This window comes from Phoenix dactylifera, chromosome 1, assembly GCF_051530095.1.
Source record: "Phoenix dactylifera cultivar Ajwa chromosome 1, Ajwa_hap1_PhDact_Kaust_v1.1, whole genome shotgun sequence".
In the NCBI taxonomy this organism is placed as follows: domain Eukaryota; kingdom Viridiplantae; phylum Streptophyta; class Magnoliopsida; order Arecales; family Arecaceae; genus Phoenix; species Phoenix dactylifera.
In genome coordinates this window covers 68,797,491-68,858,438 of record NC_143190.1, presented here as the reverse complement: position 1 = coordinate 68,858,438, position 60,948 = coordinate 68,797,491, and the positions used below count along the sequence as shown (strand labels likewise).

General features: G+C 40.6%; 3 protein-coding genes across 9 annotated transcripts in view; 2 read left to right on the top strand and 1 right to left on the bottom strand.

Moving 5' to 3' along the window:
- Positions 1-2,355: 2,355 nt before the first annotated feature.
- On the top strand, positions 2,356-5,898 carry LOC103696004 (plant cysteine oxidase 2-like). Its single transcript, XM_008777483.6, has 5 exons — positions 2,356-2,941; positions 4,134-4,252; positions 4,353-4,512; positions 4,618-4,824; positions 5,511-5,898. Exons 1-5 carry the CDS (start codon positions 2,719-2,721, stop codon positions 5,633-5,635), a joined length of 834 nt encoding a protein of 277 aa, XP_008775705.3. The 5' UTR covers positions 2,356-2,718; the 3' UTR covers positions 5,636-5,898.
- A 1,687-nt stretch (positions 5,899-7,585) lies between these two features.
- On the bottom strand, positions 7,586-31,905 carry ALDH12A1 (aldehyde dehydrogenase 12A1). Of its 4 annotated transcripts, none has more exons than XM_088710838.2 (17): positions 31,603-31,828; positions 29,210-29,292; positions 27,881-27,984; positions 27,756-27,813; positions 27,584-27,651; positions 26,528-26,585; positions 26,242-26,355; positions 25,432-25,515; positions 24,902-25,006; positions 22,607-22,720; positions 17,230-17,361; positions 17,040-17,129; positions 16,405-16,494; positions 9,923-10,132; positions 9,053-9,163; positions 8,066-8,145; positions 7,586-7,983 (listed from the first exon to the last, which is right to left on the bottom strand). In XM_088710838.2, exons 4-17 carry the CDS (start codon positions 27,783-27,785, stop codon positions 7,845-7,847), a joined length of 1,425 nt encoding a protein of 474 aa, XP_088566964.2. In that variant the 5' UTR covers positions 27,786-27,813; positions 27,881-27,984; positions 29,210-29,292; positions 31,603-31,828; the 3' UTR covers positions 7,586-7,844. The 4 variants fall into 4 exon arrangements, with proteins under 4 accessions (XP_088566964.2, XP_088566971.2, XP_038977489.3 ...); XM_088710845.2 differs by having other exon boundaries at positions 29,210-29,289; positions 31,603-31,825; XM_039121561.3 differs by lacking the exon at positions 27,756-27,813 and having other exon boundaries at positions 31,603-31,905.
- Positions 31,906-58,332: 26,427 nt separating this feature from the next.
- The window catches only part of LOC103724141 (WRKY transcription factor 72A-like), a 5,006-nt gene continuing 2,390 nt past the window's right edge, over positions 58,333-60,948 (top strand). The window contains exons 1-4 of one of the 4 annotated variants that reach the window (XM_008815308.6): positions 58,338-58,784; positions 59,323-59,406; positions 60,215-60,307; positions 60,651-60,948. The exon at positions 60,651-60,948 is cut by the window's right edge and continues 233 nt beyond it. In XM_008815308.6, the coding sequence (XP_008813530.5) occupies positions 58,575-58,784; positions 59,323-59,406; positions 60,215-60,307; positions 60,651-60,948 (685 nt within the window). In that variant the 5' untranslated portion in view covers positions 58,338-58,574. Of the gene's footprint in view, positions 58,785-58,827; positions 59,069-59,322; positions 59,407-60,214; positions 60,308-60,650 lie in introns of those variants that run through there. The other 3 variants (XM_089926911.1, XM_088710831.2, XM_088710824.2) reach the window with 3 other exon arrangements.

The following is a 60,948-nucleotide window of genomic DNA, read 5'->3' as shown; positions in this document are numbered from 1 at the left end:
CACTTAGAATTATATGCAATCAACTCAATACACAATGTCTAATTTACAAACACAAAACACAAAGAATGGCATCTAAGAGCAAATAGCCAGGCTCCCACAATTACGAGTCACAATAATAAAGTTTTTCATAGAAACTTCTGATACTTTGGCAGGGATAAACTTTGATGGCAAACGCTATGCCACATCTCCTAAATTACAATATAGTTAGCAAATCAAGAAATAGATAGGATATCGACCAACCATAAGTAAGGTAAATAGTTGGGTGAGCCAAAACTCATCAAAATGAGAGACTCCAATCTGCCAGGAACTTAGTCCAGTCCTATTAAAGATGGTGGCAAATCAAACAACTCTTATAGATGGATGGCATAAGAAAGAAGAACCGTTGATAGCATTTGCAGCTGCTTTTTTTTTTTATCTAGATGCCCACTCATGGAGCATATCCCATTCCACCATGGATAAAGATTGTATCTTTCACGCAAAGAAGGATTTATCTTTCTTCACGTGAATCCACTGTTGGATCACACAATAGTGACCGCTTCAAGATCTGCGTAAACAGAAGAATGAAAGGAGTTTGGAGTGCTTTGAGACCGCTTTAGGAAGCAATCCAATAATAATTGTCATGAAAGAAGCTCAAGCTCAATCATTCTTTCGTGCGAAAGATATTAACCGAACCCTTCTGCCATAACCACTGTAGGAAATAAAAGGACACTTTGATCGCCATAGGCACTGCCAGAGTTTAGGTTGAATTGAAAACAATGGATGATCATGTCTTTTCCTTCTTTACCATCCACTCTTTATGTGGCTCTCAAAATCCTTCTATCTAGCCTAGCAAACACAATACTCAAGAAGCCAAGCCTCCCCCCATCACCATCTTATGGCTTGGCGTGTCCCTCTTCGACCTCAAGCGAGTCCTCCATTCTCTCCCTGCCAAATATGGCTCCATCCTATCCTTGAACATCACATCTCAATCAGCTATCTTCATCACCAGCAGAAAAGAAGTGCTTTTGTTTTAGTAATTAAGCATTAGATTAAATACTATTAAAAACAATATTAAATTTTTAATAATGATTATAAATTCTAAGTCAACCCAAGCATTAGCAAGCCATAGTCGTTTTATAGAAAAAATAACATGCATGGCAATGCTATTAAATGCCATAAGCATAGCATTTATAAAATTTCATTGATCTAGGATATTTTAGGATATGGGCAAAATTTTATTATTTATTTTTAAAAGTAATGTAGATAGAGATTATATATATGCCTCCACCTTTTACTACACAAAAAGATATGAATAGAAAATGCAGATCAAATAAAAGTGAATTTTTCTTCACTTATATAATAAAACATATCAAACATATCACTACTAATTAAATGAATCAGAAATATTGGATAATGTTTTTTTCCTTTTTTTTGTTGATAAGTTGTATGCAGCGAATATACCAAGATTTGCATCTAGCTACCAAATCTTTTTATTCGTCAGACTAACATTAATATATGTCCTTCTGCTTTTAGGAGACAGCATCTTTCTAGGTGGATGGGCATAAATCAAGTGTCTTGCATGAAAGGAAAGAAACGGGAGAAAGAAACCCTTTCACTACGAAATAGAATAAAAGGATTTAATAGGAGCCGTGGTGCCACGAGAGAACGCCATCTGCCAAGCATCTAGAACATGTCTTTCAAAAGAATCTCAAAAAAAAAAAAAAAAATCCTCACCAGCACGTTCATTATTTTTTTTTTAATTTGAAACATTCAAAAAGTAATGTGGCGGGATTCCAGTCGCATCACTTTTTTTTTTTTTTTTTGCATGAACATCCTCATGAATATCAAATTTTGCATGAATATTTTTTTATTTATATATATATATATATCCACATCATTTAATGCTGTTAAAATTAACAGTTTCAAAGTGAAATAATTAAAATATTTTTAATAGATAGATGCTTAAAAAAATAATTTTAAAGCAATCACGATGAGAGACAAAATTTTTTTAAAAAATTTTATTTTATTTTTAATTAAAATTAGTATAGTTTTATGAGTGTATAGAAATAAATATAAATTTAGGGTGAGTATTCACTTAAATTTAAATTTTTGGAAAGGTGTTCATTAAAAGAAATAAAAAATAAAAAAAAACATTTCATAACGGTGCCACGTCAAGGAAGAGAATCCATGCAGTACACGGCGGATTTCTGCGTAACGACCAATCGTCTCCTGACACGTAGCCCTAGGCATTCCCTTGTACCATACCTGGTTTGAATCCAATGCGATTTTTATATGGAAATGACTTCATTAATTTTTACTTTTTATTTACCTTTATAAGTATGGCATGTAGTTATTTGGCTGGGTCCATTTGGAGATAGAGATAGAGCGAGAGAGAGAGAGAGAGAGAGAGAGAGAGAGAGGGAGAAAAAAATCCACGGCTGTTTGGGAGTAGCCCACAGGAAAGTGGAGAATCTCCCTCGGCGTGGCCCCTGGTTTTTTTCACCCAGGCTCGTTGTCTCAGCCAAACTACCCAAATCCCTCCCCTTTTTATACTCCCATATCTCCATCACCCCTCCACAGGAATTCCCCTGCTTCCAATTCCTGTGAGTAGAATTCTACCCGTATAAAGCCATCAAATCCCATCGGCTCTCCTCTTGCACAAAATCCCATCTTTTTTCCCAACAATTCTGGTCTTTTCCGATACTTGAGGGGTTGGCGGGGCGAGTCGGGCCGATCTTGATGGGGGTTGACAGGAGGTTGGCCGACAGGAAGGGGAAGGAGGAGGCGGCGGCGATGGAGAAGAGCAAGTCGGCGAAGAAGAGCAAGCGGCGGCAGAAGAAGTCGCCGCCGATGCCGACTGTCGTCCAGAGGCTGTTCGATACCTGCAAGGAGATCTTCGCCAATTGTGGAGCCGACGTCGTCCCGGCTCCGGAGGACATCGAGCGCCTTCGAGCCATTCTTGGTACGAGCTCTCTTCTTTTTCGTGAAAAAGTTTGCATTTTTATGTCCCAGAAACTTCTTGTTCTAGTACGTTTCGGAGGAGTCGGGTAGCATGCGAAGCTTATATTGTGGATAGCTCGAGGAATGCGATAGGATGTGGATTGATTTCACGCCTGTTTTCTTAAATCCTAATGTGCATTGCAGAGAACTTTTGAATCCTGCCTTTTGATTTGGATTAATGGTAAAAACATATTCTTTTTATGAGATTGGCCATGGCTTGCTATACATTCGGCAGAGTTGATTTCATGGGAAAAAATTATTAATTTTATGTTTATTATGGATTCTTGTCCTATTTGGATCATTGGATTTCTCAGAATTGCAACTATTGCTGCATTTCATGATACCGGTTTCGAATTGTTGGATGGTTGCTGCTATTACAAGTGATTGCTTTGTCTTGTTTCTATTAGCAGTATTCAGTTGGCCATGATTAGATAGTTGATATTGGCTTATACCAAAGGGACTCAAGGTAGTGGAAGTAGTATTCGATATAGCTATCACTCAAAGATACTTTGTTGGCTCTCGAGGCATGCTTGTAACTTGTAAGTATTGTTTGATGGTGAAGATATCTGGACTCACAAATCTTCACCAATGATGATCTCATTATGGCATCAGCGATTGCTAGTTCTCATTGCATGAATAATAATAGAAGGATGCTGCCATCTAAAGCTCATGGTAATGGCTTTTCTTATTGTCATGGATTACAGTGTTTTGACTTACAAAGACAAACACGAATATGATGCGAACCAAATGTCATGCATCGACTACTGTAGACAAAAATGTATGCAAAATTAGGATTAGGCGAACATCATGCTTTACTGTGTATATGATCTGTTAATGCCCTCAGCTATCAATTTCGGTTTCGTTTCGGTATTTTCTCAGTTTCCATTTATCGGTGATAGGATAACATGGGGACAACCATGGAATAGTTGAAACAGTTAGTTTAGGGTGAGTATATATGTACTTGATTGTATAAACGGATGAGCGAGTCCGTACATGAAGCATGTGATGATTCATGACTAGATACTGTAGACAGAGATTTGAGTGTTGGAAATAATCTATCATGTGATTAGGGTGAGTATATAAATAGGTGGTGGGGCATTTTATGCACAGGTGCGACTTTGTTTGATAATTGCGCTCGTTTCTTTCTCCTGCAGATGTTATGAAACCAGAAGATGTTGGTCTGAATCCAAACCTGCAGTATTTTCGCAATGTTGTGTCTGAAGGGCCTCCTGTGATAACATACTTACCCCTTTATGAGTGTCCCAAGTTCTCGGTACTGTAATTTCCTGTTATACTACCAGTTCTGTTGCATCTGTTTGTGAATGCTGCTTGGTAATCCGTATTTCTCTCGAATTGCTAAATGTATCCTGCAGATATGTATCTTCTGCATGCCTAAGTCTGCTGTCATCCCACTGCATAATCACCCAGGAATGACTGTCTTTAGCAAGATTCTTTTTGGGTCAATGCACATCAAGTCGTATGATTGGGTTAATAATCCTCAGAACTCGAACGAGACAGTTAGAAATGCTGATGGTAAGCTCTTTTGGATTTGTTTGGATTTGCAATATGCTGGGTTGAAAGATGTGATATTTAATCTTCTTTTTCTTCTTTTTTTTTTTCCTTTTTTTTCGGGTCCAGGTGCGCGGCTAGCCAAGGTTATTACCGATGATGTTTTCAAGGTGCCATGCAAGACATCCATACTATATCCAGCTGCTGGAGGCAACATGCATCGTTTTACTGCAGTGACCTCTTGTGCAGTGCTGGATGTGCTTGGCCCACCTTACACTAAATCTGAAGGAAGAGATTGTGCATATTATAATGACCTCCCATATTTGAGTTCCTCTGGTATGGTTTTATTTTGAACTCATTTGCATAATTTCATTTAGCTATACTTATATTATGACATCGACGATAGCATTTATCTGCTGGCATCATGGAAAGATCATGAAAATTCGTTCTATGCATTTCTTTTGATGCAAATTGCTTAAATAATTAGATGCTGGCATCATTATTGTTGTGTTATGCATTATTATATTTGTTCACTATCATGGTTATCATGATGTAATGTTAATTCCCAGCCTAAAACCTTTTAACAGTGCATGTTGCTGAATGCTGTGATGGACCAAGGAAATTAGGATTACTGTTACTCAAATGTGAATGATCCTCTGTATGAGGTCTTCAGCTTCCCCACCCAGCACTCCTGTAAAATTGCAAGCACAAGTTTTGTATTCAATTCCACCTCTTCTTCCCATTAAACGTCCCAAAGTTCCATAAACAAGTTCCCACTTGTTCCTATCTGTATTTCCCAGTGATTGTGCGTGAAAGATTAAACCACATGAGAGCGAAACCCTTACTTTCCTATTGTAGGATTCCTGTTTCCTCTACCCTTCATAGGGCATCTTAACCCATGGCTTGAAAACTTCTTGCAAGCATGGCCAGGCAAAATCATCTATAAATTTAACTCATAGAACAAATGTATAGAACTCACTGGATGGTAGAAGTGGACTTGCTTACTTAGGCTTCTATTTCAGGCGATGCGGTTTTGGCGGCCGGTGAGCATGAGAGGCATGCTTGGCTGAAAGAGAGGGTGGGAAAACCTGATGACTGCTTTGTTCTGGCTGCTGAGTACAAGGGCCCAAAAATTGTGGACCACTGAATTACCATCTGAAAGCACAGCACTTCTGCTGGTTGGGTGTAGATACACAAAAAAGAGAATGGAAAGGGATAAGGGAAAGGTTCTGGGTGGCTTGCGCACACCTCACAGCAATTTTCTGTTTTATTAGATTAGCTTTGCTTAGTTAGGGTTTTAAGCTTTTACTTATGACTGTGGTGTTGACAATTTGATACATGGAAAAATATAAGTCTGAATGATGTAAGACTCAGATTTTTATCTGAATTCATTTTTTTTTTTCCTCCTCCCTTTGCTGTACTTCTTGGCCTGAGCTTGCATCATTGTATTCATTCAGAGCGATTGGATCTTGAGGATGATAAGATCAGTCTCGTGCCTGATGAGAATCTTGAGGATCGTTGTTGGATCATTTGGTAATACAAGAGAGGGGAGAATGATGTAAACGCCGTTAGGTTTTAGTTGTCATTTGTTCCAAGATGTGGACGGTCAACAATTCCTGGATGTAGGGTGACGGGAGCCTTTCTATTTTCCTTGGAATTGAAGGACCTGTGTGTCGCGGCCGCCGCGAATTATCGTGATGCCTTGTATTACACGAGGGGCGATGGGGACTTGTAGTACGGTGTATCTTGATCCACAGCGAGTTAATGCACGTGAATATGCCCTTTTTTTTTTTTTTTGATACAACGAACGTGAACATGCTTGAATTGCAGGGCATTAAGCGAGTACAATATCTGCAGTTTTTTTTTTCCGTGGGCAGAGAACATCCATAGATTTGAAGACATTAATTCCAGTTAGCACAAAAAAAAGACATTAAAGCCTGTTAGGAGAAAAAAAACATTTAATCCGCGTACTATATCTTATAGATCTGATGATCACACGTTTCACAACCCATAAACCTTGCCCGTAGGTTTTCTACTCCGGCAGTGCTAAGTGGAATAAACCCTAACCCGAAGAGAAAGGCCCCTCGAGGCTTCAACATTTAGGGTAGAGCTCAGGGCAGTATAGAAGAAACTTTCTTTCGTGAGGCATGTACTAGTGACTGGTTGCATCATCCTGGAAGGAGACTCAACTGCGTTGATTAAGCTATTACGAGAGGAGGGGTGGGAGGAGATAGAACATTCGCTTCTCAGTGACACGATGAATGATGCGGGAGAGCCATGTTATCCAGGTCGGGCTTATTTTTCGGATGATGAACCGAGCTACTGATTGGATCATCTCATTTGTTGCTCATCATTCTGGAGATTTTCTATAAACCCAGCAGACTTTTTCTTCTGCTTTGCGTAGTCTTTTTGCTAGTGATGTAGCTAGCTATGCTCATGCCAAAGCGGTGTGAGTGGCCGATTCACTTAAAAAGAGAGAGAGAGAGAGAGAGAGAGAGAGAGAGAGAGAGAGAGGCCTATGGAAGTAAAGAGGCAGGGGGAAAAAAGATAAGGCCGGGAATGTACATGATTGTAGAAGTTTCATGATCTAGTACCATTCATCTGCAATCTACTTTACTATGTTATTCCAATAATAAATCTGAAATTTTATTTGATTGGAAATCTCGGATAAACTAGGACATTGTAAATGTTGGTTTGACAGGCGGTTCCCCATGAACGTGAATAAGTTTAGCCCTCCCATTTGCATAGTTTTAATGAGTTGGACCTGCTATGCATCCTTTATTATAAAAACAGTCTGCCAAGCGCATTCATGAACATAATGAGGCCTTGATATTATTAGCTTCAGAGAATAAAACGATCCAGAAAGACGTGCAAAATAAAAAAAGAGGTACACAACCGACAAGAGTTCGACCAAGTAGTTCCTACATTGCTTCTCTGTGGAGGTCGTTGGTTCAACCAACCATATATAATCTGTTCTGTGGAATTCAAACTCCAAAATACCTGGGCGAAGCTCTGTCAGGTATGTTGTTCGTATACACCACATGCATCATATGAGGTGTATTATGGTACAGGTTAAGTGACCAATGACTCCATCAAGGAATACTAATTAATATGCACTATTGCTCTAATGAACATTGTACACAGAAATAGGTAAATATTTGCACTTCAGACCATCACTACATTTTCTTCAATTCCATAGACAGAAATTGCTTTGCATGTTAATTTATACTCGGTGAAACCTTGTAAAAAGGCCTTTTTATTCTTTTACCACAAAGATCAAAGATTCTCACCCCCCCCCCCCCCCCCCCCCCCCCTTCTCTCTCTCACACACACACGGTGACCTTGATCTCATTAATTTATGTAGCTGATGGAATTTCCCAATGCTGCGGCAAGGGCCCAATATCATATATAATTTCCCTATGGCAAGACCAAACAAGTTTAATAGCTTCCGGAGTTCCAATTCCTGCACACCTAGGATCACCAGCTGGTCCAAACCTGTGAATCATTTGCAGTTCACTCTTCATGCTTCATGAAAGGTAGGTAAATCAAACATAAGTTCATAAGGTGTTTTACTAACCAGTGGTTCTGTGGAGCCCCTGTTGTCCTCGCCCTAATTCCAGCATATGTAGTTCCATTAACAGACTTCCCAAGAACTTCCTGCAAAGAGAAGTTTAGCAATTTTTTAACAAAAATAATGGTCAACCATCAAAATTCATTAAGTGATTTAATAGTTATGGAGGAAAAAGGCGTGGACTTCTTTTCTCATGCAACTGGTCTATTATCATGGATAAATCTTTAACAAGAGCTGAAACGTTGCAGCTCAATTTATGTCATGATTTGAGACCCATGTACTGAGCCCAGCTATTTTGTTCTGAAACAATTCTCAACTAACACCGTAACACATTCCTTTTACAACAAATATTTACCTCATGTTGTACATGTTTTCAATTTTCTCAAGAAATAACTTAACAATAGAAAAGAGTAGGGAAGAACAGACTTCAGCAAAACGAGATCATGTGCTGATGGGCATTGAAAAGACCAGAACTAAGTCAAATGCAAGTTTTAGAGGACGAACTCCTAGAAGAACTTATACAAAGTGCTGGTAAAGAGTATCCAAACATTACCACATTGGTGGGATGAGGCTTCTTAGTTATGATCAGATTTTGAATAGAATGAATACTATTAGTCAGTCAAAAAATTTTGCAACGGATATTGCAAATCTAATGTGCAGCTACAATTGAAAGCTTTATTGTCTCCTTTTTTTTTTGAGGGGAACATTTCCCAATTAACGTTTTAGATTTCTTCAAAAAAAAATCAAGAAACTGATAAATATTTCTTGTTCTTCTTCAGTAATAAGGGATCAAAATACAAACTAAAAGCCCAACAGTTAGAAGGTAATTAGATAATTTCTTTAGATTCTATGAATTTCAGATTAGTTCACATACATAAAATTCCAGAATATCAGAAGAGGGTGACCAGAGACCTCTGAGAACTTTCACACAGTTAAAGGCATCAATGTGTCTAGTTCCCTGAAAGCTAATATTTAGGTTGTCGTAAATCTTGCCTGCAAGAATAATGGATCATTTGAAACCACCGCAGCTGTCAAATGTGAATGCATCCTCTCACAAGCATCCAACACCATCATGAGCTGATCCTGTTTGTAATCTGTAACAATCTGTGCCCACATACGAGCAAACAAATTCCATTGGAAGGCAGCAAAGAGCAGGGAAGAAAAAAGAAAACTATGACACCATGCATTATTTTCAAATTATACTGGTAACCAAATCATGCATATCTTTTCACATACGAAGTTCCAGAATATTCATACAGTGCATCTTATTATCAATAAAACCAGATTGAAAGAGTACCACAGGAAACAATTTTTTCCCAATTCCAATAATCACCAATCGTTTACAGCAGCAGCGAAACAACTTCCTGGTCCTTTTCTTCCTCTAGATATATCTTTCACTCACGAATAGAATATCTTGGAACTTAAAAAATTAGCTGTCTTACATCATGTAGATTCTGTCAGAAGCCTACTAGGTACCGATTCCAAAATATTGATTACTACAACAAACATCTTGGATGAGAATTTCAAAATTCTTCCACATATATACTGCTTATGCGTATTCAATGCGCAAAAATTACTGATGTCAAAGCTACTTGCTAGGATCTTGCCTCTGAACAGTTAGATAGCATGATGAATGTGGATGATTGATGTGGATATCTAGATATTGTAATATACAAATAAGAAAATAACTTTACTTAAAAAACAAGCGTAGACTTCCATAGCTTTATATTAGCACCTGGAATGGACCGAAAATTACTTTTGAATGTGGATGATTGATGTGGATATCTAAATATTGTAATTTACAAATAAGAAAATAACTTTACTTAACAACAAGCGTAGACTTCCATAGCTTTATATTAGTACCTGGAATGGGCCGAAAATTTCTTTTGTGACAAGATCAAAATTGTTGCTCTTAAGCATTTCTGTTAAGGGAATAAATAGGGCTGTCGGTTTTAAAGCACCATATATTTTTGGAATAGAATGATTCTCCAAGGCTTCACCACCAAAAAGTAGTTTTGATCCTGGAATACCAAGCAACTTGTCAATGTGTTCCAGCATGCTCTCTGTTGTAACCTGTGGCAAAAAAAAAAAGAAGGGTACTTTGAAATTCATCACTTGGACGAACTGTACAGCTTTGGGAAGATCATGTTCAATTCAACAGTCATGGAATATGCATTATCAGTTTGGGGCACCATGCACACACGAAAAACTATTCCCAAAATTAAACAAAACGATCATGAACTCTAACATAAAATTCGATAGAGTTTTCAGTTGCAGCAAATTTTCTTTCTTGACATATAATGCTGACTGTCACTGTCAAGGAGAAGTATAAGGGCTATAGTGTTAAAGATACATTTTCATGAGTAAAGATTAGAAAATGGGCACATGTGAAAACTGTGATGTTGTGCGTAAGAGTGGTCAAGCTTAGATCCATGGGTATAGTAGGACTAGTTGATACTGATAAACTAGAGTGATGTGTATGCCCCATTGTTTAGCATAGCGTTTAAAAGAAAAACACATAAAACGGGTGGCGATTTTACTTGTTCCATCTATTTCAAGGTTGAAATGGTGGAGCCTGGAGGGTAGCGGAACAGGGACACAGCCTCCATTTTTTGTGCTATGTCCAAGTTAAGGTGTAGCAATAAAATAAAATAAAAACTATTACACCTATATAATAAGGTTGCTCTTGCAGGTGTTCTATTTCCTAGATCATAAGAGAAATATATCAGCAGACTGAGATGTAATTGACAAATGAATACAGTATGACAAAGATAGAACAGAATATGTTATTTATAACATGAAATTTCTTACCATGCCTGCCAATGTTTTTTAAATTACTATACAGAAGGGCTAAACTTAGGCTATTACCAATGCTAATGGTAATGTTGGATAGAAACACAGTGAAAGATGCAGTAAAACAGTTATTCCTCAAAAGTTGTATTGAAAGTGGCATGACCACCAACCACGGACTAAAACCATGTAACATAAAAAGCCACCTATCAAAGAAGCTATAGGTTTAACTTAATATGACAAAAATTACAATGACTTAAACTAACCAAACTATAAACTTTGCATAGTTCCAAATTATTTCTAGTGTAAATATCATCTATCTTCACTAATATTTTAGCTTTATATGAGCATGAATTATGGGTGTCTACTGGGAGGTATATGACCAGTGCCAAACAAATGTACCATCATCAACAGATAGAGTCAATCAAGGTGTCCAACAGTATCCTATCTAAATAATTTATTAGCACTTCTTCACATAGACAATCACATTTAGCTAAACCATTTTATTAACTGATAAGATCATTTAATTGCTTGAAGAGTAGGGGTATCAAGCCATCAACAAGAACTAGAAAAGCATATCTATTAGCAGAAAGTCCAGAACTACATTCCAATATACTGGAATAACAGAATTATGAAATTCTATCATCAGAATGTCAAAATGTATTTATCAGCTAGAGGTCGTTATGCTTTAATTATGTATTCATAAATATGAAATGTGTCTCTTAGTGTTTCTAGGCTAATCATTTATACTTTATGCATGTCTCTCCTAGAATTTATTAAAGTGATTGAAGATCCTAGTATGATTTTGATGTTTTCAAAGCCATTGAGGTCAAATGAGAATACTAATGCTTTCAATTCAATTGATCTAGTACATAAGTGAATAAGGAAGAAAGATTTGATACATCCTTGATACGCTTTGCTTGATACATTTAAAAGAACTTTCAAGAACACATCTAAAAACAAATTATATTGGAAGAACTTGAGAAAAGAACTAATTTAGAGTTTAATATACCTTAGAGTCAAGTTCTTTTGATTGAAGCTTAATTCTGTCATTTACATGCTTAATGAGCTTAAACTTTAATGTGCCAAGCATCCTAAGGAGAAACAAATGATTTGCAATGTTGTTACTTCTTTTATATGTTTAATGTGCAAATCTAACATTAAGATGCAGAAAATCAGAGTTAGAGATGACCCCAGAAGAATTAGAGTCAACCCTGGCACAATCTGATACATTTGGCACACTTTGGCATGCTTGGCACAGGGCTTGGGTCGACCCCAGAAAAATAGGCACAATACTCAGGCCGACCCCACTCGAGCCGACCTCAAGAAACTTGGAGCCGACCCCAGCTTCACACATCAGAAAAACAGCCTTCTGGAATTCACTGAGAGGGCCGACCCCAAGAAACTTGGAGACGACCCCAGGTTGAGCCGACCCTAGAAAAAGTTGAGTCGACCCCAGCTTGAAACGTCAAGAAAATAAGTCTCTGAATTTTCTGAGAGGGCCGACCCCAGAAAAGCTTGAGTCGACCCCACTGCAGCTGGAGCCGACCCCATAAAAGCTTGAGCCGACCCCAGCCTGTGAACAGTAACTCGGGTCGACCCTAGATTTGCTCGGATCGACCGCAGCACGACTGACAGTATAACGGCTAGTTTTGCGGAAGTACTTTTTTAGCTCCCAACGGATATAAACTGATAGTTTCTCCATTCCAACGGCTAGGAAGTCATCTTTGGTGGTTGGAGAAGTATTTAAGAGCCACTATTCATCAAAGGAAGACATCTTGGTGAGGATCTAAGTGTGCATTCAAGAGAAAATGAAAAACCAAGAGAGTTAAATTTATTGCTTCAAGTTCAAACCCAAAAGAAGTGTTTTGAGCAGAATTTAAGTGCCTTCAAGAGCTCAACCAATCCATTGAAGAGTGAAGCAATATCAGCGAAGAAAAGAAAAGCGCCCTCAAAGAGATAACATTTTTATTTTCTTCTCCTTAGTGCATGTTTGTTTTATTTGCTCATTAAGGAGCTTTATTCTTTGATTCATTTATTCTTCTTTATAAGAGTGAAGCAATATCAGCGAAGAAAAGAAAAGCGCCCTCAAAGAGATAACATTTTTCTTTTCTTCTCCTTAGTGCATATTTGTTTTATTTGCTCATTAAGGAGCTTTATACTTTAATTCATTTATTTTTCTTTGTAAGGTTGTTGGTGAGCCCGTAAAACCAACGGTATAGGTTTGTTGGTGAGACCATAAAACCATCGTAAGGTTAATTGGTGATCCCGCAAAATCAATTGTAAGGGTTTTTGGATTGTGAACCCGGCAAAACAATCCAACTGTAATCCGAGGGGTTATAGTGAATTCCCAAGGAGACGCTTGGGGAGTGGACGTAGGTGCTTTGGGGTGCATCGAACCACTATGCATGCTTGTGTTTGTATTGTGTTCATTTTGTGCCTCTTGCTTACTCTCTTTATTATATTGTGTAGTTGCTCTAGCTTAATTTCTAAAAGTGATTTAATTGTGCTTAACTAGAGCTTAACTAATTTTGTCTCCACTGCACTTATACACTTCACATAAGCCAAATTGCATATCCGTTTATAAATAAAATTTAAGATCATAAAATTTAGAAAACCCAATTCACCCCCCCCTATTGGGTTGCCACCTTGGGCAGCAGTAATTTTTGTTTGTCTTTTAGAATGTTGCGATGTATTTATTAAGGGATATGAAGAATCACGTGTTATCTATATAAAGTCATGAGGTAGAGAATGAATGATAGTGAAGAATTGGATTTGAGTATTATTCTATTTGCCTTGAATATACTTATTATCTCCCTCTCCTCTATCTCGATCTCTTCCTCATTTTTGGCTTAACCTTCTATCATTTTCGATGTCAGTATCAAAGCATCAGTTTGATCACTTACGAACAAATAATGTTTAACAACAAAGAACGCTACAAACTTCTTCAAAATCACAAGGAGCTAATTCATCAACATGAAGAGTGTTTTTCTAGGGTAGAAAGAAGGGTAGATGAAGGTTTCAAAGAAGTAACCAATCAAATAAAGAACAAGCAAACAAATTTGATCATCACTTCAGATAAAGTGATGCTATTTGAACTCATAACTACTAAAACTTCTACAAACAGGCAACCATCATCCTCCAATGTTGTTTATTCCCCACAGCCAGGAGATTAGCTTAGGGCAAGGGGCCACTCAAGCATACTGATGAAGTTAGGAATTCTCCTTGGCAACCTCATAATGTGGTAACATCCCATCCTCCCAATCCTCTTCCTCGAGCTTTTGCACCCCCCTTTTAGGAATTCTCCTTGGCAACCTCATAATGTGGTAACATCCCATTCTCCCAACCCTCCTTATAAACTTTTACATCTCCTTATAAACTTTTGCATCTCCTCCAACCTTGCCTTGAACATTTTTGGCATCAACTGATGGGCATAATATTCAACTTTCTTTAGCCAAACGGCTCAGTTCAAAAAGTCAAAACGGGCTAAATAAATGATCTGAAAGAGGAGACATTTCTACATGGCAGGATAAGAAGCAACCACTTCAAGCCTTATTCTTTATTATATGTTATCCTTAATCTCTTCATATAAAGCTCTGTCTTGTTCAACAGGAAAATGAATCAGTTGACTCCTACACTGAGAAATTTGATTGCTCCAACTGGAACAATGGAACCATGAGAAATCTTTTGTGCTTGATATCAAGCCGGCCTCTGTTGTCAAACCGAGCGTGACATGATGACATGTTATATTTGAATAGTTCATGAAGCATATCATTTCATTCATGAAGCATATCATAAGGAAAATTGTTAAAGAAATGTATGCTTGATGTCCATTATCATCTTCTTCAGCATATCACACTTATGAGACTGATTTTGATGATAGCAAAGGGACATCTGCTAATACATGTTTCAAATACAAGGAGTTCAGCTACATAGCATCATCATGTCCCAAAAAGACTTGTAAATTTAAGCAAAGACTCCATTGAAGATCTGCCGGAAGATTCAAACACCCCTCAAGATAATGATGTATGAATTATATATGGAGATGAAGAAGAGACCACTTTATCTATCACCATCCCATAGTTTTCATGACTGAAGGTGCAAAAGCATTTTGTCTCTTATGCTAAGTGTGGTGGGCAGCTTTAAGATCTTGTCATCAATAATGAGAGCATTTTTAATATTGTCCAACGAGTTGGTTCAAGCACTCATTGAAGCCCCAGCCTAGATCTTGGCCATTTCATCTAGCTAGTCTCAATATTGAAGAGAAGGTCATGATCACCAAGAAACGCTTTGTCAACTTTTCCATTAGAAGAACTTTTCGTGATTGAGTTTACATGACATAGAACATATGACAACCACACATATCCTGATTGGACATCCATGGCTTTATGATAAACCAAGAAAACATGATGTGCGAGCAAATACTTTACTTTATGCATCACGGGAAGAGGATTCGACTTAAGATAATGAGATTGATCGCATCAAGCAGTCAAAGCAAATTTGTGTGGATTCCTAACTACACAATTTGGGACCACGCCTAAAAGATAAAATAACTCAAGGGTGAGTTCCACGCAGGGGAAGTGTTAGTTATAGGAGCAATGAATAGCTAGTAGTTATTATATTTTAATCATGTGTTCATAAATATGGAATGCGTTTCTTAGTGTTTACAAGCTTATTAATGATGGTTCATGCATGTGTCCGAGAATTTATGAAAGTAATTATTGTTTGTCTTTTAGTATGTTGTGATGTATTAATTAAGAGATATGAAGAATCACATTATTGATATAAAGTCATGCAATAGAGAATGAATGATAGTAAATAATTGGATTTTTTGTGCTGTTCTTTTTGAATGTAGTGATGGATTCCACTTGTTATCTCCCTTATCCTACTAGCTTCTCCTCTATCTCTATCTCAGCCCCCTCTTTTGCTTAATCCTCCATCATTTCTGGCATCATAAAATCTTTGTTTTCTATAGAATTTGACATTTTCTATGAGAGCAATGCTAGGGTAAACATAAATCTCACACAAAAGATTTACACAGATGGCATGTAAAACACCCATTGCGCCGTTCACTAAAAGGCAGTACTTTATGGAGGACAAGTTGTTGGTGCAGGACTCTGTGACTTTATTGTAAGATTCCTGTGTTATTTTAAAATTACTTTTTTCCAAAAAATCCTACAGCTTCTCACATGGACATAACATACAGGACAAGATCCCATTAATTTTCTGGCTTCGAAAGAATATTTCCAAAATGACTTCAGATATTATCCCCTTCCTAGTCTATATTAATCAGGGTCTTATCAAATAATATCTTTATAAAATTTTAATGCTTTGTCCTTTTCTTCAAGGAAAAGTTATATACATAGGAATTTAAAGTTTTTTTTTGGCGCACATGAGATTAATGGCTGAACTCCAAGTTGATGTTAAAAATAAGTAACTGATCTCCAACCTGGGTGCAACTTTTTGTACTTTACATACTAGAGAATTGTTACTATTACATAATTTAAGTGCAGAAACACTAGTTTGTAAGCTGGCACTGAAAGTAATACACTTACAGTAAGAACAGGGCCAATCGTTAAATCTTCCAGCTTCCTTCTCTCAGCAAGAGATTGCATTTTAGGAATTAGTTCACTTGAAACCCAGTTCTGCACAACAGCAGCAAAAGTTTATCACTGATGTACCAGAATATTAGTTCATACAGTGAATTAATTTTATCCCATTCCAACTGGATATCAGGTTATGGAAAAATTTAACATGAGATACAATTATAGCAACATGGTCCTACCTCTTATTGTTTAAGAAAAGCAAATCAACATACATAAAGTATACATATGCAGATTTTTACATGCATGCATAAATATATATATGTCAAACCCACACATTTGATGCTAGAAAAATCCTTTGTTTTAAACCCCTCTTCTTCTAGAGAACTAAAAAAATAAACATGGTATAGCTAAGAAGTTTCCAGTTCACTGCAAACACCCTATACTTTGGATAGAGATTCCCCATCATTTGTTGGAAAAAGAGAATAAAATATCAATCTGAACTGAGAGTTTCACCTCTCAACACATTACCCTATAAATTCTGATAGCTTAGATTAAATATTGACAGCTTTCATGCTATGTATATCAGATTATCTCTTTATTGTACTTCTGAAGCATATATAGAATTTTAAAATGACAGAGGATACCTCATGCATGAATAAGATTGACTGAGCAGAGCATTTTTGACCGCTACAAGCATAGGCATCCTGATCGCATACCCATGCAACATAATCAACCTGTCAAAGAAGTTGAGATATATAACCTGGTCAGTGTAAAGTGAACAAATGGAAACTTAGAGATTACACGAGGGTGGACTAGATGATCATTTGAACGAACCTTTTGTACATCTGGACCAAGGATCTTCCAATCAAAACCAGCATCTTCCAATCTAATACGCCCTTTTAAGTCAGCAGCTAATTTTTCTGCCACTCGGGAGCTCCCAGTAAAAAGAGTCATTTTTGGCTTCACCTGTTTAACCAAATCAGAGAAACATGTCGGGTTTCCACTAAAGCAAGATGAATATAAGCAAATTATTCAATCAATAAATCGAAATTTTAAAAATTTTGATAATCATGTAACAAAGAAACATGTGGAGTCCCTCAGAGTTGAACTATAAAATGAGAATAATACAGTCTAATATTGCTAAGTTGATAATCACATAGACAATAATGCATGGTCCGTTGAACCATCCTGTTCAGGCTGCACCGAGTCGAACCGATACAGAACCGGGTCGGTTCGGCTATGAAAATCAGAGCCCACCCCCGAACTGCTCCGAACCAAAAGGTTTGAAACGAAACCGGTGCGAACCGCCTGTTGGCCCTAGTTCAAACCGGTCCTCCCCCCTTGTTAAGTGATGGAAAGGTACTTTCCAAGCCTTCCTTCACCGTTTTCTCAAATCCCCCCAACCAAAAATGCGCTGATTTCAACGATTCAAGAAGGATTCAACCCAAAACAAGGTACATTTTCCTCTCTTACTTTAATTTCTCCTTTTTTAATCCTGAAAAATATCGCAAAAATTTTAAAATAAGAGGTCATGTAAAAATTTTCAATTTTGGCATGATTTCATGATATATTGTAGATCTATGGATGATCTACACAATCCCACTAAAATCCTTAATTTTTGTTATATATATTTAAATTCAAAATATATTTTTGGATTACAAATAAAAAAATAAAATCCAAAAAATAATTATAAAATTAGAAGCCTATTTAAGGGCATGCAAGCTAGTTTCGATCTAAATTGGTGTCCATTTATTTAGGTTTTGACCCGATCATGCTTATAGTAGCCTAAGCCTAAATCTAAAAAAAAAAATTGAAAAATAGATAGCCTTTGATGCATGCCTACAGGCTTAAAAAATATATGTAGCATCCATGGTAGAATTCTACATGAATCTGAGCTCAAATTAATTTTTTTAAATATTTATATTTAAGAATTATTTTTTATTTAAAAATAATTAAAAATATATAATTAATATAAAGAATATAAAAAATTAGTACTATGCATTACAAAATTCAGAAGTATTTTCTGAAGTAAAAAATATATTTTTTCTAAATTTATGATATTTAAACATATTTTTAAATTTAAAATTATTAAAAATATATAATTAACCCAAAAAATATGAGAAAATAGTGCTATATATTAAATAAGTCAGAAGTATTTTCTAAAGTAGAAAACATATTTTTTCATCGTAACGAAATTTTATTATTTTTAAATAATTAATAAACTGATGTGCTTGATAAACCTAAAGGAATGGACCATCGAGGAAAAAGGACCCAGAGCATGATATTGGTTAGAATCATAATAAGCAAATGCTTTCGGGTCCGCACTACTAGAGGTACAACTGGTGCAACACAAAATTCAAGGGATAAGGGGTAACCAAGTTGAAACAACACTTGACTGATGGTTATCCCAACGTGTTTATGTGATGAAAATGCCCACAAGTGGTCCGACAACTGATGAAGAAGCACTTCATTGATTTTATAGCAGCAAAGAAGATGGTTGCCAAGAAGAAGACGGAGATGGACTGCTAAGCGGCAGAGCCACCTTCATATCTCTAGAAAGTTAGAGGAGACGTCTACTCCAGATAATGAGGCACGGATCCAGGACGTCATTCAAGCAAGTCTGGATGATCTGTGGTAGCAGGATGAGGTGGCCAAGCATAGAGTTCGATTTGAGCCCTCACACTACAAGTCGGGCTTTGGTCTGCGACCAGTAGAGTAAATCTAGAGTTTAGAAGGACCTCCTTAGGCCAGAAAGAAGTCCTCCAGAGAGATTCCACCAAGACCCACCATCCATAATTTAGATCCACATGCTTTTTCCAGCAAGGATTCGAAACAGCAGAGAATTGACACCATGCTAAAAAAGATAAGAAGAATTATGTGGCCGAGCTATTGGATCCTAGTTCTACTTTAACCCCATCCTCGCGAATACGGCAGACAACACACTATAGGTCTGTCATTTTCTTTACACAAGCTGTCGGTCCCGGTGTAGATCCTGCAGAATCGAAGGATATCTGTGGTCCCAATTCGACCAGGTCGCCGTGAGTGGGACTCCGACCATAACATAATTGACAGATCCAAGATGCACTCTTGCAAGTAAAGGGGGTTCGAATATATATTGGTTGTGCCTAAGCTTACTAACAACAATAAGGATGAGCTAGAGAAGTGAATTGCCTCATACCATAGAAACTGGCTCACATATGGACGGATGGTGATGTGTGATGGTTGGACCAATCCTACTAGACAACATCAACTTCTTGATATATTGTGATACCAAAACTTTTTTTCAAAAGTCAGTTGATGCTTCCGATCAGGTGCACAAGGCCATGTACAGGGAAGATCTTGATGTGGCGGCGGCCACATATTTTCACATTTTATGTGTTGCACATTGTATCGACCACATGTTGATAGATATTGTAAAAATTTGTAGGATGCGGCAGACAATGAAGACAGTCCAAACCATCACCACATATATTTATAACCATATGAATCTTATCACTGATGAGGAGATATGCAGTAAGAGAGATCTTTGGACCAGGTGTGATAGTTTGTTACTAACTATATTGCACTTGATAGCCTCCTTGAGAGAAAAGCAGGTCTGCATCAGATGTTTGTCAATGTCGAGTGGTAGGAAAGCAAATTTGCGAGGGCTGGCACTGAGAAAAGCATTATGGAGGACTTGGTAACGAGGCAGACATTCTGGTAGCGGGCCGAGAAAATAACGAAGGCTATTAAGCCATTGTACGAAATGCTTCAAACCGTGGATGAGAGGTAACCCCAAATGGGCTTGTATCATATGATGGAGAGAAAAAAGAATCAGATCAAAGAGGCAACTTCGACGCATGCCCAGAAGTACATCGAAATTATTGAGTGGCAGTAGGATTACTAGACTGTTAGAAACTTGCATCTAGCAAATAACCAAGAATATTGAAAATTAGATTGCTCGTGTACTGGTCTACCTTCGCCCTCCTCCATGGCAAGTAGGAGAATCGTCTGACACAGAAGCACCTCAACGACCTTGTATATGTTCACTATAATCTGATATTGAAGTTAAAGTACATTCAGAAAGAAGTGGAGCTGAAGTATACAGATCCGATCCACAATGCTTTCCTATGATCGGATGGCTTATGGGCCAGTAGCAGGAGCCAAAGCTTGATGAGATAGGATCGCTTCCACGACTGGCCAATTTCGTAGCCAATGAGACTAGGATAGATATAGGGCAATGGGTAGATCCCAACATTCCACACCCTTCCAGTTGATCAACCATAGCCACAAGGGTAGGGATGGCAATCAAGTCCGGTCGGGTCAGATACGGATTGAGTTGGATGCAAGTTGGATCAAAAATTCATCAACCCAAACCCGACCTGTTTATGAAACAGGTCAAAATTTTAAATCTGAATCCGACCCAACCCATATAACTTATTTATTAAATATGTCAAGTCAGGTTAAATGGGTTAGAGAGGTTTTTAACGGGTTAAATGGATTTAAACAAACTAAACATGTTAAGCGAGTCAGATTAATAAGGTCAAAAATAGGTTAAACAGGTTTCAAATAAGTTAAACAGATTAAACGGCTTAAGTCATAATCCGACCCCCAATTATTAAACGGATCAAAATAGATTAAATGGGTCAAAAGTTTAGACCTAAACCCAACCAATTTAATAAACAGGTTTAGATAAATTGACCCATTTATGACCTAAATCTATTTATGTCAAACCCAAACCTGGTTAAAAGAGCATTCGCGGATCGGATTGACGAATCGGGTCATAAATTGCCACCCTACATGGGATCACTAGGGAGCTGGTCATCACATGACTCCTTGTAAGACATCCTCCTAGAGATATGGTCAAGAATTGCTTAGACAAGGCCACCTTGCTACCGGATCGACTCAGTTAGGAGGGCGATATCCATCCTCCCAGCATAGCCAGATAGAAAGGGGCACGAAGAAAAAACAGGCAGCTGCTCAGCGCAATAAAAAAAAAGAAAAGGCAATTGCAGCCCCGATGGAAAGTGTGGAGGAAGAGTTAGTTCACTCAGATTTAAAGATTAGGAAGAGCAACAATGACAGTTTTGGTGATCATGGATCTGAAGGCCAGAAAGCTGTCAGCATATTCGGATGGCCCCTCCACGGCCATATTATCAACCAGAAGATATTTCTCAAAGCCAGAGCTTCAGTGAGAGATCCAAGATTAGTTATAACCTAAAGTGCATTCCTTATGGGATGAGCGTACAGGACTATAATGTTGCTTGGTTAGAGAGATGGGATGATGTGCCTCTTGATTATGCTAATGATCCGGATACGTACGAGAAATATCGCCATTCGACAAGATTTTAGATAGTTGTATGTATATTGTACTTTAAATATATATAATTGATTGTATTATTTTATATTTTGTATCTCACCAATTGATTTTAGCATATTTTATGTTTCTTCTTCTAGCACGCAGAACATTGTAGAAATAGAAATTACACTTATTTTGTATTACTCTAAAACATCGAGAGGCATCATTTAGGACCAAAAAACATCAAATTATACTTAAAATCTTTAAAAAATTAAAAAAATTGATTATTATTAATTCAAACTTAAAAAATATTTAAAAAATGGTGTGCGGGTTAGGAACCGGTACCATTGCATACTGTATGTCGGTACGATACTGAACCGACCACTGACCTGTATGGCCCCGGTACCGGTTCAACGAACCTTGCAATCATGTCTATCATTGAGGCACAAGTTTGTAAGCCAAACGGACCTTGCAATCATGTCTATCATTCAGAATGCTAATAAATTAAAATAAAATGGAAAAACCTAAGGAACTGTAAATTTGTGGTAATTATATAATAAAGCATGAAAATGGTTTCAAATGCTGCTGCGAGTGGGTGGTGCCAGCACAACTGCAACGCTGGCCCAAAACTGAAAAATTATAATGGTACCATTTTATTAGAATAGACACTCTATCGACCTAAGCCAGGTGTTGCTACTGGCCCAAAACTGAAAAATTATAATGGTACCATTTTATTATAATAGACACTCTGTCGACCTAAGCCAGGTGTTGCTACTGGCCCAGCATTTGACACCTTGATATCAAATATCTATAAGAAATTTTGCAAAGGATGCAGTGAAATCTTGAGAAACTGTAAGTGTAACTTCAAATGTATAACTATCTTTTGCAACATCTGTAAAATCAATATGTACTGTGCTTTTGAGCAAACCAAACCTCTAATATGAACTTGTTCATTGTAACACCATCAGAGTTGATGAAGTCAACATCCTCCTTAGGCAGCTCACAATAATGAAGCAATCGAAGCATCTGTTCCATCACGATACTTACCTATTGCAGCCATAACTGATTACTAATTGTTTATGTAAAATAAGAAAAAGAAAGCAAGTGGACAACAAGATGAGTTTTAACGGACAGAAACAAAAAAACAGATAAACACAAATAGATTTTGTAACATAAAAATGCTAAAGCAAAAGCACAATAGTAGGAAAGCTTCCTAAACATCTAGTGACAAAAAATCTATCACGAATTTATCTTTTATTATGTCTACAAACTCTAGAACTAAATAGAGAAAGAACCCATAATGTGATCCAATGCATATATATTGGCAAATTTGGATAGCATGAGAGGTTCTATGAAGGATAAGGTTTCCAACTAAAAGAGACCACTAACAGCATTATCGTACATAGTATCAAATAAAATACCACTGAGCTGACTTGCTCTTTTAAGGATACAGCATTCATAGAAATATAATGGCAGGTGCATGAAAGCTTCAGGTGACCCTCACTTCGAAAACAAAAATTAGGGAAAACTGCATGAATGTCGACCATCTCCCTTGGCTCAATGTGCATCGAACAGATTCATTTAGTCAATGCACACTGGTCGCAAGACATGATGAAAATAGAAGGTTACACTGTCAAAGAAGACTTGAAAGTAATGATGATTGCTTATATAAGGACTTGATCTAGAAAAATTAATTTACATTATTTAGATTAGGATTGGTGATGAGCCATATAACTTACAAAATTTGTTTGCTATTTACAGTAACAACACCTTTACGTGTCAGCAACAACTTCTAACTCAATAGAATTAATTATAATAGACAATGATGTAAAGGAATTTGAAAGGGAAAAATTGTTTTATTAGAACAAATGTGAAGTCAGAAATACTATAGGATATTGATAAATTGTGATAGAACTTATGTATCTAATGAACTCAAAAAGTTCTGCCTAGAGATTCTATGCTGAAATAAAGGTTGTGCATAAGTATGGAAGAAGCTTTCTAATTTCTTCAAATGGTACAAAAAAGCATGCAACATGTTTCCAAGTTTCTTGATTTGCTTACCTGATGATCAGATGGGAAGCCATAGGCCAAAGTTTTGGTACTTGTTCTCTATTCCTTTGAATTACCAACTTTTAAATTAATTAGATCAGCGCTAGATCTAAAGGAAAGCACTTGCTATACACCGCAGATTACTTTTCGTTGTGTAGAAGACCCATTCAATTCTTTACATAGCACAAATACTACAACTACAGCTAAGTATGAAACTTAATTTTTCTCCTGTTCCTCTCTCCTAAAGTTTCTCTTTCTATAGAGAACCACTGAGATTTTCTGTCACCTGTATCCATTTATCTTTGGACAGGAAAAACATCTGTAGTCCCACCCCAGGCCATCCATCACCTGAACTGCTTCGATGCTCCAGACTTTTGCTTGAGGTGGTGCAGAGGCATGTTCCAGTTGATTCATTGGCTGTCATGTGGCCAGGAAAGTGTTCAAAGTCAAGCTTTGGAGGCCAAAGTTCTGATCTCTCTCTAGTGCTAGTGATGCAATATCAGAAAAGATGGGGATGCCCCCACCTTCTAATCTCTTTTTATATGGAAAGTATTCAGCTTTGTGCTTTTGTGACTGGATTCTATGCATAACCTTGATAGGCTGGGTGTGCGGTCTATGGGCCTCCCTCTGCCAGGAGCTTGGCCAATGGAGCTGAGGTGGTGACTGTGCCTGCTTCATGTATCTTGTGGCCCAATCGTCTGCTTCTTCTACTAAAAATAAAATATGCAGTACCAAAAAAATATAGTATAGAATACAGCATGGTGGTGTCTCTCACCTACATGCGTGCGTACAAAGACCAAGAATTCATCAATCAATCAAGCATTTGGTGGTATTACCTACTTCAAAAAAAAGGAGAAAACATGTCTTTGAACAGCCAATACAAATATCAGAGGATATAAATGACAGGCAAAAATGCCAAATGGTTTGAACACATGCAAAGGCCTCCTTTCCATGATACACTTCAAGAAGATCTATCAGAAAACATAAGAGGCATGAGCCCAAAATCCTAGACATATGAGACACTATCTTTGTCTGCAATCACTATCAACATCCTTTAGTTTGCATATAAAGTTTAGCTTTCTGCTGCCAAGAGCTTGATTGCCATTTCCTAGTAAACAATTTGCAAAATTTCTAAGATGAAATCGATAAGCTCCAATACAATAAATTCCACTTGCATACCTTGCTATCAACTTTCAGAGTTGGTTTATTGCCCATATATAGTGCACCCATCAGTTGCAATAGGGGAATCTCCAAAGGATAATTGAATGGAGCGATTATTGCAACCTGTTCAGATTGGCAACCATGAATTCTAGAATGTTTTGGTTTTTAACAGTATAAATGCAATTAAGTAAACAGAAACTTATTTATCATGTATAAACAAACAGAATCAGTAACAGGTGCATCAGCAAGTGCACATAAGCAGGTATTTTGCTACGTCAATATGAACTTCTTATAGTACATATAGGGGCCCAGAAGAGAGTCCATGAAAATATGGGTGATAACACAAGCATCACAGAGCACAAAACAATATAAATTTTCCAAAAGCACAAATCGGTAATTAATAGCTTAACACAACCTATCCAAAAAAAAAGATATGAATTTGCTACCATACTGCACACAGCTCTGAACTTTTAAAGGTCCATATTGGTATGGAAGGCATTCATAAAATCCGAAAATAGTTAATAGCATGTGTTGAATAGAAGCCTTACAGGACCATATGGCCAGCGATAACCGTAACTTTGTTGCCCAAGATGGTTGCCAGGTACTGCAAATGACCGAGCTAGAAAGCGGACCTGCCAGATCAAAGGTGGAAAATGAATCAAATGATTGGTGAAAATAAGTACCAACTGAACTTTACTTGATAAAACAGAAGTTATTATTGACAAAGAACATATACAAGATGCAAAACCACAAAACACAAGACAGAGTTCACTACCAGAAAAGGAAAAAAAAAAGAAAAAGAAAAGATAGTAAAGTAATGAAAAGAATTATCAGGATCAACCTCAATGCTACGCACATAGTGAACGACACATGAGAAAGGATGATACATTGAAGGTATCATGCTTAACCAAGAAAAAATAACAGAATAGAGAAAGCTTATATTTCCCATTATTTTCTGACCATTTTCCTCTGCCTTACATATAAAGACTAAAACTAACATTGTTCTCTTTTCCACAGAACTGATGAAATTGCAGAGTTATGACATAGCCTGGTCCTGTGCATCTTGGAAAGAACTTTGCTACTTTTTTATCCTTTTCTTTTTCATCCATGAATTTTCTTATCACTGTTGACAATTGGACAAGAGGATTCCCCTCTTTCTAACTTTCTTTCTCTAGCATTTGTAGAAACCAAAAAGAGTTGAAGTGTATAGGAAATAGATCCTGAAGTTGACCATCAGAAAATATAGCATGAATAAATGATTCCATCAAGAACATGCATTTGTTCTGCTAAAGTAATAGAGTTAAGAGATCTTTTCAGGCATAAGGAAAGCAACCGAACATTTCTATGTCAGTTTATACCTGATCTCCAGAGAAATTCTCCAAAAACTTTTGGGTAATATGGACTTCACCAAGAGCTTGTTTGTAACTCTTAGGGGAAACTCTTTGAATAAGCCTTGCAAAGAAGTCCGCAACCTAATATCATGCCCAAGAATCAAAAGCTATAGTTTATGTAAATAAACAAACTGTGCTTGACTCTAAAGCATGTTATCTGTTCAAACATGCAGATGAAGATCCAGAAGTTTTACTGCCTTTTGAATCTAATATAATGGAAAGGAGGCATTTTTCTATTTGGAAAAGACATTACCTCTGGCTGAGCCAGCATATGAGCAGCTTTTGTAGACACATCACCCAACAGAAGATATCTGCAAAATATGGTTTCATTCAGATTGAAAACTGTATCTAGTAAGCCTAAGAAAATAAGGCCATAGTATTCAAGTAAAACAAACAGACAATCTTTTCCCCATCTCTCTATTCCAGAACAGTTTATGCACCGTACATTGAGAGAGAGAGAGAGAGAAGGGGGGGGGGGGGGGGGGGGGGGGGGGGGGAGTATCTATGAGCATGTCTCACTGCCAGAGAAGACAGAAAGTAAGATAGGTGGTATATCAGCAGAGATGACAAACATGCTAAGGTGTTAGGAACGAGCAGAGATTGATGAGGATATGTGAGCGCCTACCACAGACAATGAAAACTGCAAAACACCAATTAACAGATGCTAAAGATTTTTGTACTTGGAGGTGACTATAACAAAGCCTTTGAAGACCTTATGCTACAAAAACAAAATGTTCAGAAAAGGAATGACAAAGTCGTAGAAACTATATAAAAAGAACAATCAAAACAGGAAATCAGATTTCTCAAATGACAATAAAAACTGGATCACTGTTAACATAAATTTTTAAAATTAATATTAAAAAATTAACATAAGGTCATTTCAATGAAAAAATACCATGCCTCATTAATAAACAAAAAAAATCTAATTCAATCGCATGAAGGAAAAGAAGAAGAAAATTTTATATTACTGTCTATGAAGGATTTGCATTGAATAGGAGAACGGAAAGACAGAATTAACTGATTAATCTTTACAAACATTACAAAAGGAATACTGGGTTACCCAAAGACAAAGGACATAAAGGACCACGGCACAAATAGATCATTCTTATTGGGAGCTCTCACAAAGGATAGGCAAAAAGTAAAAACAAAATTTTCTAAGGTAGTATCTGAAAAAGATGTATCCAAAAAATTCTTCAATTATATATGTGTATATACATGTATTCTCTAAAAACCATATATATATATATATATATATATATATATATATATATATATATATATATATATGTTTAATAACTGAGATACAGACCTTTCTTGACCTCTAAGTGGGTTATGAAGCCCATATTTCGGACACTTAGATAAGCTCTCCACAAATGGCTGCAAAAAGCAAGTGAAACCATTAAATTTCAAAGGTTTAAGATCATAAACACAAAGAACAATACTAACATCAACAAAGAGGACTACAAATGGGAATACATAACTGGAACTTCAAAAATGATGCCGATTTTCATTCATGGAGATCAAGTAAGAAAACAAACTCTGCAATTGAATTATCTTGATATGGTCAGAGAAGAAAACATAATGTGGAACCATAGAAGTAACATGCCTTAATTTCAGCTTCCTGCACATTGGCAACTTTAATGAATGGTTCACCATTTAGTGGATCGGGCACCCAATTCGAATTCGCTGATGCCTTCCAATCACCCTGAACTGAATGCAGACATCATCACATGCTTTTGGTACATCATTCTCGGGCAGCAGTTTTAAGCAGGCAATTGTACAATGCAAATGAATCTAACCACAGAATTCCGTTCTAAGAACATACAAAATGTTAGATAGCACAGAGATAAATGAGTGTTTACCCCCATCAATCATCTCTTTAATACATGGAAGAAGAGAGCCCGTTATGCAATAATTTTTTTATTTATCTTTCTACTAGCTAGAGAGTATCATGATATGGCTCTGGCTCAAGTACTAATACGGCATAACTTTCCCTCTGTAACTATAGTATTATTAATCTATATTTAACATCATAATGGCCTTTACAAGCCAGTAAGTCTATAGCTTTCTGTGCGCAAGAACAAAATATGAGGTTATTATGATCAGGGTACATGATTAAGTGAAAGTCCAAATCAGAAGAAAAATATTTGCAGACTCCTATAATACAAAACACCACATTACAGTTTGTCTGTTCTTCCTCATATGATGATGACATAACAATAAACAAACAAGCCTTCCCCATCCCATTACAATCTTATGTTCTTTTCTCAAGTAAAGCATAACAATAAACCAACATGCCTCTTCCCTATCATTTTGAGTCACTAAAAGTAGAATTTAAGCTTTAAAATACTCAATTTGAATAAAAATCTCTGCATGCCATCTCATATTAATGAAAAAATCATTGCTTGTCCTTGCTAGTGAAGCAATTATTCTTGCTATACTCTAACTAAAAGCATGAGCACATGCATTTTATAGAATAGGAACTTCTCCATTTATATCTTCTTTTAGCAGTCCATTTTCTAAGAGCAGTTCAAGTAAATAATTCTAACCACTCAATTTATGTACTCTTTAAGCTAATAAATGTATTCATGTGAGAAGAACTTGATGATGTTGACAGAAAATATAATCCATTAAAAGAAGCTAGAAACCTCAGAACCCTTCAAGATTTATACAGACAATGTTTTACGAAAAAATATATTATAAGATGCTAATCTATAAAATCCAGTCATCTAATCATCATGATATAATGATTATAACAAGCCCTTGCTTGAACAGATTAGGTTGCATGATTAAATACACGCTTTCCATTAACTAGACAGATCTGGTTTTCTACAAGGTTCACATATGTGCATATGGCATACATGGAAAACAAATACCACAAGCATTTACAGATGCAGAACAATGTGTGCAATCAGACATCTGAAGTGAAATGTACCCAAATTATGTACTTCTGCAGGATGAGAGCCTGAAATTTCTTCCACAGCAATTGTAGCAAAAGGTGGTGAGTGTAAGGATCTACTGAACATTGAGATTGTAACGGAGTTAGAAACAATGCACAAATACAAAACTCCTAGATTCATGAAATTAAGAAGTATTAAATTTACATGAAACAATCATATAAATAATTAAATCTTTATTTAGCGCATACAAACATGCATTACAGCCGATAGACTTGTGTACAAGCAGAAGAGACATTCATCAAATATGCCAACTATAAAAAACAATACTATAAGTTAAATAGAAGGTTACAAAATAATTGCCAAATAAGAAGAAATTGCATCATTAGGTTCAAAATTGAACTTATGGTATCCATATCATGTACCAATAAACTATATGGAGGTTTTTGTGATCAGAGACTATCTGGGCAGGTTGGTCGCAGCAAGTGGACGTCGCACGCCAGGCCTCACGGTTGTTGGGGCGGAGCTTCGGACGGCCTGGGAGGAGTTATCTTATGCGAGGTAGGTTCTTCGTGCTGAGCAAGTGCATCTTAAGGGGGATTCTTCCATGGTGCTTGATTGGATTCGGGGCGTGAACAGGTATAGGGACGGTCACCCACTCATCCGGGATATCAGAAGGTTGGTTCAGGAGATATGCGATTTTCAAATTGTACATGTGTTCCGAGAGGCAAACAGGGCTGCAGACTAGGCTACCTCCTTTGTAGCTTGGCATTCTGGGGAGTTTCTTTAGACGTCTGCAGCAGACATTTCCACTCCCTTGTACTCTTTACTTTCTTATGACTTGGCTGGATGTACTCACGTTAGAGTAATTTAAAATGCCGTTTTCACCAAAAAAAAAACTATATGGAACGGAATTACTAGCTATCAGTGACACGAACCACTTTCTGAAAGCCAATTTTTGATCCCAGCCAATTAAATCATCTTTTTGATTCAAATTCAATAAGATCAAATATAAACCAATCATCTTTCAGTAAATCTTCTGAGAAGACTTGAGGTTTTGCAGAACAAATCAGTTATCACACACTTCCTGGATACCTTGGCATCATGTAAATATAAGGACAGAAGCAAATAATTATCATTATTTATTTGGTTCAAAACAATCCCACATTTACAAATACAGGAAAGAAAAGCAAGTGCTAATGCTGTAAACCTTTTAACTAATTAAATTTGTTTGTGTGGCACAATCAACAAAATCAAAACACATAGCTAGAATTCATCCTTAAAAACTCTAAGTCAATAATATACAATGATAACTATTGGAAACCATGATTATTGATTGTTTGACCATAGAATGATTGCAAGCCAGTAACTTACATATCACAGCAGATGGCGAAAAAGGAAAAAGGAATACATTGCAATATAATGAATTTGAGAAACATAAAGAAATCAAGAACCTGTGGATCATATTCAATATTTAGCATAAAACCAGAAATCAATCTTTTCAAACCAACTGATTCCAACAAATTCCAAGAAATTAGAAGGTTCACAAAGAGAATTGATTTGAACAAAAGCCTCCAAACAAACTAAACCTAGCCATGGTACTATTTAAAACTACAGCACAGAAGCATAGGCGTCAAAGCATTAAAAAAGAATGACTATCGGTAGCCCAAAAAGTTCTGCAGGAACATCCAGAACACAATAATGTTTAACTGGTTCAAAAATGATAATGAGTTATACCGAGAAGTGACTCATCCAATTAGGAAGAACAGATAGAACCATTACCAACTTATCTAATTCTGCCCGATTTCAAGAAAAGTAAAAGATTAAAAAAGGAATCGATTCAAAGCCACTCTACAAGTTTCTATGCCTAAAACCATCGAAGGTTCAAACCAAATATAGGCACAATGGGTGCAAGAAATTACAACATAGAGGCATCAATCTGAATCGAAGCAATTGCATGTATAGCAAAAACTTAAAGATCCTAAAACCCGATAGTTTTCAAGAACATCCAAAACCCTAGTGTCGTTTCCACATTCCAAACAATCCAAATAACGAACAACAGCTAGAAACAAGAATCACACACGCACACACAAACGCGAGCGCACAAGCACACGCACACAAAAAAAAGACGATTTGCACACAAAAAATACCGATTTACCTAATGCTCGCTGTAACTACATCAATAAAAGAAAAGTAAAAAATTCACGATATTAATCGCTTAAAAGCAGCTCTTCAAGCTTCTGTTCCGAAAACCTCCGAAAGTTGAGCCTATACCTAGGCACGCTAAGTTCCAAGAAAATGCGGCGTAGATGCATAAATCTGAGTCGAATTACTTCCATATATTTAACGATCATAAACCCTAACTTCTTCAAGAACATCCGAGACCCAGTTATTGTTTCAAGATTCGAAGCGATCCGGAAAAAGAACATACGTAAAGCTAGAGGAAGGAGAGAAGCAATTCGAGGCCAATCGCCGAGCTCCAGCCCTAATTTCTCCGCAACAAATGAGCCGATGCATGGTGGGGTTCGAGGAGGAGATCAAGATCTAACTCGAGAGTAATCGGAGAGGGAAGAAGACAGAGAGACGAGGGCTTCGTGAGGATAGAAGGGGTGTGTTTGTTTGGGCGCGGCCGCCTTTCTTTCTTTCGGGTGTGCGCCGACGGCGCTGTCTCCTTTTCGGTTTTATAGGTTGGGACGGGGAATAAAAATGGGCTTTATTAATTCTGTGCGCCCCACAAAAAAAAATATGGGCCTCATAAACGGAAGAGAAGATGTTCGGGGCTAATCAGACGGCTAATTCTGAAAGCGGCGTACTCCCTCGAACGGGCACTAAAGTCGGTACGCCGTTGCCGACTTTTTCTGGGGTCCCCTCCAACCGGAGTCTCCTTTGAGTCCTTTCTGAGGAAAAAAAAAAACAGACGTGATCGAGTAAAGACGATTTATGTTCTTTGCCGTCCTATGCATTGCCTGGTAAAAGTGAGAAGCTCTGCGTGCTGGCTTCATAGGAACTGGGTTGTATCTTTGGCACAAAAAAAAAAGATTAATCATTCTTCATATGAATCCATTGTTGCACCATCCATTGATTGCTTTAAAATCTATGCAGATATATGAATGATAGAGTTGGGAACGTTTTGAGATCTATACAGTAGATGTTGAAAGGCTAGAAGGTTCATGAGAAAAATACAACTCTCTATCCAGCTTCACAAGAACCATTGCCTCGGTATACACAATGACGAAGAAACCCTATCCATCCAAAAGTTGGGTCCAAAAAGTTGATGAAGCTCCTTGGGAGCCTCGGAGGGTTAAATCTAAGAATGAAAAGAAAAGCAAGATAAAATTGATTGCTTGACCAAGTTCGGGTTATATCTTTCGCACGGAAAAATGATGATCTTCATTGACGTCATCTGCTATTGAATTGATGCTTGCACAGATCCCAAAGCATCCCAAACTTCTTTCTACATAGATCTCAGGGTGCCTATTGCAAGATCTAATGGTGGATTAGCACGAAGGAAGGTGAATCCTTCTTTCGTGCGAAAGATCCATCCTCCGTCTTACTTGACCTTCTGCATCAAAAGTCTTCCCATTAGGGGTTGAACTTGAGGCTTTTATTAAATCACAGGTTGTCCATATATAATAGAGCGGACAATGATAAATGGATCATTATCTATGTTTTGCAAAATAGTGATCCTTTCTGCTTTCTTTCAAAGCATGAATGAGACCGCTCAATTGAGAGCTAACGTATAGCCCTTTAATGACCTATGATTTAGAACATGACTACCCTTCCAACCATAGACCATAGCGGATCCAAGCTGATATGCTATGAAAATGGATATAGTCCTCCAATCTAATTTAGGTTGTTCTTGTTTATAATATTTGATTGCATTACTCTTGCTTTTCTCTCTTTCTCTATGAAGCTAAGATTAAGGCATATCCATTACATAGTGGTGCGAGACATTAAGATGCATGGCAATAGCCTCCTACACAAGATTTCAAGTTTTAATTTACATATTAAAATTTATTAGAATAAATTCATGGACGCGAGGTTACAATTGAACTAATTGATTTCAATTAGATGAGCCATGGTGTTAATAGTCCAATTCTTTTTATCAATGACTGCGAAACTGTTATGAATTGAACCATCCAAGAAGTGAGATGAATTGACCATCTGATTCGATCCCACATTAAAATGGTTTAAATTGTGCTTAACTATTTAGTCTGTTCAGTTTCAAGTAGTTTGATTTATTCGAATTGGGTTCATGCATTACAAAACTCTCATCTCTATCCTGTCTCCCAATCCTTCTTCTATCTCATAAGATGTAACTCCTCTCCTCTCCTCTCTTACGAGTCGTGATTTTTGTCGCCATTGCCATTGACGATGATGATGACTATTTCTTGCAACCAATTCAATCTCAAAACTGCTGCCTTTACCTTTCTCTCTTTCTTGCCACCATGTTGCCACCATTTGAGATGACAATGATGGGTATCAAGACTCAAAGATCGGAAGTTGGAGATATGCCTACGGCCTACCCCTCCCTTTCTCTCTTCCTCTCTCTGGCTCCTCCCTCTTCTCTCCTTCCCTCTCCCTATTTTTAGTTATAATATGCCTTAGATCACTATAGTACATAGTAGTATCATACTATATTGGACCAGTATGATCCTCCTTAGTGATTCAGCAAATCTTGCTTTCAATAGATTCAAATTCTTTTACTAGGAATGTTCAACATTTATCCATTCGAATAATATGACTATACTAGCTCGAATACTTTTTTTCATAGCTTTATAATCAAAAAACTGTGGCTTAGGAAAAGGCTTTTTCTATTTACCGAGGAAAGGGAGGGTAACTTATTGAACTTCATTAAGAATAGCTTTTATACTTCATTAATGCTTGTAACACGACATAATGTATTAGAGGCATAGAACAATATTGCCGCTTAGCATCAATACTAGGAAGTTGAAAATAAAACTATGTGAAATCCTGTCAAGCCCCAAATTCTTGGTAAGACTAGGCATGGCTGCATATCTCACAGGGAGGGTCCTAAAAAGTATGCAAGGTTTTAACCTATATGACCACTAAATAGTATCGAAGGTAAAATAAAGCAAAATGGTAGTTCTTTGAAATAAGATCAGTGATTCACCTAAACATAACATTTAACTACATTACAAAGGTTCCAAGGTCTAGAAATATCTAATACGATCTAGGAATCCAAATAGAGCTCGAAGTACCAGACTTCTTCCTCTCACATGCAGTCCAAGCATGCACAACATCGCATCTCCTACTAGCTCAGTAAGAATATTTTAAATAAATGATGGTGTGAACAAAGCCAATATCATTGTGATAATGTTGTTACAAAAATTAATTGGCACGCGGCGCGGGACGCGTGTCTCGGGCGCGCGCTTGCACTCTCTCGCGGGCGGGCTGGCGCCAGCACGAGCGAGCACCCGCAGGCTGGCCGCGTCCGTGGAAAGCGCGGACGCGTGCTAGCGCCCGACCATGGACGCGTCCTTCCGCGGACGCATCCGCAAAAATGTCCCCAAAATGCTCCTACTTTCTTTTTTGGGCCAATGAGACGTTGGCCCAAGAACTCTATAAATACCCCTTATTTTCCTTCTTTCTGGACATGGAAAAATAAAAAAAAAATTCTGAAAATTTTTTTTCCTCCTCTTAGCCACTTTCTGATTTTTATTTTTGCATCTTTATTCAGTAAAGTCCTTTTCTTTTTTTTATTTCTTTCTTTGCTGGTGCTGCAAGTCCGATCGGATTCGTTTTGGCCTCTTCCGAGATATATCGAAGAAGAAATTTTAGGGTTATCGTATCTCTGAGGAGGATTACCGAGAGATCCGTACATAGGGATAAATATTTCTTTGAGACAGCGTCTCCGCGCTTTGACCTACCTTCTTTCAGGTTATTTTCTTTTGCCTTTATTTCAAATTTAATATTAGTAGATTTGTAGCATTTACAATTTTATGATTTAAATCTATTACATGAATAGATTTTTTTATGCTAGAATAGATTTTTTTGTGCTAAAATAGATTTCTTTTGATGCCAAATAATATATATATATATATATATATATATATTCTTTTTAAGATTTTCTATTAATTATAATTATAGTTTTATTTGCCTATTTAGGTGATATATTGCTAGCAATCCAAAGAAGTACCTATTTATTTTTTTGTTAGTAATATATAATTCATTAAATTCTTTATTACAATTGTGACATATTAGATCTTAATTACAATAATTATTTTGCTAACACAAAATTAGTAATCAATTATGCTAATAAGGTAATAAATTATTATAATATATAATTCATTGAATTGACATATTAGATCTCAATTACAATAATTATTTTGCTAGCACAAAATTAGTAATCAATTATTCTAATAAGTAATAAATTAGTCTAATATATAATTCATTGAATTGACATATTAGATCTCAATTATAATAATTATTTTGCTAGCACAAAATTAGTAATCAATTATTCTAATAAGGTAATAAATTATTCTAATATATAATTCATTGAATTGACATATTAAATCTTAATTACAATAATTATTTTACTAGCACAAAATTAGTAATCAATTATTCTAATAAGGTAATAAATTATTCTAATATATAATTCATTGAATTGACATATTAGATCTTAATTACAATAATTATTTTGCTAGCACAAAATTAGTAATCAATTATTTTAATAAGGTAATCAATTATTCTAAAATGGTAATAATTTGCTTGACCTTTAAGAGGTTTATCATACCTCTATTTGGACTCCTCAAGGAGTAATTTCCAGATTCCATTCAAATGAAAAATTTGAAAATTGGTTAATCCATAATAGCTAATTTAAGTTTGTACTTAGGCTTTTCTAAAAGTTTAATTTATGTGATATCTAGTGATTATATCCACTAACTAATAGTGTCTAAGATAAGTTTGTCAAAAAGATATACGTACTTAAGAAAGGCTGATACTTAAGTGAGCCTAGTACCCCACCACCGATCTGAAGCTGATTTGGCTATTATCTTTTGGATATATTAACTAGACATCCAAAATTCAATATAAATATTAATGCAATCCTTTGACATAAGCTTTTTTCCTTCATTCAGATTTTTGCCTCTCTTCTATATTCTATAAGCTTGAACCTGGCCTCTAACACTAGTGAGCACCTTAATACCAAACTTGAAAAGTTTGATGGCCATAATTTTAGAAGGTGGCAGAACCAAATACGGTTCTGGCTTACCACATTAGACTTGATCTCAACTATAGGTGAGAGTACTACTGAAGTTGATAACGGGTCTAACCCAACTGCTCCACGACTTGCTACTCGCCACAACCCAAATCGGAGTTCATCCTCCTCTCACACTGAATCTTCTGCCTCCACCAGCACACCCTCTAGGACACATAATGAGATTGACTATCATTGCATCAATAGAATCCTAGGTGCCCTTTTTGAGAGGCTGTATGATATTTATTATACAGCCAAGAGTGCCAAAGAACTCTAGGACACCCTACAAAGTAAATATAGTCTTGATGATGCTGGGGTAAAGAGATTCAAGACCTCCGACTTCAATAACTTTAAGATGGTGCACATCAAAGCCTATGAATAACCTGATCCATGATTTTGAAATCCTGATCTACCAGCTTAGGGCTAATGGAACCAATTTGGATGAATCATTTCAGGTAGCCTGTCTGATAGATAAACTACCTAATTTCTGGTCTGATTTTGTTAAGACTCTGAGCCATACCCAAGGAGGTCTCACTCTAACCCAAGTTTTGAACTCTATTAGAATTGAAGAGCAGCATAGGCTCAGGAGTAAAACCTCTAATGGACACAAAAATAATACTTATAATGTAGAGGCCCCACCTAAGAAAAATCAAAACTGACCCTTCCATAAGCATTTCAAAAAGAAACCCTACAACTCTAGAAACCCTAACCATCACTACAATGAAAAACCTATCCAATCCCAGGAGCAGAAGAAGAAGAAAGAGGAAGGTGGTATTCGTTTCTGTTATGTGTGTGGTCGGACCAACTATTTGTCTCTCTAGTGCTTCTATAAGAAGACTGCACCTCTTCAATCCAAGAAGAAAGATCCACACACAACTAGTGCTCAAGTCAACATGGTGAGTGCTGGCACTGGCTCCTCTGAGACTACTTTCAGGTCTATTTTCTTCACTTCTGAAGTTAACATGACTTTACAAGCACTTGATTGGTGGATTAATATCGAACTGGTATTCATATTTGTTTAGATCGCTCCTGATTTTCTTCTTACCAGGTCTCAAGTGAAGAAGTTGTAATCATAGCAAACAGCTCGGAGGCGCATGTGCTAGGAGTGGAACGTGTGGACTTAAAGCTTACTTCTGGAAAAGTCCTGTCCCTGCACGGCATCTAACATGTTCTGGTCGTTAAGAGAAACCTAGTTAGTGGTTCTTTGCTTGTCCAGCAAGGCTTTCGTCTTATTTTTGAGTCCAATAAAGTTGTAATTTCTCATGGTGTAATGTTTATTGGAAAAGAATTCCTTAGTGAACGATTGTTTAAATTGAATGTAATAGTTTCTTCAATAAATAAAAATCTTTTGATTATGAATATAGAACCTCTTTCTATTTGGCATGGTAGATTAGGTCATGTAAATTATAATTCAATTAAGCAACTTATGAACCTAAATTTAATACTAACAAGTGATCTTAAGAACCATGAGAAATATAAAATTTGTGTAGAAGCCAAACTTCCTAGAAAGTCTTTTAAATCTGTTAATAGGGATTCAGATCTATTAGAGTTGATCCATAGTGATGTTGTGACTCTAGTAGAACTTCTAGGGGAGGTAACAGATACTTTGTGACCTTCATAAATGATCTATCCAAATTTGTTACATCTATCTAATTAAAACTAAGGATGAGGTGCTCAGTAAATTTAAAATTTTTAAGATCGAAGTTAAGAACCAATAGGAGAAGAAAATTAAAATTCTTAGATCAGCTCGGGGAGGTGAATATACATCTAATGATATAACTCAATTTTGTTAAGATCATGGAATCATTCATGAAGTGACTGCTCCCTATTCTTTCCAATCAAATGGAGTAGTAGAAAGGAAGAATAAGACTATAATAGATATTATTAACTCCATGCTTATAAGCTCAGAAGTACTAGAGAATTTGTGGAGAGAAGCTCTAGTTTTAGCTTGTTATATCCTCAATAGGATTTTCTCTAAAAATAATGATCTAACCCCATATGAAGTTTGGAAACATAGAAAACCTAATCTTAGCTATTTGAAAGTGTGGGGGTGCTTGGCAAAAGTAAAAATACCTAATTTTAAAAGAAAGAAAATATGACCTAAAACAGTGGATGTCATATTCATAAGATATGCAGCCAATAGTAGATTTCTGGTGATTAATTCAGAAGAAAATGATATTAGTAACAACACTATCATAGAAGCCAGAGATGCAACATATTTTGAAGACACATTTCCACTTAGGACTAGAGTAGATAGTAGTATAGCTTATAGTTCTAGTAGATTAAGGACAAGAGAAATAGAAACAGAAGCAGAACCTAGGAGGAGTAAGAGATCCAGGGTAGAGAAAACTTTTGGAGATGACTTCTATACCTTTCTTATAAAGGACTCTCTAACTACTTTTGAGGACGCAATGAAATTCTTGGATTCACCTTTTTAGAAAGAAACTGTGGACAATGAGATGCAGTCAATTATCCAAAATCATATTTGGAAACTGACTGATCTTCCTTTTGATTGTAAAACTATAGGGTGCAAATGAATCTTTAAGAAGAAACTTAGGTCTGATGGCTCTGTAGATAAATTTAAGGCTAGATTAGTTGCCAAGAGTTTTACTCAGAGATCTGAGATAAATTTCTTTGATGTCTATGCATCTATAGCTAGGATTACTACTATTAGGGTCCTTATAGCATTAGCCTCTATTCATAGATTAGTGATTCATCAGATGGATGTGAAAACAACTTTTCTAAATGGAGACTTAAATAAACAAATCTATATGGACTAGTCAGAGGGATTTATAATCCCATGCCAAGAAAAGAAAGTTTGCAAATTAGTCAGATCTCTCTATGGTCTTAAACAAGCACCCAAGCAATGACTCTTGAAATTTGATGAAATCATACTAACATTTGGATTTGAAATCAATAGTACAGACAAATGTGTATACCATAAGAGAGTTGGAAATAAATTTGTGATCTTATACTTGTAGGTAGATGATATACTGATCTTTGGGACAGATTTTTAGATAGTTGATGAAGTAAAGTAATTTTTATATCATAAGTTTGATATGAAAGACTTGGGACAAGCTGATTTAATTTTAAATACCAAAATAATTAGAAGTGCAAATAGAATTGAATTATTCCAAAGTCATTATGTTGACAAGATTTTCAATAAATTTAATTATACCGTTTGTCAGCCTGTCTCTACTCCCTTTGATCCCTCTACATACCTTAAGAAGAACTTAGAAACTCCGATCCTTCAAAGCTTATATGCTCAAATCATAGGCTCATTAGGATTCCTAGCAAACTACACCAAACTAGATATAACATATGCTGTAAATAGACTTAGTAGATATACTACTAATCCAAATAGAGATCACTGAACAACATTAGAGAGGATCTTTAGGTATCTTAAGAGTACCAAGTCCTATAGTTTGCACTTTAATGGGTTTTCTGCTATTCTAGAAGGCTATAGTGATGCCAACTGGATCAACGATATCTTAGATGTTAAATCTACCACAGAATATTAGGAGGTGCTGCTGTGTCTTGAAAATCCACCAAACAAATATTGATATCTAGGAGTACCATGGAGTCTGAACTAATAGCTTTAGACACCACTAGCATTGAGGCGAGTAGCTCAGAAATCTATTTATAGACCTTCTTGTAGATGAGTCACCTTTACTACCTGTCTCCTTACATTATGATTGTAAATCTGCAATAGATAAGTGATGCCAAGAAAATGCTAATGTAAAAATGAACATGCACTTAAAAGTACGTCATAAATCATTAAGATATCATTTGAAAAATAACGTTATAGCATTGAATTTTATAAAATCCGAAAATAATTTGGCTAATCAGCTTACAAAAAGTTTGTCTAAAACAGTAGTTATAGAGTCATCGAGGGGGATGGGGCTTAGCTCATAAAGATAGATCACCACAGTGGAAACCCAACCTTAAAAGGTTCAATGGGTAGAAACAAACTAGAGTGTGACTAGAAGGAGCATTGTTTTATATTTTTCTCATCCCTATGACGCTAGTACTCATACAAGCAAGTGGTAGGATGAGTTTGTTTGTATAACTCTTAATGAGTCCGAGATCCAAGAGGCAGGAGCTTCCTTGCTAACTTGCTTATTAGGACTCACCTATATGTGCAGTCATGAGGCCGCGATTATGAAAAATGAGCAATTTTCTAAAAGGCACGTGAAAGATACCTGTGCATGGCCATATTAGCGCAACCCACTTAAAATCCAAATTGGGTTATATTATGTGTGCTGTTGATTTAATCTGAGCCATAGATCGAGGTTCAAGGTTAAGACCACCTTAGCTCCACAGACGTAATCAATTGTCACTAAGTGAAGGTTCAAATCGAAAAGTACCTATACCTATTACATAATATAAGATATCCAGCATTTTGTTTTGATTTTAAAATTATTTAAAAATTAATTTTTGTGGGGGATTGTTAGAAAAATTAATTGGCGTGCGACCCGAGATGCGTGTCTTGGGCGCGCGCCTACACTCTCTCGTGGGCGCACTGGTGCCCGCTGGTGCCAGTGTCCGCAGGTTGGTCGCATCCGTGGAAAGCGCGAACACGTACCAGCACCCGCTGGCCCTCTATGAGAGCGGATGCATCCGCAAAAATGTCCTCAAAATGCTCATGTTTTCTTTTTTGGACCAACAAGATGTTGGCCCAAGAACTCTATAAATACCCATCATTTTCCTCCTTTTCTGGACACGAAAAAATAGAGAAAAATTCTAAAAAAATTCTGAAAAAATAGTTTTTCCTCCTTTTAGCCACTTTCTGATTTTTATTTTTGCACCTTTATTCAGCAAAGTTCTTTTCTTCTTTTTATTTCTTTCTTTGCTGGATCTGCAAGTCCGATTGGGTTCGTTTTGGCTTCTTCCAAGACGTACCGAAGAAGAAGTTTTTGGGTTGTCATATCTCTGAGGAGGATTGCCGGAGATCCGTACGTTGGGCAAATACTTCTTTGGGACAACGTCTACGTACTGCGACCTACCTTCTTTCAGGCTATTTTCTTTTGTCTTTATTTCAAATTTAATATTAGTAGATCTGTAGCATTTACAATTTCATAATTTAAATCTATTACATGAATAGATTTTTTTCTGCTAAAATAGATTTCTTTTGATGCCGAATAATATATATATATATATATTATTCTTTTTAAGATTTTCTATTAATTGTAATTATAGTTTTATTTGCTTATTTAGGTGATATATTGCTAACAAATGTTGCACAAGCATACCAAAAATCAGATTCTCTTATCAATCATCTAACATGTTTACAATTAGCCATCACATATAGCACAATTAATCCCAAGACATAACTTGGTGTTTGTTTTAAAGGAGATAGTTCAACATCTTCACAACTATTTAACAGGATTCCAGATCAATAAAAAATATTCCAAAAGTTATACAATAAGAGGTTAGAAATAAATTTTATATAAAATTATTAATGTTATGTTTCCAGCCCACCTTAGGGCAAAAATAGTGTCATGTTTTCAGCTTGTAACGGAATAACAATAATATTTTGACAAAAATCGGGTCATACGCTGGATAACAATAATATTTCGAGTCTATGATGAAGCAATAATAATACCATGCTTTCAACCTATTATACAAATATGGCTAGCCCAATCTCTTACCTAACTTTATACTCACACCATATCATTCTTGTTGCTGGAAATTGGACCCGGGGGCCGCCACGGAGCCAGGGGAGGAGGAGCTCCGCTGCCGGAAGGGCGGACGGCGGTGCGCCGGCCGGCTGCGTCCTCCTGGAGGATGAGCGAGAGTGCGTCCTGTCCTGTCCTGCAAAAAAGCCGATGGCCGGGCTCTCCGGCGCCGGCCCTCCGATGCTTAAGTCAGAGGGGGCAAATATGTGGAGAGAGCAAGGAAGAGATATGTGGAGAAGATGAAGAGAATATTGTGCTCAATTGTGTCTGTGCTGTTTACTTGTGTTCCCCTCTCCCCCTTCTTTCCTCCCAGGCTCCCTTTTATAGAAGGATTTTATGTTGCCTGGGAGGTGACAGGGAGTTTGTTCTCTTTTGTAATAATTGGGCACGATTTGGCCCATTAATGGTGTAGTGGAAAATAAGGCCGAATCAGACCGGAACCAGGGAGTTGTCACGGTCGATCGGACCTGTTGGAGTGGTTGAACCGCCGGTCGTGGTAGGCCTGGGGTCCATAGATGGTAAGTACATTTATTATCGAGTGAACCGGCGGTCAGGAAGAGCCATACGCTTTGATGGTTCAGTGATCCGGAGATCGTCTTGAGCTGTGTTCATTAAATGACTGAGTGCATCGGAGACTTGAGGGGGTCTCATGCATTAATGGCAGGTCGTGCCAAATACCTGCGGAGATCTTATGCCTTGATGGCTTGGAGATAGCGGCAGGTTGTAGTGGAGTTGTCAGGTCCCTCAGGGGGTTAGGCAGGAGTTGAACATTTGGTCAAGGCAATCGGCTCGGCAGGGGTGCCGAGCCGAGCTGGTCGCCCAATGGGGCGCCCTGTGGCGGGGTTGCTTCTAATGCTTCTGGTCAGCGCCCTTTGGTCGAGCGCCTTTATTTCGCGCTCTTTCCTCTCTGGTCAGCGCCTTCTAATCGAGCGCTTTTCTGGTCGGCGTCCTCTGGTCGGCTCTTTCTAGCCGAGCATCCCTACTTGGTTGTGTTGGTTGGTCCGAGCGCCTCTTCTTGGCGCTCCCTCTGGTCGGCACTCTTGGGCCGAGCATCTTTTTGGATCGACGCTCTCTAGCCGAGCACCCCTCTGGTTGGTGCTCTCTGGTTGGCACTCTTTGGCCGAGCGCCTTTCCGGTCGGCGCTTTTTGGCCGAGCGCCTCCGTGGCGGTATGACTTGGGGTTTTTCCCCCAACACTACCCCTCGACTTTCGAGTTCCAGTTGGCTACCAGCTGGAGCGCGGAAAGTAGCTTTAGTTGGGTCGTTACGAATTCCGAAAATTTTAATTTATTGCGCATTTTGAATTATCGGACGCTTCGAGATGCCTTTAATAGGCGGCGTCTCTTCTTTCCCAAAAATCCTCATTATTGGGACACCTTTTGCGAGGCGTCCTCGCGCCGTGGGCTCATGATGGGGCCGCACGATCCGATGGGGCACTTCGGCGTTCGAAGCGTTAGCCCTAATTAAATGCGTCGTTCTGTCTTTTGGACCGACACGTGTGGTCATCTCAACGGGGTGCGGCTTTTCTTTTTGCCGATCGGGGCCGTTGGGGAGGTTTATATAAACTCTCCCCTGGCCCTTCGTCCCCTTCCTATTGCCTTCTGCTTCCAACTTTTCTTCCTCCAGCTTTTCACAGTCCGAAGTTCTTTTCTCCGACATCTTCCTCAGGTCCCCCTTTTTCTTTTTAATCTCTCTCTCTCAATGGGTTCTCTTCCCAGTGAGGTTGTATCTACCATGAGCGTCCTGGAGGTCGAAATGACCGAAGAGTGGTTTTTCCCTCTTCACGGGTTCCGTTTGGAACCCGCCAGGCGTGGGGATCGGGTAACCGATCCTCCGGTAGGCCGGATTGGAGTGTACCTAGAGTCACTCTGGGCCGGTCTCCGATTTCCTCTTCACGGCTTCGTGAATGAGTTGCTGATGGTATGCCGGCTGGTTCCGGCGCAACTCGCTCCGAATGCCTGGAGGACAGTGATCGGTTTCCTGTCACTGTGCTTACTGCACGGGATTCCGACCTCTGTCAACGTTTTCCGGCGACTTTTTATTTTTAAGTCGAATCCGGAAGACGGTGAGTGGCTCTACATCGCCCTTCGGGCGGGTCGGCCACTCTTTCATGGTGCCCCCTCGTCCATTCATGACTGGAAGAAGAAATTCTTCTTCCTAGGTTCTGAACGGTCCTGGGGGTTTGACTCCAGGCGGGGGCCGGCCCAGCTCAGGTCCATCAACAAACCCCCCCAGCTTTCTCCACGTGAGCAGGGGATCATCGACACCATCCGCGGCCTTGGGGACGGCATTTTGCTGAACGGCCTCATATGTGAGGACGCTCTGGTGAACGTGGGCCTGAGCTCGGCACGTCCCCATGGTAAGGATAGTTAGTCTCTTTTTATTTCCTTACTGTTCTAATGTTCTAATCCTGTCCGCCTTTGCAGATATCGCAAAGATGGTGACTAAAAGCGAAGTCCTCTACGCTCGCTTCCAGAAGAGGGCAGCCGAGCTCTCGGGCGAGCCCACCGAGCTGAGGAAGAAGCAGAAGGTCTCGGCGACCTCAGCGACCCCGGCGACAGCAGTGGCCGAGGCGGGTCCTTCTCGCCCCGCGCATTCCGAGGCGGGGCCTTCTCGCCCCGCGCACCCCGATGCTGGTCAGAGGGAGGGCGCGGATTCCAGCGGCTCGGGCTCCCGGGGAGCTTCACGGTGCCCCTGGCACAAGTTTCTGGTCGGCAGGACGCTCCAGTTGCCGACCGGGGGAGGAGTCCTGCGGGTCCCGCGCTTGCGCGCCCTGCCTCAGTCGTGCGGCAGTCAGATCGGCCGCTTGTCCGACCCCAGCCCCCTAGCTCCGAGCCGGGGAGCAGTCAGGGAGCCTCGGGGTCGGCTCCGCCGAGGCCAGCCGATGCTGGCCTTCCGGGCCCATCAGGCTCGGGGGAGCGAGTGCCTCTTGCACTCACCTGGTCGGTATTCGAGGGCGATTCAGCCCTCGAAAACCCTCGAGTGGCGCGCGAAGTATTTCGGGTCGCGCTGCTCCCGGCCGACCGGGCCACGATACAGTCCATGAGCTACAATGCCTTCATGGACGCTACCCGCTGCAACGCCGTCCGGGTAAGTAAAATTTTTCATCTGCGTAATTTGTAAAAGATTTTTACTCGCAGCTCCTTATGTTTTTCTTTTCGTCTCTTTTACAGCACTTGCACGAGACGGAAATGCTGATGCACAAAGTCCAAGATTACTGGGAGCGGGCCCGGAGGTGCCAGCGCGGTTACGAGGAGGCCCAGGCGAGGTACCTGGCCGCCGAGGCGAGGTACCAGGCCTCCGAGGCCGAACGTCAGGTGCTCCAAGAAAGAATTGGAGCATCCGACGAAAGAATTCGAGCTCTGACCGCTGAGCTCGATGAAGAGAAGGGCGCGCACACATTAACAAGGTCCGAAGTGCACGCCGCCGAGGCTCGTTTGGCCGCAGCCGAGCTGGCGTCGGCCTCCCGCGAGCAGGAGATAGGGAATGCCCGCCTCCGACACTTAGAGCTCGAGCGGGAAATAAAAACCCTCGAGCGGAAGGCCGCATACCACGAGGCTCGGGAGCTCGAGGCTCGAGAGCAAGCCCAGAACGCGGTGAGGCTCTTCCGCGAGTCGGAGGAGTTTCACGACCTCCTAGCAGAGGAGGGCGTGAACGGGCTAATTCAGGGCTTCCGGGACTTCCGCAACCAACTGCGGCGGCTCCTCCCGGATTTCGATGTAAACCTGCTCCAACCGGGAGCAGGGGTCGAGAGGCCGGAGGCGGAGGCAGAAACTCCGGGGGCCGACCAGGGAGGTCCGGCCGAGGCGACCGAAGCCGCCCCCGAGGTTACTCCTATTGCTGCCGAGGCTACTGAAGCCCGGACTGCTGAGCCTACCGCTCCCGATACTGCTGAAGCCGAAGTAGTCGAGCTCGAGCCTTGATGTAATTTTTGTTATTTTGTAAAGTCGGGATGGCCCCCCATACTTGTAAGGGCCAAGCTCGAATTTTTGTGCTTAGCCTACGGGCTTTTTGAAATGAATATACTTTTTTTTGGAAACTCGTCTGTTGTAGTCCAAGTCTCTCTGCTCGGATCCATTTTAGGTTTCGAGGATATGGGCCCTAGGGCCTCAGCTTTGCCCGCCACAGGGTTTGGTTTTAGGTTTGGCTAGCCGAGCTCCATTGCTCGGTCCTTCGTCCAGTGGTATAGCGACGCTTATGCTTATACCAAGGGGATTTGGGCTCGGAGAATTTTTCCGAGCCTAGTCCAGAATTCGACCAAGCCCTGGGGCGGCCGCTAGGACAGATTTTTCAGCGTAGTGAACTTCGAATCCGAGCCTCGGGTTGCCGGGGCGAACCGGATTCTTTTCCAACGAATGGGTCGAATGCTCGTCAGCTCGTGAAGGGGATTCAACAGACTGTTTATACCAAGTTTGTTGGTATCGTGAGTGTTTCACGCCGAGGCGACTAAAACATTCTGCTCGGAGTCCACTCTTTGAGGACGTCGGCAGAGAAATCCAAAACAGATAAGATAATGTAGAAACATTAAGTAAATGGGTACCTTGTACCGTGTGCGTCCTTGCGCCGAGGCGACTGAAGACGCTCCTCTGCTCGAGGTCCGTTCTTTGAGGACGTCGGCAGAGATCCAAGAATAGATAAGATAATGTAAAAACATTAAATAAATGGGTACCTTGTACCGTGTGCGTCCTTGCGCCGAGGCGACTGAAGACGCTCCTCTGCTCGGGGTCCGTTCTTTGAGGACGTCGGCAGAGATCCAAGAATAGATAAGATAATGTAAAAATATTAAATAAATGGGTACCTTGTACCGTGTGCGTCCTTGCGCCGAGGCGACTAAAGACGCTCCTCTGCTCGGGGTCCGCTCTTTAAGGACGTCGGCAGAGAAATTCGGTGATGGAGGACGAGCCGAGCTTATTGGTTGAAGCCGGTGAAGAACGAGCCGAGCTCGTCTTGGTCAGTGAAGACCGCATCCCAACGTATCGGTGCATCCCGAAGAATCGGGGCATCTCGACGTCTCGAGGCATCCCGGCCGAGGTCGAGGTAGGAGAACGAGCCGAGCTCGTTGGCCGATGGAGCACGAGCCGAGCTCGTCGGTGGAAGTCGATGGAGGACGAGCCGAGCTCGTCGGTCACTTAAGACCGTATCTCGACGTCTCGAGCCATCCCGACGGATCGGGGCATCCCGACGTCTCGGGGCATCCTGACTGTGATCAGGGTAGGAGAACGAGCCAAGCTCGTTGGCCGATGGAGCACGAGCCGAGCTCGTCGATGGAAGTCGATGGAGGACGAGCCGAGCTCGTCGGTCACTTAAGACCGTATCTCGACGTCTCGAGCCATCCCGACGGATCGGGGCATCCCGACGTCTCGGGGCATCCTGACTGTGGTCAGGGTAGGAGAACGAGCCGAGCTCGTTGGCCGATGGAGCACGAGCCGAGCTCGTCGGTGGAAGTCGATGGAGAACGAGCCGAGCTCGTCTGGTCAGAGAGGACCGCAACTCATATCTCGACGTCTCGAGCATCCCTATAGCCGGGGCATCCCGACGTCTCGGGGCATCCCAACGGATCGGGGCATCCCGACGTTTCGGGGCATCCTGACCGTGGTCAGGGTAGGAGAACGAGCCGAGCTCGTCGGTGGAAGTCGATGGAGGACGAGCCGAGCTCGTCGGTCACTTAAGACCGTATCTCGACGTCTCGAGCCATCCCGACGGATCGGGGCATCCCGTTGTGGCAGGGCATCCCAATATATTGGGGCATCCTGACGTCTCAGGGCATCCCGACGGATCGGGGCATCCCGACGTCTCGGGGAATCCTGACCGTGGTCAGGGTAGGAGAACGAGCCGAGCTCGTTGGCCGATGGAGCACGAGCCGAGCTCGTCGGTGGAAGTCGATGGAGGACGAGCCGAGCTCGTCGGTCACTTAAGACCGTATCTCGACGTCTCGAGCCATCCCGACGGATCGGGGCATCCCGTTGTGGCAGGGCATCCTGACCGTGGTCAGGGTAGGAGAACGAGCCGAGCTCGTTGGCCGATGGAGAGCGCATCACGAACTCACGAACCGTCTTCAGGGAGTCCACGTGGGTACTCTATCATCCCGAGATATCGGGGCATTCCAACCGTGGTCAGGGGAGGAGAAATAAACCTCGCCATACGAACTCGGGCGGCCTCCCTCGTTTTCTCGACTAGGTCAAGGTTGCTTCTGAGCTGCAAAGAGTTGGAGCTGGCGTCGTGATGCTCGACCCTTGGAGAAGGAATCCCAATCTCCAGTGGGATGACAGCCTCCGTCCCGTATGTCAGGTTGAAGGGAGTCTCGCCGGTGGGGACGCGGAACGTGGTCCAGTAAGCCCACAGGACATTGTATAGGTCTTCGACCCATTGTCCTTTGGATTTGTCGAGCCTGGCTTTGAGACCCTGCAAAATAGTATGGTTTGTTACCTCGGTTTCTCCATTTGTCTGAGGGTGCGCAACCGAGGTGAAGCGGTGGTCAATGCCAAGCTCGGAGCAGAATTCTCTGAAGTGAATGTTGTCAAACTGGCGACCGTTGTCAGAGATGAGGATGCGGGAAAGCCCGAATCTGCAGATTATGGACTTCCAAACAAAATCCCGCATCTTCTGCTCGGTGATCCGGGCAAGGGGCTCGGCTTCCATCCATTTTGTAAAATAGTCGATGGAGACGACCAGGAACTTTCTTTGCCCGGTGGCCAGTGGAAATGGCCCTAGAATGTCAATTTTCCACTGGGCAAAAGGTCAAGGGGAGCTGATTGAAGTTAAGGGAGCCGAGGGCCGGCGTTGGACATTGGCGTTCCTCTGGCACCGGTCACATCTTTGGACAAAGTCCATAGCATCCTTCTGGAGTATCGGCCAATAATATCCTTGGCGCAGAATTTTATGGGCCAATGCTCGCCCTCCCAGATGATTTCCATAAATCCCTTCATGGACCTCGCGCATGGCGTAATCAGCCTCCGTTGGGCGAAGGCATCTGAGGAGGGGAGATGTGAAAGATCTTCGATAGAGCTTTCCCTCGTATAGTATGTACCGGGTGGCGGAGCGCTTTATTCGGCGAGCTTCTTGTTCATCAGTGGGAAGGACTTCATCTTGCAGATAGCTGATGAGTGCGTCCATCTAGCTCGGCTCGAACTCAGTGCAGAGGGTCTGCTCTGGCTCGTCTGTACTGGGCTTTTGGAGGTACTCCAGTACTACCTCCTTGGGAAGCTCGCTCATGCGAGAGGACGCCAGCTTTGATAGCTGGTCGGCCCTGAGATTCTCCGACCTGATAACATGTTGAATGTGAAAAGAGTCCAGGGTCGAGGCGAGATCCCGTACCTTCTGAAGATACTTCTGCATGGTCGGGTCTCTGGCTTCAAAGTCGCCCATAATTTGGTTGACGACGAGCTGAGAATCACTGAAGGCCTTCAAGTCCTTTACTCCTAGCTCTTTGGCTAGCTTGAGCCCGGCGACAAGTGCTTCGTACTCCGCCATATTATTGGAAGCAGGAAACTCGAGGCGCAAGGCTTGCTCAGCGACCACCCCCTCCGGGCTGGTGAGGATAAGTCCCGCTCCGCTACCCCCCGAGTTTGAAGAGCCATCGACATGCAGAGTCCATGTCAAACTCGGGGTCGGAACCGTTGGTGGCTCAGGTTCGGGCTCGGCCTCGTCCGGTATGGTGCACTCGACTATAAAGTCTGCGAGCGCTTGTGCTTTGATCGCCGGTCTGGGTCGGTACTCGAGGTCGAATTCTCCGAGCTCGACGGCCCATTTAGTGATCCGGCCCGCACGGTCTGATCTTTGCAGGATTTGCTTGACCGGCTGGTCGGTCAGTACAGCCACTGTATGAGCTTGGAAGTAGGGTCGGAGCCTCCGAGCTGAGATGACCAGAGCATAGACAGTCTTCTCCAGCTTGGAGTATCGGGTCTCGGCGTCCCTCAAGACCCGGCTGGTGTAATATACTGGCTTTTGAAGTTTACCCTCCTCTCGGACCAGGACCGAGCTTACTGCTACAGGGGAGACGGCTAGATATAGATAAAGCAGCTCTCCCTGTTGAGGCTTTGTGAGCAGGGGAGGGGAAGCCAGTAGATGCTTGAGCTCCTCAAAAGATTGCTGGCACTCGTCCGACCGCAAAAAGTTCTTCGGCTTCTTGAGGGCTGTAAAGAATGGAAGGCAGCGCTCGGCCGAGCGGAAGATGAATCTCCCAAGGGCTGCCACTCGGCCTGTGAGCCGTTGTACCTCCTTGACCGTCCTGGGAGGCGTCATCTCTTGGAGGGCTCGGATCTTTTCGGGGTTGGCCTCGATTCCCCGTTGTGTAATAATGAAGCCGAGGAATTTGCCGGAGGTGACTCCGAATGCACATTTGGCTGGATTGAGCTTCATTTGGTACTTTCGGAGTGTGGAGAAGGCTTCATTGAGGTCGGTTATATGGTCTTGTGCCACCTTGCTTTTCACCAGCATATCATCAACAGAGACCTCCATGTTCCGACCTATCTGGTCTTTGAAGATCCGGCTGACCAGCCTTTGATAAGTTGCCCCGGCATTTTTTAAACCGAACGGCATCACTTTGTAGCAGTAAGTTCCCCCGTCGGTGATGAAGGCTGTCTTTTCCTCATCTTCTGGCGCCATGCGGATCTGGTTATATCCGGAAAAGGCGTCCATAAATGCCAGCAGCTCGTGACCTGAGGTGGAGTCCACGAGCTGGTCGATGCTGGGGAGTGGGAAGCTGTCCTTTGGGCAGGCTTTGTTCAGGTCGGTGTAGTCCACGCACATGCGCCACTTTCCGCTGGCTTTCTTGACGAGGACCACGTTGGCGAGCCATTTCGGGTAGGATATCTCCCGGATGAAGCCAGCTTCAAGGAGCTTGCCGACCTCCTCGGCTGCTGCTCGCTGTCGTTCAGGGGCAGCGCCTCGCTTCTTTTGTCGCACGGGCTTGCTGGTTGGCTTCACTTGGAGCCGGTGGACCATGACCTCTGGATCTATCCCTGGCATGTCCGCGGGCGACCATGCGAAGACGTCCATGTTGTCGCGTAGAAAATTAACGAGGCGGCCCCTCTCATGCTTGTTGAGGCCAGAGCCGACCTGCACGGTTAGCCCGGGAGAGTTCTCTCGTAAAGAAACTTGGATTAATAACTCACCAGGCTCTACCCGCTCTTTCTGAGGGTTGACCCGTGCCTCCAGAGTCTTAGTCGAGGGCCGATCGGTTGCTGGGACGGGCACCTCGGCTAGTCGCTTTGCCTCGTGGGTCGCCAGGTAGCATCGCCTTGCCACCATTTGATCTCCTCGAACTTCGCCGACTCCCTGGCCGGTGGGGAACCGCATGAGCAAGTGGTGAGTTGAGACCACTGCTCGGAGGGCGTTGAGGCCTGGCCTTCCGAGGATGGCATTGTAGACTGAGGGAAGGCATATCACGAGGAAGCTCATCCCCACGGTACTTTCACAGGGGGCGAGCCCAGCTGTGACCAGAAGGTCAATCTCGCCCTCTACTGGGACTGAATCCCCAGTAAATCCAACTAACGGAGCATTCATCCTCCGTAGCTGTTCTTTGGTCATCCCCATTTTACAATAGGCACCAAAATACAAAACATTCGCCGAGCTTCCATTATCGACCAAGATGCGCTTTACATCAAATTTGTTTATGATCATGGAGATGACCATGGCATCATCATGGGGAGTTTCGACTCCCTCTAAATCATCATCTGAAAAGGAGATGGCTTCAGAGGCGCGCAGGCGCTTCGAGGAGATTCCTTCCCCTGAAGTTTCTCCAACCGAGGCCCCGCCTCGGATGGTGTTGATGACGCCGGCGATGGGCCTGTTGGCATTTGAACCTTCAGGCCGTGTGGCTCCTTCGGCTGGCTTCTTCTCCTCACGCCGGCCTTGCACAAACCGATCGAGCACCCCTCGGCGGATGAGTGCTTCGATCTCATTTCGGAGCTGATAACAATCCTCAGTATCATGGCCGTGATCCCGGTGGAAACGGCAATACTTCCGAGAATCACGCCGGATTCTGGTATCTTGTTTCGGAGGTGGGAGCCGGATGCGATCCCGACCCTCGATCTCCATGAGGATTTCAGCCCGAGGAGCGTTGAGGGGAGTGTATTTTTCATACCTCTCCTCGGGTGCATGGGCCCGCAGTTGGAACTTCGGGCGGAGTGGTGACCTCTGCTGTGGCGGTCCCCTCAACCGGGGTGGACTCTTCGGGCGGGGCGGATTCTTAGCTCGTCGCGGGGACGGGCTTCTCGGCTGGCCGCGCTCTTCGCGGCGTCTCTTCCTGGGGTTCTGCTCGGTCCCGCCCCGCCTAACGGCCACGGCTTCCTCAGCCTTGGCGTACTTCCGCGCCCGGGCGAGTATTTCGGAGAGGTCCGCAGGAAAATTCTTCTCGATCGAGAAGAGAAACTTGTAGGACCGGGCTCCAGTCTTCAGTGCTGACATTGCGATTGACTGGTCAAGCTCCCGGACCTCCCATGTTGCGGCGGTGAAACGGTCCAAATACTCCTTGAAGGATTCTCCCTCCTTTTGTTTGATATCAAGGAGGGAATCGGATGTCCGCCGTTGGGGCTGGCTGGCGGCAAAATTGCCAGCAAACTGTCTGCCGAGCTGCTCAAAGGAGGAGACAGTATTCGGCTTCAGCCCGGTAAACCACAGCCGGGCTGGTCCTCGGAGTGTCGCCGGAAAAGTCTTGCACATCATGGCCTCCGAGGCTCCTTGTAGGGCCATTAAGACCCGGTAGCTTTCCAGGTGGTCAAGGGGATCAGCCTTGCCGTTGTAAGGCTCCACCTGGGGCATCTTGAACCGTAGCGGAACCGGTTCATCTTCGATCTCCGGGGAGAAGGGTGACTTCGTAGTGAACTCGAAGTCGCCGTCACGTCCTGATTTTCTCCCGTGGAGTGCCTGGATCTGGCGCTCCAGCTTCTCGACCTTCTTGTCGAGTTCGTCATTCTGGAGGATCGCTGCAGCGGTTCGTTCGGGTGCAGGTTGCCCCAGAACCGACTCAGCTTCTGAAGGTTGTGGCCAGCCTCCGTGGCCTTTGACTGGGTGCTCTCTCCAGAGGGAGGCCTGGACTTGAGAGTCCTGACCTCGAAGGGGAAGTCCGCTTGTAGGAGACTCCGGTTGAACTAGAGCCGGAGGAGGTGATGCCGCTGGGATGCCCCTGGGTTGCAGGCTTTGGACAGCGGTGGCCAAGGTCTGCACCTGTCGCACCAGGGCATCAAACTGCTCCGGCCGAACTTGAGGTGCTGACTCGGCCGGAGGTGGTGAGTTTTGGACAGAATGTTCAGGACTGGGTGGAGGACGTCGAGAGGCGTTGGAAGCTCCTTTGCTTCTTAGCTTCATGGCAGCGACTCGGTCCCTTCCTCTAGCGCCAACTGTTGCTGTAAATTGGACCCGGGGGCCGCCACGGAGCTAGGGGAGGAGGAGCTCCGCTGCCGGAAGGGCGGACGGCGGTGCGCCGGCCGGCTGCGTCCTCCTGGAGGGTGAGCGAGAGTGCGTCCTGTCCTGTCCTGCAAAAAAGCCGGTGGCCGGGCTCCCCGGCGCCGGCCCTCCGATGCTTAAGTCAGAGGGGGCAAATATGTGGAGAGAGCAAGGAAGAGATATGTGGAGAAGATGAAGAGAATATTGTGCTCAATTGTGTCTGTGCTGTTTACTTGTGTTTTCCTCTCCCCCTTCTTTCCTCCTAGGCTCCCTTTTATAGAAGGATTTTATGTTGCCCGGGAGGTGACAGGGAGTTTGTTCTCTTTTGTAATAATTGGGCACGATTTGGCCCATTAATGGCGTAGTGGAAAATAAGGCCGAATCAGACCGAAACCAGGGAGTTGTCACGGTCGATCGGACCTGTTGGAGTGGTTGAACCGCCAGCCGTGGTAGGCCTGGGGTCCATGGATGGTAAGTGCATTTATTACCGAGTGAACCGGCGGTCAGGGAGAGCCATACGCTTTGATGGTTCAGTGATCCGGAGATCGTCTTGAGCTGTGTTCATTAAATGACTGAGTGCATCGGAGACTTGAGGGGGTCTCATGCATTAATGGCAGGTCGTGCCAAATACCTGCGGAGATCTTATGCCTTGATGGCTTGGAGATAGCGGCAGGTTGTAGTGGAGTTGTCAGGTCCCTCAGGGGGTTAGGCAGGAGTTGAACATTTGGTCAAGGCAATCGGCTCGGCAGGGGTGCCGAGCCGAGCTGGTCGCCCAATGGGGCGCCCTGTGGCGGGGTTGCTTCTAATGCTTCTGGTCAGCGCCCTTTGGTCGAGCGCCTTCTAGCCGAGCGCCTTTATTTCGCGCTCTTTCCTCTCTGGTCAGCGCCTTCTAATCGAGCGCTTTTCTGGTCGGCGTCCTCTAGTCGGCTCTTTCTAGCCGAGCATCCCTACTTGGTTGTGTTGGTTGGTCCGAGCGCCTCTTCTTGGCGCTCCCTCTGGTCGGCATTCTTGGGCCGAGCATCTTTTCGGATCGGCGCTCTCTAGCCGAGCACCCCTCTGGTTGGTGCTCTCTGGTCGGCACTCTTTGGCCGAGCGCCTTTCCGGTCGGCGCTTTTTGGCCGAGCGCCTCCGTGGCGGTATGACTTGGAGTTTTTCTCCCAACAATTCTCAATAAAAGTACTTTGGAACTATCCAATTATCCAAAACATTCCCAAGACAGTACCATATGCCCTTTTTATATATTCCAAGATTTATTACATGGCTTTCAAAACGTAAACCAGGTTGGGGACTTCAATTTTTACTACAACAAACCCAAGAAAAGTCATGGCCAATCTTAATTCATTATAATATATAAACATACTCAAACACAAAGATTAAGCTTATAGGAAGACCAGATTGAAGAATTGAGAGATAACATTATCCAAATTAGAGGAATAAAAGAAGGAAGGGAAAGGGGTGGAAGGATGGGGTAAAGAGAGAGAGGGCGGGGTGGTCCGGGGTGGGGGGTGGTCTCACCCTTCTCTCTAATCTCTCAATTCTCTAAGAAAGACGCAATTTAGCTAAACTGACGAAGCCTAAGGCTATACCAAGGCTTTATGAAGTATTGGTAGTTGATCCAAACCCAAAACAAGAAAAGGAAAAAAGAAAAACAAAAGAAAAGGAGAAGTAGTTGACTTCTTGAACCGGATCTACTAAGCATTGCCTTGGATGCTCGCACGTCAGAAAACAATGTAAGGTCAAGGGAAAGGCCAATCTTTCTTTAAAGTTTTCTACTCTTTGAAGTCTTCTGGAAGGCATTTAAAAAACAGGAGCTCCGAACTCAGGGAATACTCGATTCAATGCTTGATCGAAGCATTTTTGTTTTATTTCTTTTTTTTGAAAAAAAAATTGATCAAAGCGTTGACCCACTTGGATACAAGCAAATCTTTTGAGCACAGAATATAATAATACATGCAATTTGGCTTCTCAAGAATCTAACTAGGGTTTCAACTGTTTCAAGGCTTCTGGGGGGAAAAAAAAAATTATACAACCCCTGTTTAATAAGTGCATGTGGGTCATCATTTATTCCACGTTGATTGTGTCCTTCATTCTTAGCTGGTTATTTGAATGCCTGAGAAGTAAGAAATCAAGATATTTCTGAAAAAAAAAACAAATCTGAATAAGTGGTCATTGATCAATTATCGAGGAAAAATTGTTAAAAAAACATTATAAAAGGAAAAAATTTATGAAGATAAAATATGTAGTTATGGTCAACTGGACAATGATAGAAAACTATTACAAATTTCTATTGTTTCAGATATGTAATAACTATTATCCTCCATATATAACTATTATACAAATGATATCAACTAAAGACCTCTTGAAAGCAAAGTTTTGTCTTTTAGTAATGAAATGACTTGCTCAATTTATTATTTAAATGATATACACAACCAATGAGTTTTCAAAAGGCCTATTTGTTGGATCTCTCAATCTATATTAGTGTTTGTTCCTTTTTTGAATATTAACAAGTTCTCCGATGCACAATTCAGTTAAAATCTAGTGTTGCCCTGCTATTAAGATGTATTTCTCCTAGCTCAACTTGCTTCGTTTGTGTAGCAAACAAGAAATTCTTATCATGCACTAAAGGTCAATTGGATCAACAGCATGACAAGTCATGTTAAATCACTAAAAATACAATCAAGTAAACGCTTCCTTATTATATATGTGAAATTTATTTCTCATTGGAGCTACTAGTCTTGATACATTTAAATAATTAGTGATTAATACTGACTGCTACCAAACACAGTATATTTAGCTTCAATAATTCTATCATAACAAATCCTAGAAGGCACCAGATTCGATTGCAATTTGCCGGACTACAAATCCAAATAATCTATTTGTTGGTCATCTGTTTGTTGGTCCATCACCATTGAAATTAACATGTCTCATATATTTCATTCCAAAGTCATATGAAGAATAGAATAATTAAAAAGGATAGTCCCTATCATTCCATAAATGTAATTCGAGGGTCCATGCAATTGAAAGGCATCAAATGCTTGTCATGCATTCAATACTTCCAAAGCAAACCACTGGAAAGAGAAGGAAAGATAACTGGAATAGAATAAATGAGAGCAAGACCTTTAGTAGTTTGAGCATCGGATATGCAGTTCTATGTTTTTTTTCCCCTTCTATATATTTTTCTTGAGGTTCAAATATTATTTATATTCTCCTCAATCCTTCAATTTGATCGATCCCGTTGACAAAAATGTCGAGCCCTTAGACTCACATGGTGCAAAAGAAAATATAAAGGAGCGTCCACATGGATTCACTCTCTTTGTTCCCCTCTCAAACTTCTCTTGTGGTCTCTAATTTTTTCCAACTTAATTAATGACAAGTAGGTAGGTGAGAACTTCTTGCTTAGATGCATTGAATAACTATTTAACAGGAATCAGAAAACAATGACTGCAGCATGCGTTTATTTGACAAAAATAACTCTTCAGTCTGACAATAGCTCTATAAAACTGTAAGAAAAATGATAACAGAACATACTTTATCCTATAATCCATTCAAAGTCAAATATGAGCCACTGTTCCATTGTGTGATAGCCATTATAATGGAATCATAGCTAACAGGCTGTACAATGGTGATTTTCAACTATACTATATATAAATGTGCAATGTAAGGCCAGCAATTACAGCATTAATTATTAATTATGGCCATTGTTTCAGACCATCAAGCAACTGTTTTTGTTAATTACGCAACCATGAAGTAATTTAAAAGATCTTTTGTAATAAGGAGTGCTATAGTGCAAGGATGACGTGGGTAAAATATGAGCTATTGTTTTAAAATGCTTTATGTGGTACTTGGGATGGTTATCCAACTACTTCAACTGGTCCAAATCTAGGCACACACATCATTGTAAACACCAATATTTCCTACAGGCCGTGCCTACTGAAGAAGAAAGGAAGAAAGAAAGAAAGAGATAAAAAAGATGAAGAAGAAGAAGTTTGTTTTTTACCTCCACTAGCTAGGAAAAGAAGAAACTAGGAAGAAAAAGAAGAAAATGAAATGCCTTGGTGTACAAAAGAAGAAGCACAAGGATCTTGATTAGGTTTAGCTGCGAGAACGTAATCCCCAAGGAATTGGGAAAAAAAAAAATCAGCGGTGCAACAAAGCAATGGTTAGAACCTTAATCTGAAGGGAAAAATTCCGGTAGGAGGAGTTTTGTCATAGGATAATAGAGTCCCTTTCGTCAACCTTGAAAAGTTCAACTGGAGTGTAGACTGGAATCTCCATGCAAATTGGCAACCAAGCCAAGTTTCAACCCTTAAAAGTCTTAAAATTTAATGCGACACCCTGCTAGTCTACATGTTCTATATAAGCTTTGAAGGATAAATTGGTAAAATTCAACGGTTTAAGATAAAGTATCTGTATATAATTTAGTCCATCAAGTAGTTCTTTCTTAATCTCTAGAATAAACTAAGAATTTGGCTGTCAATAACAATGAAGAGCAAACTCTAATTCTTACTTGATATGAGTTTTATGCCGACTTCATCATCGATCTAAACTCTTTATATAAATTAATTATAGATATATAAGTGCATAGTTTATATGCAAAAAAATCTAAAATTATTTAAAAACACATAACTGTATTCTTGCGACCTCAACCCTTAAATATCGTTGCTAAATTGCATTAAAGCAAGCTTAGATCATCTGATATAGTTGAAGCATCCATGGAGCAGAGACCTTGGATTTTAAATCATGGCGTTATATCATGCATAAAGTAAGTTTGAATACCATAAAACAATGGCGAGAGTACATTCTATCGGAGATATATATTTCGAAAAAAACTCCTATGAATTATTCTACCGGAGAGGACGGTGTCTATTTGCCGGAGTCCGAGGACAAGGGTAGGTTTGACCAGAGGCAAAGGCCACGTGAGACATAGTATTAGGAGGCCACGGAGAAAGTTCGGATGGAGGAGGGAAGCCGAGGGTGCGGCTGGAAAAGCTCCACACGGACCAACGACACGTCTCCCGCGTTGAAAGACGCCGTTCTCTTTTGCTTGCAGCATTGCACTTGGGGCTGTTGACCCTTTGATGCCTATGGCCTAAAGGAGATAAGTATTTGGGTTTGAATCTTAATGCAAGTCAAACTCAGGAGGCTTCTCTATATACGAGGAGGATTGCAACGACAGAAGGCAAAGAAGGGTGGAACTTTCATCAAGAAGGAGGGAAGGAGAGGCGACCTTGGTTTGTCTTCAATGGAGGTGATACTGAAGCGAAATGTTGTTGTCAAAGAGGAGAGGAAGGTTGGTTGTGTTGGTGATGAAGAGAATGGAAAGATTGGAAAGGTTTTGCTTCTTCTTCTTCCTACTCTCTTAATTAGCCTATGCGCTATATATGGTTATGTCCACAATCTGAAATTTCCTTTTCTTTTAAAAATAAAAGATGGGGTCATGAGCTGCTCCGAAATTTTTCAAAAGTTAATGGTTTGATGCATATTAGGAGTTAGATCGAAGTTTTCTCTTCTTGCTACTCCTATAGGCCTCATCTGATGAAAAGATCTATATGTTTGGTATGTTATGCTTCTGCGAAGTGAAAATGATCATTCCATGGTAAATATTCCTATCTGTAGGTACGTATAGCAATATTACCAAACGTGAACAAGTCAGCAATCTTGACAAAAAGTGGGACTTTTCATGTTTAAATTAGATCGACCTTGAAAGAAATTGAGAATTGGTCTACTGTGGAAGAATTAATATCATATTTATCTAGAATAATTTGGGAAGAACCAATCAAGTCCTCCTAACCGATCACTTAGCTAAAGAAGATGAAGAAAAAGTCCTCCTTATTTTTTTTTTAACCCTATATAAATTTCTGATCCTGCAGTTTGGAGGTGAAACATCAACCTGTGGCAGGCATTCTTCAAGATCATCTTCACCAAGCCAAAGAGATTCCATCGATAACAGAGAGGTATGGAGTTTTAAACTTCAAAATAAAATAATTTTACCATCGCAGGCATGCGTATATACCTATCATCCAATTTTTCATATTCAAATAGATTACGGCCAAATATCTGAAGATGCATGCCTTTAGTCTGCAGCTCCTTTTGCAACTTGTTCTTTATCTTTTATTGATTTAAAACTCCTTTAGATATGTGATGAGTGGTCCCTTATGCAATGAAATGTGTACGTTTGCTAATTAAGATTCCAGATCGTATGTTTGTAAACATAATAGCCATCTCCTTCTCAGGAAAAAAACACTTTCTCGTATGCTTAACGGTAATTAGATAGATGTTTTTATGATTTAATCATATTCTTGATTTAAATTGCTGCCTGATGATAGTCTCGGCTAAACAAAATCATTTAACCTAATTGTTTTACCTGCTCATAGCAATATATGCAAGAAACAGAAATACACATATATAGATATATGTATGTATGTGTATATATATATATATATATATATATATATATATATATATATATATATATATATATATATATATATATATATATATATATATATATATCTCAAATTAAGAATTTGGAGTTTGTGCCTCCATATGACTTCAATTGGTTCGGTTCATGTTTGCTATCAACACAGATCTCCGTAGCAGTCTTCCTTAATTATGGTACACACCCTAAATGGAAAATAAAATTTATTTCACAAATTATGAACAAAATAATAAAGAGTCTCCCAACTAAATTCAGGATCCTTCAACTTCACTATTATTGATTCTTCTTGCATGAGCACTCTAACTTGAGTCCATGAACTATAGGTTCCCACTGTAATTGGAAGTGAAAGATCATTCATGGATGCAAGTTCAAGACCCTCTTCTTCCAAACCCAAGAACTCAGTTACAATCAGTCAGGTGAGCATATATTTCCAGATTCCTCAATAGGAAGAGCAAAAAAGAAAAGAAAATGTTTCAGCATTAACTTCAAATTTTATCCCCTCCCCCTCCTCTTTTTTTTACGAAGCTTAAGAACCCTGTTGAATTAATGTCAATGGGATAAGGCCAGACTTGGTAAGCTAGCATGTAGTGGTGTCTAAGTCTCTGCGTGGCCCGGACAAGCGCAAGGCATGCCTTTTCAAGCGAAGAGTATCTAGACTCATAGCTCCAATCCAATTGTAGAGCATGGGGCTTAAAAACGAAATAGCAGTGTATAAGTATGTAGAAATGCTCATTCTTATTATGGACTGTGGTTTTATAGGAGAAGCAGCTTGAATCCACCAAAGCAGAAAGGTGCGAGGTAAGAAAGGAGAATGAAAGACTGAAAGCATTCTTGGCGCAAACAATGAAGGATTCCCAATCCCCCCAAATGCACTTCTTTGACATTGTCCAAACATATCATGTTAAGAAACCAGATGAGACTTTTAGCACCCCTGACGATGCTGAAGAACCTGAACTCGTCTCACTCAGCCTTGGAACAATCTCAAGTAGAAACAGAAAAGAAGAGGAGGCAAACATATATAGTAAAGGCAAAGAAAATGAAATGATAAACGAAGGCC

Bases quoted from the DNA above. Each gene is read 5' to 3' on its own strand.
- ALDH12A1 (XM_039121561.3), bottom strand. From the start codon at position 31,688: ATGCATCGGCTCATTTGTTGCGGAGAAATTAGGGCTGGAGCTCGGCGA. The intron at 16,495-17,039 runs GTATCCTCTGTC...GCTGTTGTGCAG, and splicing joins CAATCTTATTCATGCATGAG to AACTGGGTTTCAAGTGAACT. The intron at 9,164-9,922 runs GTACTAATATAA...ATGTGGGCACAG, and splicing joins AAATTTTCGGCCCATTCCAG to ATTGTTACAGATTACAAACA.
- LOC103696004 (XM_008777483.6), top strand. From the start codon at position 2,719: ATGGGGGTTGACAGGAGGTTGGCCGACAGGAAGGGGAAGGAGGAGGCG. The intron at 4,253-4,352 runs GTACTGTAATTT...TGTATCCTGCAG, and splicing joins ATGAGTGTCCCAAGTTCTCG to ATATGTATCTTCTGCATGCC. The intron at 4,825-5,510 runs GTATGGTTTTAT...CTTCTATTTCAG, and splicing joins CCCATATTTGAGTTCCTCTG to GCGATGCGGTTTTGGCGGCC.